We start from the raw sequence: 72,089 nt of genomic DNA on the forward strand, positions 1-72,089 counted from the left end.
GTCCAGCTCTATTCTGACAGCATGAAACCTCCTTGGGATTCTCTCTGCCTCTCCCCCACTCATGCTCGCACTCTCTCTCAAAAATAAATAAACATTAAAAAAAGAAATCAAGACGGAAGAATAAAAGAAATAGATGTGGTTGCAGCATCATTTTGCATTGAAAGAAAAATATATCAAAATGTCCTTCATTGTATCCAATTTATTCAACCTTCAACAAATTTACTGATCATCTATTTGTGCAGGCCCCATGTTTATCATAGGTATGTGAGCAAAGCAGACATGGCATTGGTTCTTGTAGGGTGTATAGTCTGATGGAAGAAGACAGACTTCATATACGTCGTCACTAGAGTATCTAATTTCTAACTCTTCCAAAGGGGACAAGGTCGGTAAAAATACTGAAATAAAAGGTGCTCAAAAAATACTGAAATAAAAATACTTCTATATTCCTGTAATGATGAAGTTTTTAAACTCAAGATGCATAACTTCTATATAAGGAAAAGGGCATAAATTAATACTAATTAATCCGTTAATTAATTAATTAATTAATTCCCTTCTATATAGGAAAAAAGGGCATAAATTAATACTAATACTAGATATTTCAGCTGCTTGGCTTGATTCTGTTGCTAACGGCAAAAGCCAGCTTTTGGTAAACACCAGTCTGATTTTCTCTGAAGTTGTTTCCCAATGGTCTTGATATTTAGTGAGTCAGAATCTTGTTTTGCATGGAAGTTTTGGAGCTCAAAAAATTACCAATCTCTAAATCAGGGTGTATGTTCTTGCATACTGAGCTTATGAAAGGATAAATAGTTACAGAGATAGAAAAGAAGAGCAGTAGTCATTTGTACTGCTCTCCAAATGTCAGGAAGACGACTCTTAGAAGCTTATGAAATAATTATACATGACACAGCATATTTTTATTTCTGGCTCCAGATCTAAGAAAATAACTTAAAATAACTTCAGTATTAGAAGGTGAGCATTGGAGGAGCAAAGTGACCTCTTTAATATAGTAGGACAACACACTACTATTAAGTTGGTGTTTCGTAGCTCTTTGTGAAAATTGTGGATATAAATTAGGGAAAAAATCAGCATTCTTTTCTTTTCTACTTTTTCTCATTTGCCTTTTTTCCCCTTTCCTTTTCTCCCCCTGAATGCTATCATGTAGACTTCTGAGCTGTGTTGCTCATATTAATGACACATATCCTATTGACAGCAAATAGATATAGAGCTGAAAAGGCACATGTAGATAATACTGGAGAATATTTTTCACAGGTATTTTATTTCTCCAGTAAAGGAAACTGCTAATAATTTAAAAAGGAAAGTCTTATTTGATGCTGTTGCTTAATATTATACTATTTTTTTAATGTTTATTTTTGAGAAAGGTGGGGGGAGGGCAGAGAGAGAGGGGGCAGAGGATCTTAAGCAGGCTCTGTACTGACAGCAGTGGGCCCGATGTGGGGCTCAAACCCACAAACTGTAAGATCATGACCTGAGCCAAAGTTGGATGCTCAACTGACTGGACACTGAACTAAGTGCCCCAATATTAACTATTCTTGATGAAAATATGGTCTTTAGTTCTACTATGGTATTGAATTGCTTAGCATTTTAATAAAAATATGAAAGTTGAATTGGTAGAATAAGGATAGCCAATTCAGAAAGATGGAATAAAAGAAAAAAATAAAAGCATGAAACGCTACTGACGGTTCCACAGCTGAAGCAGACCACTTCCTCAAATTCATAAGCCCTGTGCTCACCTTGTCAGCCACAGAGAATGGCCAATGAAGGATTGTGTGACAGAAGTAGGGAGTAGAATGGGGGTTACCAGGGTGAGGAGGTTGGGGAAGTGGGGAGATGTTGGTCAAAGGGTACAAAGTTGCAGTTATGCGGGATGACTAAGTCTAGAGATGCAATGTACAACATTATGACTATAATTAATACTGAAATTTTGCTATGAGAGTAGATTTCAGGTGCTCTGAATACACACAAACATAGAAGGTGGATATATTAATTAGCCTGACTGAAATAATAATTTTGCTATGTATATGTATGTCAAATCATTGTGCTGTACACCTTAAGTAAATACAATTTTTGTTTAAAAAATTATATATATTGGATGCACTTCATATACCCTAAATCATGCAGTTTCAACAGTGTGATAACTTTCCCATGGAGGTGACAACTGGTTCTTGTGTATGCGTGTGTGTGTGTGTGTGTGTGTGTGTGTGTGTGTAGAATATTACTCTTTAGTGGATAAGAATATGCACAGTATATAAACAGATGTAAAATATATCTATGATATTAATTTTCATAGGGTGGGGAGTAAATAGAAAAAAATGTCTAAAAATGTTCCTTATGGGGAGGAAGATAATGAAAATGAATGGCTGAGAAATTGCCCTTATTGTTATCTTCATGATGTGTAGAGGAGATAGTTTACTTCTGTGTGAAACTACTTAAAGAATTTGATATTTATGTTAGAACATTAACTAGGAAATGGCCATGATGGGATGAAGCCTGAACGGTAGCATGTTTAATAAATGATGGAAGAGCCTGAGGCAAACTGATAGGCTTCTCAATAGCCTTATTATAAATCTAAGAAACCTGGGCTTACATAGACTCTATTTTGGAAATAATGAAGTAGTAGGAAGTAAATCCCTTTTTGCTTATTTACAGAATCTTCTGGAGAGAGTCTATAGTTTCCATGTGTACATGTACAGTAGACATTGTCTTAACCGCCACTAAATTTACTTGCCAGATTAACAGAGGTTTTCCATACTCTCTGTAGTAATCTCTGGCTGAGGCCCATGGCCTGTTGAACACTCCAGGGTAATAGGCTACTCACTATTTATTCTACACTTCTGTTCTACCCAGCTGATTATACGCTCACTAAGAGTCAGCTTGGTCTGTTCCCAAACCTGTTAATACCACTTACGTTTATCACTAAACTATATTTAGTTTTTATTTAATGAAATAGGTAAGCCTATGAAAGCAAAAAGAAAGAGGATTATTGTTGGCACAAACACAAGGTTACAAACACCAAGTCTTAAGAACAGCCAATAAAGGGAGTCTCAAATTTAAATTGAGAACAGTCAAAGTGGTTGTGTGCTTTTTCCCAGGCATGTTCAAGAACAGGCACAGAAAATGTAGAGTTTTGGATTTAATCAGGCTTGGGGTTTTGCCAGAGGAATATAAAGGAGGGAGAGAAGGTCTAGGGAGTTAGTGAATTAGTGAGTATAGTAATGAATCTTGTCTGTAAGCTGGATAAGGAGGAAAATGAGAACACAAAGGGGAGGAGAGAAAGGATGCTAGACCTGGTCAACTGGAGGGGTTTGAGGTACTGGAATCATATGAAATATTGGAGATTGTAATTGATTGGAGAATAAAATGCTTGAAGTTAAGATCATGGAGGGGGTATAGTCAATGGTAATGACAAGATAGAATTGGTGGTTGACGTGTTGTAGAGGGCAACTAAATAGGAATGAATAAAAAGGTGATGAGAGATCACATTACATCAGAAGGATATTGAAATCACCAAGAATTACTCCATGAATAAGGTTGGGGAGAGACAATGAAATGGCTCAAGTAATAAAGAAGCAATATGCAATTCAGTAAGCGGCAAGTTACTAAGTGCCAGAGGTGCTCAGAGGGCAGAGAACACCGCAAACTGCTATGCTGGGAAAAGTGTGTGGAGCAATGGGGTTAAGCTGGATGTTGAAGGTTGAAGAGTCAGATTGGGATAGACAGAGAGGACCAGAAGGTCTCTCAGGTGTGGGTCATAGAATGAGCAAAGGACAAATGGCAGGAAGGAGCATGGTATATTTCTGAGGTCAGTGAGTTTACCGGGTGTGGTGGCTTTCAATTTGGAAAGTTTGGAATGTTGGACTGAGGATTTTTGTTTTTGTGCTTTTTGCTTTTTCTGCAGAAAAGTAATTATTGTTTGGCTATTGACTTCTTTCAGAGTTCTGATCTTGACTGATGCTATCTTGTGAGCCAGAATTCATTCTTGCATTGAAGTTTAACATGGCGAAAAATTGCCTGTACTTGTAAATGCAGGTAAATAGGCAAACATATTGAAACATAAAAGAGCAAGTGGAAATAAGTTAGAGAGTAAGAAAACAAAAATTGAGCCTATGCCCAAGTTTACGTAGAGGCTACATTTGCAGAAGCTTGTGCCTGGTAAACCTCAGATTCTTTATCTTTGAACCCTGATCTTAGAGTTCTCTATCTTACAATGTCACTTCTTCACTTTTGTGAATTTTTTTCCATAGAACTAAAAGTAAACTAATTTAATTCTACCACCTCCACTTCCCTTTGACTTTCCATTCACTATTTTTATAAAGCACAATAACAATCTACTGATTTGAGAGGAGATATTGTACCATACAGACAATGTGAATGTAAAGAGTCTGACCAGGGTCTTCTATTCCTTTAGCTAGAACAGCATTTAAAGCCAAGTTGTCAGAAAGTTTCTAGGTGATGTATAATCAGAATAAGGCAATTTTTCTGTTTAGTGACATCAGGCTATGCAATGCTCAATGTGTCCATCTCCAAAAGGGTCTTTCTGTTACTCTTCATCACTTATTCCAATCAGGGTCCTGGGGGCAAAGAGAAGGTGTACTCATAGGTTTCACTGGCGAGACTTTAACAAAGGGATTCCTTATGGGGATGCAGGCAGCATAAAGGGTACTAACAAAGATGACGAGACACTGAGGGAACTAGCAATGTTGGGACTCTGTTACTGTTCCTAGGCCTGAAGGGACACAGAGAGCAAGTGGTATGAGAGAGTCCAGCATGAGTATAGCTACGGGAAGGGTGGCCAACAGGAGCTGTGGCCACAAGTAGAGGCTTGCAGCCCCTGCCCAAACCTCATCAGTAGGGGAAGGACCAGACAGAATAAATGCTCTGGTTTCACTCTCCACACCCTCGGGCTTCTCCAACAGCTGGAACCTAACTGGAATCCCGAAGGCAAGGGAGTCCAGATGATGCAGCCAAAGTGGCCAGCCTCTTGAAGTCCAGCAAAGCAGAGGAAAGCCAAGACTAGGTCTGGAGAGGAAAGAAAAAGAACAACCAGCACTCTGCTCTTTCAACTCTTCAATTCTCCAGAGTTTCATGTGCTTTCTGTTCCTCCCAAGAGTAACACGTTAAGATTCTGAAAAATTAGGGGTGCCTGCATGGCTCAGTTGGTTGAGCATCAGACTCTTGATTTCGGCACAGGTCATGATCTCATGGTTTGTGAATTCGAGACCCCATTGGGCTCTGTGCTGACAGTGCGGAGCCTGCTTGGGATTCTCTTCCTCTCTCTCTTTGCCCCTTTCCTGCTTATGCTCTCTCTCTCTCAAAATAAACTAAAAAAAGAAGATTCTGAAAAATTAAAAATCTGAAAAAAGTTATTTTTGTTATTAAGCCAGGTTTAGGGTTTTAAAAAAATATCAGTAAATAGAACATACTAGGAAATAATCCAAGTGATGGCAGGTGGGAGTCAAAATATCATGTTTGTGATTGGTTATGTTGGAGGGAACAGCTTAGTGTGAGGACCTATGAATCTACCAACTGAGCCCCAAATTCTTTAGTCTTCTCTGGCAACAAACTATGTGGGGGAAACCTGTTTCTGGAGGAAAGTAGAGAATGCCTGCTTCCTGTGGGCAATTTGTCTCCCTTTGCCAAAGGATGAAGAGGAGGAAAGAGTCAGGTCTACTTACCAGGGCAGAGGTGGAGGCTTAAAGTCCAGCATGTGCCTCTTGAGGCCCACTTCTTCTCAAGAGGAAGATAGATGAGAGTATGTTGCCTATGCCTACTTATTGCCCTTAATTTACCAGGCAGAGAATTTTCTTCACTGCCTAGGAGAAGAGTGAGTTAAGGATATTGGAGGGAACTACCTTGTCTTGACCACATTTTCCCATTAACCAGTTCATTCAACTTATATGCTTTCAGGATCTGGGCGCTCTAGAAATGCTGGTACTGCAAAGATGAATAGGATGTGATTTATCCCTGGATGGTAAGGTAATCAGAAGAGCAGCTAGCAGTTACTGAAGATGTACCTTAAGGCGAGATACGTTTTTCATTCATTTGTTGTGAAATATTCATGGCCACCATATTAGACTGATACTATTGCTAAATTTATTTTATAGATGAAGAAACAGAGACATGGCAAGTTTCAGGGACTTGCTCCAAAGTCACAGAAATTAGTGACAGAACTGGGATTCAAGCGTAGGCCTTTTAGTCCCAGAGCTAGTGTTCTTAATACCTTTCTAAGTCACCATCCAGTGCTAGAGACAGGCCTGTGCACAACTGGTCACAGCGTCATGAATGAGGTAAGTGCTACTGTTAGGATGTACAGCGTGCTAAGAGAGCAGAGGAAGGAGTGACTAAACAGGCCTGAGTGCATGACACCCGTGCAATTTCCCTTATTCATTGCCAGAAATTAACATAGTGGAGTCTTTTCAGGGCATGCGTTATTACTACCCATGGATTCAGATAGAGAGCTCAATTTATGTTGTCCTGCTGCTTCTCCCAAGCACAGCAGCACTTAAAATAATTTCTTCCTGACATCTTGGATCCCTTCCAAGGTTCTGTTCTAGCTTTTGGACAAGGCAGAAACAGGAAGAGGATGTCCTAATGTTCCCTGACTAGAGACCTAAGTTGGAATTTGGAATAGTTTTGTGATTAAAATCATTGTTAGGATTCTATTGTCCTGGACAATACATATGTGTGTATCAACTATATTATATGTATAGTTTATAAATCACTAAAATCTGCTGTAAGATTGAACTTCTATACCTTTATACATTTTGAATCTTATGTTACGTGATGATGATTTTTTCTTTATAATGTGGGATTTTTGTACCTCAGATTTTTTTGGCTATGATTTATCATAATTTAGTAATACTATATCGCAATCTCTCCTAATAACACAAAACAAGTTCACTTTTCTATATCATTACTCTAGGTAAGAATTATTTCAATTTGGCCTCTTTTAATGAATCATTTCACAGATTATCTTTAAGATATTGAACATCCATATCTTTGGGTTTTTAATCACTTCATATTAGAGAAAATATCATTAAATTTATATGACCAAACCACACACTATAAACAGGTGCTGTTGTCTGCCTCCAAGAGATAGCCCATTCATGTCAGGATATTAAGTACATCCTGCAGTTTAGTGTAAACACCAGGTGGGATTCTAATCCATTCAGCACAGAGCCCCTCACTCTTTCCTTCTTGATGAATGAAAATCTCTGGGAAGTCCCTGCTCAGGAGTTCTCTATACCTTTTGAAGTCCATAATCTTACTCCGAAAGGACTCAAGAAGAGGGGTGAGTTGATTCCTCCCAAGCCCCCTTTATTCAGAGCCTATTTCTTGGAGTGACCTCAGAAACTCACAGAAAAAAGTCCAGGTTAACAGGTAGCCCTCCTTGTACTCGGTTACTCTTTCAGGGTTGCAAGGTAGTAGAAATCCTCCTTCCTGTCCAAAGTTAAAATTGCCTGGGAGCTTCATGCCCCTGACTCATTACTACCTTATTTTCCTTCTAGGGGAATTGAGAAGGCATTGTGAGACAAAGTGATAACCTCTGGGTCAAAATAGTCTTTGGCTTATAGAGTAAGTAGACAACACTCAAAACCAACTAGAGCCATAAGCAGGGGAGTTTCCCAGGCGGAGGTACAGCTGAGCTTTCTGACCTGGCCAGACATCTGCCACACAAAGTGCACAGGTGCTGGAGCTCTACTCTCATGGCCTTTCCTTCCTTAGGCCTACTGGTGTACCATGCTGGTATGTGTGGTCTGACAAATGGGCCCATTCTGGAGGGGGTACAGTGTAATAGCTTTGCAGGAAAAGAGGCTGTGTCTTCTGATGACTTAACCATCACCAAAGGAGTAATATGAAAATTGACACTTGTAGAAAACCACAGGCTGCCTCTTGGTATTGATTCTTTCCTCCCCCCACCCCCAACCATAGTAACAGCATCCCTAATAAAGAGCTGAGAACAGCCTTGAAAGCTCTGTTGGTCATACGACTAAGTTTTGGCCAATGGAGTGGAAGTGGGAGTGGTGTTATTTCCCGGTGTTATGCCCATTAAGGAGAGGGGCAGGCCTTTTCTTTCTTCACCCTACTTTCTGGTTGGCTGGGATGTTGGTGTGAAGGTATCCATCCTGGACCATGTGGGTTCAAGGATGCAGAGCTACAGAGCAGAAGGCATCTGGACCTCTGGGCCTTGAGCTGCCCTGACAGTCCTGGACTGCTTACTCCCAGATATTAGCTGAGAGAATAAAAACCATCAATTGTGTTTAAACCGCTATTATTTTGCATCTTTGCCAAAGCAGTCAAGACTGTATCCTAAATCAGTGTGACTTTGGATTTCAGTAGAATAGAGTCAGTTTAGTTGAGAACATTGCTTTGTTATTGCAACTCATCTGTTTCAACAGGTAGCATGATTCTTCTCAGAGCTCTGTAGCTTTCATGTAGGTTACTGCCTTTGGGGTCTACATAGAAAAAAAAGCCCTGTGGAATTAGGCCACTGCTAAAATAGAGTGGAGCTCTGGACTTTTTATTTAGACTCAGAAATCCTGCCCAGAACTGTCACTTACTCCAAACGCTGCCATATTTCTCTGGCACTCCCCATGATTGATGTCCATAAGAGCAGGAGTGCTTTCTCAGACACAACTATACTGTTTGAATTTGTTGCTAGGACATCCATGGAATTTCCATATTCTATCCCAGGAAAGAAATCTAATTTTTCTTTGATGCTACATTCTTCTTCAGCCAGAAATACAAGGCAACCGCTGTTTGCTGTAGTGTTTTGGCAGAACTCTGAAGCATGGCCTGGATCTGGGAACGCACGATCCAAGAATAAGGCACCATTTACGTACAAAATTATTGAATTTGGGTAGAAACTAGGCTCAGCTATGCTTGTGAAGCCACTGTCTTGCAGGGTCAAAAAGAGCTTATTTTTCAAGTAAGTGTGTTTCACTGTTTACTGGCGACTACCAAAATAATTATTTCCTGTGTGGGTCATCGGGAGTGAGGTAATTCCAAGGAAAATGTTCCATTGTGCTTACTGGGCTGGGCAGTACTGCAACTCCAGACATTCCCTTAAAGCAACAGTAACCATGTTGAATGGTGAAGTCTTGTTTATATGCCCCTAGGAGGGAGATTCATTTTCTAATTAGTATTTGCAGGACCTTGTAAGAGATGGCAAGTATAAATGTACACAAGCGTGCACATACACACACACACACACACAGATATCTCTGGTGCCCTTACGCTGATTCATTTAAATAGTTTTATAGATGTTTTACAAAGAGAATGTCTGCATGAACCAGGATAATGCTCTTTGCTTCTTTCTTTAAAAAAATTTGTTTTTATTTTTGAGAAAGAGAGAGCACGAGTGGGAGGGGCAGAGGGGGAGGGGAACAGAGGATCTCAAGCAGGCTCCATGCTGACAGCAGAGAGCTTGATGCAGAGCTTGAACCCACAAACCATGAGATCATGACCTGAGCCAAAAAGTCAGACACTTAACTGACAGAGCCACCCAAGTTCTCCATCTGCTCCTTTCAATGTAAAAGCTGAAACTTACTTTGTACAAGTTGTTAATGGTTTACTTGTCTTGAGGGCATAGTCATCTGTGGATGAATGTATGACTTACAAAGGAAGTGAATTTCAGGGAGGAGACTACTATTCCAAAAGTGATGTCCCTGGAACGGTGACACAGAGATAAGAGAGTTTGTCAGAAGGAGTTCCTGGCCAGCTAGAATTGGAGTATTCCTAAAACACCAAAATGTTTATCGAGAGATTAAACAACTCTGTACTTCCTACTACCATCTTCCCTGGGATGAGAGAAGTAAGTCACGGAATTATCCACAGCAGTTGTTAGATACTGGCATAGCAAGTACAGTGTACTGGGGCAGGCTGGATGGGATACCACTAAATTTTTTGTTGAGTGTCTATTATGTCCTAAGATACAGAGGTGAACAAGCCAGATGTGGTCCTTTCCCTTAAGAAGTTTAACTTCTATTGGAAGAGATGGACAAAAGTACAAATAGACAAAATAACTATAAATTATGGACATTTAAAAAAATAAGCTGGATACTGAGGTAGGAAATAAAAGAATTACCGAATTTATATATGGCGGCCAGAAATGACTGTGAGGAGGAGAAGCAAACCTCCGGAAGAGTGAAGGGGAAGAACATTCCAGGGGAAAGAGGTCACGTGAAGTCCTGATGCCTTGAAGAAACTGGTGTTTCAGAGGATTAAAAACAACACTCATGGGTCTGCAACAGAGTGAGGGAGGGAGGGAGGGGATGTGCTCTAACTGGCAGAAATTCTCCAAGCATCTTTTGATTTACTGTCAAGGACAGACTACCAAATGGAAGATATGGAGCCCTTGTAGAGTGGTCAGGGGGCTTGCTGTTATCATGCAGAGCAAGAGGTCTGAGCCCAGGTGTGGTCCTTCCACTGCACATTGAAAGTCTCAGCACTGAATGTCTCACCCTGCTGATGGACAGTAGCACAATGAAACATTGGAATTCATCTAAAACGCAGGAGAAAAACAAGCACAGGTAGAACTGTAAAGGTTATGATTCTGGCCCAGTCTCAGGCCCACGTGAAAAAATCATGGTTGGAGATGGTCATCCGTGTCTGGTCAGGCATGGGATTGGAGGCTGAAGAGCATACTGACATCGAGGTCTCTAATGTCATTTGCACTTTCTGCTCCTTGACCTTTCAGGATATAAGACATCTGGGATGCGTCCTTCATGAATGTCATTAAGATGCTGTTAGATTCCAGCTGAGACTGCAGGGCATGTGTGTGTGTGTGCACCTGTGTGTGCCCCACTGGTTGGTAGATGGGCTGCTGATGGCAGCCAGATGCACTGGCTTGTTCTGGGATTCTTAACCAGGGGTCTGATGTAATCTTGAGCAGGAGAAAAATTACATCTTTGTTTTCACTAACTCCTCTAACTGAAATTTAGCATTGCAACAATATACTTAGGCCACAAATCACAGTAATTTTAGCAGTACTTGTGACTTTGTCATCAGTAGAAATCACAGATATTTTCATATCACATAGTTGTGGATATCTCAAAATATCACTTATGTGTATCACTAGTTCAGAATTACAGTACTTATCATACCACAGCTAAATCTTGTTATTAAATGTGTTAATAAAGCACATTTATCACTACACTGTGTTTTAAAAATATTTGAAAGCTGTATTTCAGTACTTCTGTTATTTTTTTGCAATTTTATGCATTTTATTGTTTTGCATTTCAAAACGTGGTTATGAGAGGAGTTTTTAGGCTTGCAGACCACCAATGGGTCCCTGACACAAAAAACGTTAAGAACTTTCAGTTGTCACGGACACAGTCTTGACAGTTGGATGCAATAGGAATGCTGGGGACAGAATGTCCACATGTCCACTTGCATATGAAGCCATAGGAAACGAGTACTGAGGCAAGACTTACTCATCAACCCCATGTTTGTGCAGAAACGCATACATATTTTTATTTGGCTTGTGGATCAATTCAGAGGTTGAGTTTCTGAGAAATAAAAGAGAAGGATTGATCAAGGGAGACTAGAGAGAGAGAGAGGAGGGAACATGCCCACGATCTTGGGTACAAAGACTGCATTTCTCTAAACATTTCCTAAGTAGACAGCTGGAAAAAAGCAGACATGATCTTGCAACTCTGACCTCTGGGAACAAGCCCATTCAGTCAGCCTGAGCCTTCCCCATTTCCTCGGGCTGTAGATGTGGTGTCCTCAGAGGCGACACTGCAAGAGTGCACGATGCAAACTGTTAGCCAGTCTGCCACCTCCCCCTGCTTAGCCACCCAACAGGTGCTATTTTTAGGAGGTCTAATTTCTCGGCAGGGACATAACACCAATAGCAAGCCCTGAGAAGTCAGCTTGGTTTCCCAAAAGTCTGAGGTGGCACCGAGAGATAATAAATCCTTTTATGTCCCTCTGCTGAAATTAAAATATTTCTACTTCTGCATCCTGAGGAAAGGGAGACAAAAGGGAAAAGGAGATGTTTGTTCACTTTTTCAGAGATTTCAGAATCGAGTTTAAAGCTTACCAGGCCATTCATTCGCTCCCATCCTCCACTCTTCACCACACAAACTGAATGACGGTTTCTGAACATGCCTCTCCCGTTGATTTGTGGTCTAGTGGAACCTCTTTCTCAAGGGATGGTTTAATGAGATGATGGCTTAATGGCAAGGAGCAAGGAATCAGAGAACTCAGCTCTCCAAGATCAGTCTCAGAGTGGCAACAGTGTGGCAGTGTGGTTCAGTTCTTTTCTGCTACTTAGTAGTCTTCTCATCTGTAAAATGAACCAATAACCACGGCTCCTCCCCAGGGCTTCTATGGGATAATGTGTGTGAATTGAAAGATGCTTGGTCAATGTTCATTAATCTGGAACTTCTTTAACTTCTGTTGTCCTAGTCAAATGTGACAATCTCAAAGAAGTGTCCTCCTTTTTAATTAATGTTAGGTATTAGATTATGACTTAGGCCTACTTCCTATCACCTCTTTCCTTTACCACGTATGAATTATCCCATCTTACGTCTTCAGTCTTTCTTTCTGCAGTATCTTCCTTGCTTGAGCATGAAAACATGCCTACTTCTCTGTATCTTCCATCTTAAACTGACCTTCCTCCTGACCTCACAGCTCCCTTTGGCTCCTGCTGCCTCCTGTCCCCATAATTGGGACCTGTCTGCCTGCAGAGAGCAGTGTTCTGGTCTGGCCCCAGTAGTAGCTTAGTGGTAAAGACTCTGCTCCTATACATGGGGCCTGTGGTTTTCTAGCAATGCCCCAAGTGCTGGGTAAGACTGCCTAATTCTGGGGGACCTGTTGTGGCTGCCTGTCTTAGCCGTATTTTCTGCTAGTACCCTCTTAGTGATATTTGCATCTCTGCCAGCCTGACCCCTTTGTCTTTTTCAGTCTTACTTGATTTAGAACTGGATTAGCAAGTAGAAGGGAATAATTTGTTAGCCTCCTCCAACCCCAACGATGGAAAAACGCCAAGATTTAAGGGACAGGTGGGGGAATAGTAGCCTGCAATCTGATCTGTGTTCACGGCTTTACTATAATCCCAGTCAGGAAGCCACAGAGAGCCGTTTCTATCCTCCCCCTGGCCCTTCCCATGCTCCTACTGAAATCCTGGTCACCACCGTGATTCAGGTGGCAGATATCAATCACCTGGGACTTATGTAAGAAATTAAGCTTATCTGAAAGTCTGGATCTAGCATGCTGATACTCCTAAATCTGCGTCAGCAGCCCAGACCTGCACGCTGACCTATACTGTTCTCAGGGCAAAGAGTAAAATTCTTACTGTGACATGACAGCCGAGTGCCTGTCACCTCCCTTGCCTTCCCACAGTGTTCTCTCTGCGCCAGCCACCCTGAGCTTCTTGTGGTTCCTTAACTAAGCCATGAGCTTTTAGAGTTTTGCCTGGAAGGAAGTTTCCAACTTTCCCTATTGCTGATTGGGCCAATTTTGCTTATACTTCAAACTGTAGTATCCCTGCCCAGACAAGTTTCTCTAAGCAAGTTAGGGGCTTCTTCCTCAGTGTTTCTTCCAGGCTTGAGTCTCCCCTGGACCCTCAGCATGTAGAACAAGGCCTTCTCAATTGTGGGCCCCAAACATGGGTTTATTGGGTGAACTAGTGCCTTTTCAAGGTCCGTATAGATTTCCTAGTGTGGTTTGTTCTGTTTTGAAGCCCAATAAATAATTCCCGTTTCTCTACAAAAGTCCTACTTGGCATAGCAAAGCTAGACAAACTTCACACAATGAACAGCAGCTTGAGAAATCAGAATAGTTTAGGTTCTTGACATGGATGAGATTTCCCTGTGTTTCCAATATTGATTCTGGCCCATGAATGAAGAGAATGATGAGCTGGCTTTTAGTCACTTCAAATCTGAGCAGCCTAATATATCTACATCTACATCTATATCTACATCTGTATATCTATATTTATATTCTATATCTATACATATATTCTGTATCTATCTATATTTAATCACCTATCTTATAACAGAAAGTAAACAAGTTTGGTCTGAATTTTCCTCAAGATCATGTATAAAAGACATACACACTGAAGTGTTAATGGATGTTTCTTTTTTTAAAAAATTTATTTATTTATTTTGAGAGAGAGAGAGAAAGCCTGAATTGGGGAGAGGCAGAGAGGAAGAATCCCAAGCAAGTTCTGCACTGCCAGTGCAGAGCCTGATGTGGGCTTGAACTCCTGAACTGTGAGATCATGACCCGAATTGAAGTCAGACGCTTAACCTACTGAGCCACCCAGGTGCCCTGGATGGATTCCTAAATACTAGATTTGTCTGGACTTTGCCTCAGACCATAGCCTTGCTCTCAGTAATTCTATATATTACTCAGTGCTACCAAGAGAAGTGTAGTCACTATCTATCACCATATAACATTCTTGCTCCTTTACTGTTGGGCTTCTTGGACCATCTCAGTTATAGTTTTTTCCCGTTTCTTTTTTTTCTTCCATCATTTCTAGGAGAAAACATAAAATCTTCATTTTTATCATCAGTCCATACGGAAGGTTAGTAAATGTGTATGTGTGTGTGTGTGTGTGTGTGTGTGTGTATAAGATGTGGGCGTGTAGTGACTTAGAAGGGAAAATCTTGCTTTTTCTAAAACTTAAAGGAAAAAATAGAACTTAAAAACTTGGAGTTCTTTTAGCTTAGTTCTATATCTGGCACATAGGAAATACTTAACAAAGTTTTGAGAATTGTTCTTTTAATTTTTAATATTATTATTGGTATAATAGGATCCAGTACTTGAAAGCAGGTTGTTTTTACACCAAAGCACGTGTAGGGAATAAACTCTCCTAGCCTACATTCTCCATAGGAAGTAGAGATTGTATATAGTCTCTGGAGTTGATCCAAGCTACTTTTGGGACAAACAGGATCATGTATTTGGAACAGAGGTCAACAGCTGTTACTCCTCTGTGGCATTCCGGAGATGTGGACAGATGTATTCAGATTGACCTTCCCCGTGCAGTGAGTGTGGGAACCAGTGGGAAGGAGTGGGGGAAGGGAGATACCGCAGCAGGGAGGGTGGGAAGGTTCCCTTGGGGCCCAGTAATATGAGAGACCACTGAAATAGTGATGAAGTGAATAGTTCTATTTCCTGGAGGTTCTGTGCTAAAAACATGTTAGGGGATGAAGGCCCTTAAATTTTTTCTAAAATGAGGAAAACCAGGCATGACAGTTTTCCCAAGGCCAGGACAAGATTGCACTTCCTGGAGAGGTCAGAGGTTTCCTCCTTACCATTCTACTGATTGCACAGTAGGGAATACAAGAGGGTCAAATCAGGTTTAATACAAGATGTGGAGTAAAATACATTCCTTACCTTGCTCTCCCAACCCCAGTCATATTTAATTAACATTCCTGTTACCAGAAAATATCCAAATATCCCAGTGGCTTCAAAAAATTAAAAATTCAGCCTGACTCAGGGTCCTTGGTACCTTTGTGTAGTGCCAGAAATAAGGCAGGCAGCTGGTCTTCTATAAGACTGAAAGAATGTGGCTCCATGAAGCCATTATATTTGATAAGGAAACTTAACTGTCTTAAATGTGTACTTTGATTTATGGCAATAATAACAATTATATTTTGAATTTATCTGGTGATTTCTTGGCCATTTTTCCTAGTCTCAGTATAAACAATTTATTTGAAGTCTGTTTTCTCAAAACACCCTATGTAGCTATGTAATTTTAAGAAATTAAAAGGCATCTGGATTTAAAAAAAATAGATTTTCTGAATAATAAGATTTGAGAACAGCACAGTAGACTTCCCTCATAATAATACCTTTGGGTCCTAAAACTTATACATTTACATGGTCATAGTGGGTTAGCCAGAATCTGATGGGTAGTAGTCTTTCCCAATCTTTCATGATGGTGATCGATATTTCCTGTACTTGCCACCTTCTTCTGCTTTTGTTTCCAGATTACCAAGTGAATGAACCTGTTTTCATGAAAACAGCTTTTTCTAAAGCTGAGATTAGCAGTGCCTATACTCACCATGTATCTTTGCTGATGGACACAGATTCCTGGGCTCACCAGGATGCATTCCTTTACTGATGATGTCAAAAATAGACACATACTGTTTCTTCCTCTTGACTAGGTCAGCAGAAAAGTAATGAGAACCACATACTCCTGACTGCAGAAAGACTGCAAGTCACAGAGAATTCTCACTGGATCTTTTTTTTGTTTGTTTGTTTTTTAGGTACTACATGCAATGTTATATTAGTTTCAGGTGTACAACATACTGATCCAACAATTTTATGTATTACCGAGTGCTACCAGGATAAGTACAGTCACCATCTGTCACCATATAACATCACCATAGTACTATTGACTATATTCTTTATGCTGTGCTTTTCATCTCCGTGACTTATTTATTTTATAACTGGAAGTTTGTACATCTTAGTCTCCTTTATCTGTTCATTCATCGCCACTCACCTCCCCTTGGACAATTACCAGTTTGTTCTTCCTGTTTAAGAGTCTATTTTTTTGTTTGTTTCTTTGCTTCTTTATGAAGTTGGTGCTAAAGGTCAGATGAGCCTATAAAAAGATACACTTCTCTCTAAAAATCTTGCTCCTAAACACTGCACTATCAATTACATGTTCAAGCTGTTGTTGACCAGAATTATGTTTGCTTCTACCATGATGTATGAATCTAGACCAAATGGAACTCAAATCCCTGGTTTACTCCTTACTGTGTGATTGTGAGTAAATTACTTAAATTCTCTAAGTTTCTGCTTCCTTATCTATAAAATGGAGATATTAATAGTACCCACCTACTAGGGTTGTTGTGGAGATTAAATGAGATAATGTATGTGTAATGCTTAGGTGCTAGCAGGAAGCCTCCAGGAAATGTGAGCTCCAGCTTTTTTTTTTTTTCTTTAAATGTTTACTTATTTTTGAGACAGACAGACAGAGTGCAAACTGGGGAGAGGCAGAGAGAGAGAGAGGGAGACACAGAATCTGAAGCAGGCTCCAGGCTCTGAGCTGTCAGCACAGAGCCTGATGGGGGGGAGGGGGGCGGAAGGGGGGGACTTGAGCTCATGGACCATCAGACCATGACCTGAACCAAAGTCAGATGCTCAACTGACTGAGCCACCCAGGCACCCCTGTTAGCTCCAGCTTTTACCACTTGGAGTGGTAGACCTGCCTCTCTAGGTGTGCAAAAGGTTTTTAGGTAATTGTTTTCAGCTACTTTTTTAGCATATTTTTCATGTGATCCTTGATAAAACCTCCTAGATTGTTCTTGCAAAAAGATCTTTTTGCAATAACTCTACTCAGTGGGATTAGTCAACAAATATGGCAGTTTTTTTTTTTTAATTTTCCTTTTTTTAGGCATAATTTTTTTCAAGCTTTGGTCCTGCTGGCTTGTGCTCATATGCATTAACTTTCTTAATATCATTGTTGTCTATTTTTTAAAATAAGTTTTTTATATCAACAACTGAGGTGATACTACACAGATCAGAGAGAAAAATCTCAGGCTACATTATTTCCCTACAATCACCATGTGAGCATTTGAACTTCTGTAAGTCAGAGCTTTGGGGAGAATTAGAAACTAAAATGAGAGGCAAGTTTCTTGCTGGAATTTAGATCAAAGAAGATATTATCCTGGTAGGCTTGCTCTATATGAGTTAGAGATAGTCACAGGGCTTCTCATCATTTGACTGGGTTGACAACTATAATTCTTTATACTTTTCAGTAATACTTTGTAGTTTATGGTATATGTTATTATTAAAGCATTATGCATCAAGGAGGGATACTATGTTAATTTCTTTTTTAAAATATTATTATTTTTTAATGTTTTTATTTTTGAGAGAGACACAGAGAGAGAGAGAGAGAGAGAGAGAATGCACAGGGAAGGGGCAGAGAGAAAGGGAGGCAAAGGATCTGAAGCTCTGGCTCTGCACTGAGAGCATAGAGCCTGTTGTAGGGCTCGGGCTCATGAACTGTGAGATCATGATCTAAGCCCAAGTTGTGAACTGAGCTGAAGTCAGACACTTAACTTACTGAGCCACCCAAGTGCCCCTACTATGCTAATTTCCAAAACAGAGTTCTGGTAGCACTCATGCTGTGAATAGAGATTCATAAAATGTGATTTCTATCCTGATGGTGGGAAGAGCTACACATTATGTGAGATATAAACAACTTATTGAGTTAGGTATTTTCATCTCCATTTTACACATGAGGAATTCAGGCTGTGAATTTCTAGGATCATGCAGCTACAAAGTAGTCCAACTGAGATTTGATCCCTAAACTCACAGGATTTCAAATCTTGTGTTTTTAGCCACTGGAATTCAAGATGTGTGATTTTCTCCCCATACCTACCATTTCTCTAACACTAGCTGGATGTCCTACAATTCAATTCAGTTCTGACACTGTTTAGTTAGTGTCAGATCCTACAAATTAAGGACTCAGTCCCAGGAGACTGCCTTCACTTCAGATGTCAGTTCCAAGTCTCAAGTTGTCCATTTGTACTCCTGTCTGGCTTACTATAAACTGGGTTTCTACGACTCCTTACTTAGGGTCAATAATTTGCTAGAACAGCTCACAGAACTCAGGAAAACACTTAATTACCAGTTTATTATGTAATAAAGGATATGACAGAGTTTGCAAATGAATAGCCAGATTAAGAGTATATATATATATATAGGGCAAGGCCTGCATTCTAAGTGCTGGAGCTTCTGTCCCTATGGATTTGGGGTGCACCACCCTCCTCGATTGTGATATGTTTACCAGTTCAGAAGCTCCCTGAATCCTAAATTTCAGGGTTATTTACAAAGGCTTCAACATGTAGGCATAACCAATCATTAACTCAATCTCTGTTCTTCCCTGCCCAGAGGATAGGGAAGAAAATCCTAAGCTTCTGATCATAGCTTGACCTTTCTGGTGAACAGCCCTCATCCTAAAGCTCTCCAGGAACCCACCAAAAGTTGCCTCCTTAGACGTAAGATGCTCCTATCACCTAGGAAATTCCAAAGGATTTAGGAGCTGGGTGTCAGAAACTAGGGTCAAAGACCTAAATATTAAAACAGAAGATGCTCCTAGCAACTTCACTGATTAGGAAATTCCAAGAGTTTTAGGAGCTATTGCCAGGAGCCAAGGACAAAGACCAAAATATTTATTATATCACAATCTTACAGGCTCTGAGATTCTTTTCTTCCCCTCAGGCTCTTACCCCTAGTCTTAGTTCCTATTATGTTTCAAATGGCCTATAGAATTTGGTCACTTGTGTTATTTTTTTTCTAACAAGCCATGTAGTCAGGACTTCAGTATACTTGTTGATTGAGTAAGGTCATTTGTTTCATCACAATGCATATGTCCTTGCATTTCAAGAGCATGCATGGATTTAAGGAATCTGGAGTTTCTCCAGAAAGGTACATGTGCTGTTTTACAAAACACAGTTGGATTTATATCTCCTCAGTGCCATCTTGGGCCACTAGCTCCTTTCCTTTCCATACTCCCGTCACACAGACTCTGATAAGACATCTTGTTAAATATGCCTTGCAACAGAAGGGTAATACACATTCCCTATTCTTTTGTGCTGAAGGAATTTACAATACTGGAGAGGGTTGAAACCAGGGAGTCAGTAAAGCATTATGGGTAAGGAATAGCAGTTCAAATTTGAAAGATTTAGGTTCGAATCCTGGCTGCACTGCTTCCTGACACTTCCTAACTCTCTCTCAGGATCAGTCTTGTCATCTGTGTAATGGGGATAATAATATCCTCTTCTGTACAGTTTGTGTGAGTATTGAATGAGTTCAGGCATGTAAGGTGCTTGGTACATTAGCGCTTGCTATTATTATAGGAAATGCAATAGTGTCTCAGTACTGTACTCATGTATTGAAATTGGGTCCCTTATTTGACCTTTATCATTTCTACTTCTTAGTATATGTAAATGCTATTGAATTTCAAGAGGAAATGTGAAAGAATTCTAATTAAATGATTTACTTTTTTAGTGGGATATATGTAAAAAAAAAAAGTCAAAGTTTGTGTTTCTTTTTATTCTGAGGAATGAAAACCAAATAAGTTTGGTCAAGTAATAAAACCAAGTACATTTAATTATTATTTAGCAAGTTATGTTATCTGTCTTCTCTGGGCTTTAGTCTCCTCTGCAAAATAAAGGCATTAGACCAGATAATTGCACTATTTCTTTCCACCTAATTTAATTCTATTAAGCACTACCGTAGATATAATATTAACTAGATGGTATACCATCATCCTTAGTATACTTGAAGAGAGTTATTGACTCACATCTTAGCCTCTGCTACAATCATTGGAAAGTTTGCGTGGTCTTTGTTTCTATTCTACATATTTTTAACCCAAGTAATGAGTTTCAGAGCCTCAAATTCTAGATCTGGGTAGTCCGGTGGCTCCAGAATAGATATTACCTTTTAGAGAAGGGCACCTTGCCTTCTATAAGCTGCTCCTGGAAAAGCATCAGGCCCTAGGTAAGATATAGAGGGTCAGATCCAGGAATACTGGGTCAAATTCTGGACATAAAGTCATGTCTAGAAAATCTGGGGACATGACTTTATCATTTTTAGTTCAGAAGTGTAAGTGAACCATTGGCAAGAACAAATTGCCCCAAAGTGCAGAGAAATATATCAGCACAAAAGGGTCACCAAGGTCTGTTTATGAAAAAATTGAAATGAGGACAAAGAGGGTCTGTCCGGAGACAAAATACTTTTGATCTGTCATTTACCAGATGAGAAGGAAGAGACATGAAAACTTCTTCCACTTGTAGCTAGATCATCAAAGATGTTCACAGTAGCCTTTTAAAATAGCAAAAAATTGGTAAGAACATTAAGGAATTTCTTTGAACGTTTATTTTTGAGAGACTGAGAGAGACAGAGTGTGTGCAGGGGAGGGGTAAGAGAGAGAGACACAGAATCTGAAGCAGGCTCCAGGCTCTGAGCTGTCAGCACAGAGCCTGATGCAGGGCTTGAACCCAAGAACCATGAAATCATGACCTGAGCCAAAGTTGGATGCTTAACTGACTGAGCCACCTGGGTGCCTGAAATATTAAGGGATTTTTAAATAATTTATGATATAAATATAGGATGGGATATTATATATCAATTAAAAATGATGTTTATAAAGAATGCTTAAATGCCATGGGAAAATGTTTAAGGTATAACATAATAGTATATATCTGTTGAAAAATGTAAATAAAATATAATACTAAATATGTATTAAAATAATATATTCTCTTAAATACGTAAAAGAAAAACCTGTGAAAGGCAATGGACCAGAATATTAACAGTGTTTATATCAGGGTGGTAAGATTATGGATGAGTTTTGTTTTAATAATTATTTTTAGCAATTATACAAGGTAAAATGTATGTTTTAATAAATTTTATATATGAAATATATCCTAGTTTAACAGTCAGAATAAAAAACAGGACAGGTGATCTTCAAAAAAATAACACTCCAAATTAGGGTAGTCATATAAAGCTTAGATTATCAGGAAAGTAGAAGAAAAATTACTAGACAGGTCTTAAGAAAGCCAGTGAGTACAAGATCTCAGCCCAGATGGCCAAGTTAGGAGAGCAGTGCTGGCTCCACTAGTGGGCGGACCCTACATGCAGACAGCCTGGCCAGCAGAAGAGGGCTGTGGAGGCATGGTGGCTGGCCTTGGGCACCCTGCTAGGGAGCTTGTGTTCATGCCTTTCTTAACCTTGAATGATTCCTTGAGGAACCTAGGGAGATACAAAGGGGCTTTTGGTTATACTACTGTCCCCTAAGGATATGTGAAACATTTTGACTCTCCCTTTGCTCAGGGAAGCCCCTCCACATACTCACTGAGCTGGCACTTGCATGTGGGTGTGTTCCTCAAAGTTCCTGGAATTGAGTTGAGGGAGGCTTGGTATAAACTAAGCCATGTGTGCTGAACGTTCCATAGAGCTACATATGTATAACATAAAAGTTCAGTTCCTAATATTTATAACTCCTCCCAACACTGATAGGGATGTTTCTCAAATCCTATAATTCTTGTTGTTGTCTTTTGGACACAATCTCTACTCATGCTATAATAATCTTTCCACTGCAGTTGGCTCTCTTCCTCTTTTGAGAATACTTTGTCTGCCCTTAAATTCTTGTTGGGTTTCAAGCACCTATTCCACAGCTCTGATACCTGTGTACAGAAAATAATTCTCATCAGCCCATCATAGAGTAACTGACATTCTTTTTCAATGACAAGAAAAGCTTGTCTTTAAAAGAAGAGGAAAAGTCTAAAGTCATCAAAACAATGTAATATCCTGTGTGAAATGTTGCAGTCATGATGCCTTGTGGTTTGAGTCCCTTGATCATGTGCCCTGAGTTGGTGGTGGCTGTGGATGACGGAGACACTCAGACTCTGGCAGGTGCATTTTCAGCTGCCCTCACACTTTGGGCTTCTCAGGGAGGAGGGGCTGGAGCCCTGGCCGACCGTTAGCACAATGATCCTCAGGCTGCTTCTGGCTCTCAGCTTCTTCCCCTCAATTCAAGTAACAGGTAAAGACTTCTCTCATTTGTTTCCTCTTCTCAGTTTTTCTTTGGAAGCTTTTGACTGGCTTGGCTCATCCTAAATTTCAGACAACTTGTGAAATGTGGACATTTGCTCTAACACGGCAACCTGTTATTTAGGAACTCATTGATTCTCAGTCTACAGTATGATATTTTAAGAAATATTCTTTGGGATTAAGTAAGATTTATTCAGCTAGTAGTTAACAGTGTTCCAGGAAGCTATAAAAATTATGCTTTAAAAAAGTTAAGACAATTGCTCTAAGCGAGTTTGTTCTGAAAGCTCTGGATTTAGACTGCTAGCGTTCATATCACACATCCATTTCTTACTAGCTGAGCTTAGTGTGTCAACTTTCTGAGGCTCAGTTTTCATATCTATAAAATGGGAATGCTAATAACCTCATCTCAAGGTCATTGTGGGATAAAATGAAATAATCTGTCTGAAAAGCTTAGCACAGTCAGTGCTTGGCTTGCAAGATGAATGTTAGTCGTAGTTCCTATGTCTACTAGAATTAAGTGTGCCAGAATGAATTCTGGAGTCATCACAGCAGGTGACACAATTTAAATACTAACAAAAAATTAGTTTCTTTTACAATTAGTTGAAATCCGTTATCTTAGATTAAGATCTTTAAATTCCCAAAGATGTTGATGAGGATGATACACTTAGTGCTATTATAATGCAACTCCTTTTCAGATGAAGAGATCAAAGCGTAGGGATGTTAATTTGTCTGAGGATATACAGATATGAGTTTTTGGAGTCAGGGTCTGAACCACCTTAATATGACTTCAGCTCTTGACGATTACACTATTCTGCCTAATGTGATGTGGTTTATGATTTCATAGCTCCAGATATATCCAGGGTTAAATCATCTTTGGAAAAATCACAATTCCAAACAGAAAGAGATTGTTGCTTTGGTGGGCTGGAGATAGGCATTTGTTCAACTTGTTCCTAAAACTTGAAAAATGTCCCACTTGGCTCAGGATTTGTACTGATTAGTGAGCACATCTAAATAGTATAATTATTTTTCCTTTAAGATATGTTGAATGGCCAGTATCTTTAATTTTCTTTCTCATTTATTTTGGTGGTACGGAGACCGCATTATTTGCTATTGTTTTAACATCATGTGCATATGCTCCAAAGGGTACAATTTCCCAACCTGCACAAGTGAAATAGTTACATAGACACCCATCTATTTCATTGCCTTTTGTGCTGGTGAGCACATTTACAAACTGTGTGTATTCGTAAAATGTGCCAATACAATGAAAGACATAAGCCGGTAATGAGCTAGGTTATGCCCCAGTATCTGGTGCCGAGCATTTAAAGCTACCAAATATATTTTAAAAGAATTTTAAAAATGTATTTTAAAAATGGTCTTTAAACTCTATTTTTAAGGGATCTTTAAAATTTCTCAATTTATTACACAGTAAAGGATAGACAGAAAGAAAAGACAAACCGCATTCTCAGAGAAACTATTTAAGAATTTGTATACAAAATACTTTCCTGATGTGCTTTGTGGACAACCATCTGTCATCAACTCATTGAATCTCTTTTGAAGATATTTTTTATAAGACTCAAAGTTTTATATTTTTCCTTTAGAACATTTATTGAAAGAGGAGTAGCTAAAAATGCCTTTAAGGATACACACATATGGGACCTCTGTTTTCTACTTTGAGATACATCTGAATTTCAAATGCCAACTCACCCCCATAATAATTTTTAAGATTTGATACTGAGTGGCAGTCTAATGAAGCAGGGGTAGAGATGCTTTGAAATGCTTCTTTTTGTAAGAAAACTTATGAGAAAAAAACTACAACATAAAAAAATGCAAGACTCATTCTAATCGTTGGTGCAAAACTTACCATATACTTTTTGTCTTTCTGTATTTTCCCTCCATAAAGAAATTATAGATAAGGTGATTCTCTGGTCACACTGGAATTGTCCTCCCTAGGATTGAGAGAGATTACTGGTATGTCTGTGTTGAGGGGGGTGTGTGTGTGTGTGTGTGTGTGTGTGTGTGTGTATGAAGAACAGCTTCCTTTTCCGCTAATTAAAAAATTTGAACTCACTGGCTCAGAGCATAGCCTAACATGCTTATTCTATGAAGATTAAACCTAACCTGATTCTTCATGATTTAATGATACTGTAGAAAGATCTTTAGAGCTAATTTTAAAAAGTATAATTTAGGAAGCATGAGGAAACCTCAACGTAGACAAATCCTTTACTAAAGCTACATATTTTCTACCAGATTTGAGTAAGTGTGCAGTTGAGATCTACAAATTGAGAGGATTTTGTTGGACTTTCAAATAGGAGTCCAGCTTAGAACTGCAGTTCCTTGAAAGGGATCCACATCTTTTTTTTTTTTTTTTTTTTTAANTGTCCTTCTCTGCCTGACTTATTTCACTCAGCATAACACCCTCAAGGTCCATCCATGTTGCTACACATGGCCAGATTTCATTGTTTCTCATTGCCATGTAGTATTCCATGGTATAGATAAACCACATCTTCTTGATCCATTCATCTGTTGATGGACACTTAGGCTCTTTCTGTTTTAGCTATTGTGGAGAGTGCTCCTATGAACATTGGGGTACATGTGCTCCTATGCCTCAGCATTTCTGTATGAAAGGGATCCACATCTTGACAGAGGTAGGAAGAGTGTGCATATCTAGATGGCATTGTTCATAGACTTTTCAGCCAATATTGGTTACCTTTCAGCAAGGCTAATCATCCAATATGAAGATAAAAATCAAGACACCATTTATTTTTATGTGTGAGGATTTCTTTTCATTTCTCACTGAACCTCAGCAAATAAACTCTCCAAATGTCCGGTTTGAACATGATGGATTTCTCTAATGCTTTTGCGTTTCCCTTGGCACTTCTTTTTCTGAGAGAGGCATAGAGGCATGAAGCAAGGTAATTAAAGACCTCATTTTTAGTTCAGCAAATGACCCCTCTGAGGTCGTTGTCCACAAAAAGAAGTAGGTCCTGTTGACCTCTCACAGGAATATGTTGCTGTGAGGCTGGGCTTAGGTAAGATAAGATCGAGAGATGAGCATCAAAATTGCAATATAATCAGCAGACTGCTGTATCTACATGACATCCACTGTGCTGTAGCCTGTTTTACTGACTGTTAAAGAATTGACTGGGTGTTTTGTCATCTCATGTAAATTTGATGGACATTTCAAATATACAGACATTGCTTAAGAATTTGTTTTACTTAACTCCCACGTGTACAATAGGATTGTTATTTTTTAAAATTATTTTTTAAAGGCAACCATGCAGACAGGACTTTTATAGCAAGAATCATAAAATCAATATCAATATATCAATACCAAGGAATAGAATGAGTCATTTTCACAGACTGACTAGAAAAGAAATGAACCTGTGATCGTAACTCTGAAGTTCTCACATTAAAACCTTTTTTATGGGTGGGAGGTGGGGATCTTGCTATCTCTTCTTTAGACATAGACTGTTTTCCCTTTTAATGTCTTCATTTTATTTTTCTGAGCGGAGGAATGCCACATGGTTACCATTCAGCTTTTAAAACATGAGGATATGTTCCTCCCAGTAGTTCCTGTATGTAGTGTGCTGACAATTACAAAATGAAAAATTTCATGCCACCAATATCCTAGAAGAAAATTCCATTTGTGACTTATCATCTCTAAAACAATAGCCCTTTATTAACTAGTATAGACATTGATAAGGAAACATGATTGGAAACTTTCTTGTCTGCAAATCAGAAGGCAGGCAATCTTTCAAAGCACAGTTATTTATTTTTTTAAAATGTTTTATTTATTTCTAGGAGAGAAAGAGAGAGAGATAGCGTGAGCAGGGGAGGGTCAGAGAGAGAGGGAGTCACAGACTGAAACAGGCTCCAGGCTCTGAGCTGGCAGTCAGCACAGAGCCCGACCCGGGGCTCGAACCCACGAACCGCGAGATCATGACCTAAGCGAAAGTCGGACGCTTAACCGACTAAGCCACCCAGGCGCCCCTCAAAGCACAGTTATTTTACAGCAGGTCACTGAAAAGGATAAAATCTTTCATTTTTGCCTTTCATCTTGGTTAAATTTTTGCTTGCCTTTTTCTTCAAGAATTTTGTTACTTATGGAACTTAATAGACACTGGTACTTCTCTCCTCAGTAGATGGTTTAATTGAACTTCTGGAAAAAATAACATCTGGGTGGTTTTGTGACCGACTGAAGGGGTCTCTGGTTTTTGAAGCTGTGTTAGGGAATCTATATCTCTTTTATGGTAACTTCTTGACCCTTTTGGTCTTAACACGGTGTTGTCATCAAAAAAAGGTACCCAGAGCTTTCAATCTGAGAATCATTGTGTAAGAATGGGTCCCTGAAGCTGGAGAGAAGGCACCCCAGGCCCCAGGAAGAAGTGATTGCAAAATAGGTGTCAAACTTCTTGCTTGCTACTCTCATTTTCATGATTCTGAACATTAGAAGAGAGGAACACTGGATGGGGTCAAGGACTACTTGGTCACTTATTATCGGACATGAAAAAGAGAGTTTAGACTTCTTCGGCCTTAGTATTTCAATACTCATGTCGTAGGCATCTTGATTTAGTCTGTGTGTTACCATGCAGGTTATGTGTTTATGTTTTCATTACTGGATGAAAACCTGCACTGTGGTGGAGGTTACTTACTTACTTAACTTTGAGCTGCAACATTATCTGTGTATTGCCATTACCGTCATCTTGTGCATTTGTCATCATCTTCATTATCTGTGGGACTTCGGCTGGCAAGGTAACTGGGTTAATGGTTCCTGATGGTGTCATAAATGTCACCCACTCATACTCCACTCTGACCTCTGATCTAATCAGTACCCCATTTCTGCAGTATCGAAGTCAACTTTGTGGCTCACAATTCATCACGTAATGTATTGATTATAGCAGGAACTCCTGTTCATCACCCACTCATTCACACAAGAATCTGAATTTTTGACATGTCTTGCATTTTAACAATGACATAGATTCTCTTGTTAGGAACTGAGGTGGGTGGTTTTTTTTTTTTTTTTTTACTTGCTGAAAAGGTAGAGGTTGTATTCTTTACTACTTAAGAACACTTAACAGATGCTGAAGTGTCAGAACATCACTGTGGCTATATCTGCAGCTTTCATGTGTCGTGACGACTTTCTTTAATATTGAACACTACTAATAAAGAGGGTACATAATTTAAGACCAGCTTTAGGAATGCTGGGTCCAGGAGGGTTGCATTTTTGATCCACAGATTCTGTCTCATAGAAACTGGGAGAGAATGGGCACATATGAGAAGAATGTTTCCTTTCACCTTGGAGCTCCTGGGAGCACTAAAAACAGGCTATTACTAAGTTCCTGTTCTGTAAAGTGCCTGCTTCTTCTTGTGCTTTAGCGAGACAGGTCTTCATTCACGTACTCATTTGATAGGTATTTACTAGCATCTTATGTGTGCTATTCTAGATTCTGTGACTGATATAAAAATCCAGTTTGAGTTTCAATGAAGTACAAATGAGAATTGTGAAATCTTTCTAGAAATTTTTTCCTTCAATTTAACATCATTGAGGATGATTCTCTGTTCACAGTAATTTATTTTATATAAGCAGAAGCATCCATAGAAGTGGTGGATTCAACCACAGATGTTTAGAGATGGGTGAGAACTCAGACATCTCTCAAGCTATAGAAAAGCAAGTTGTGTTGATGGTTCCTAGAAGACACTAGTAGAAAGGTGACTTTGCAATGTGTTTTGGCATTTTTGGATGATCTTAGGCTGGATCCGTCTTACTTATCCAGTCTATCTTCTTTTATTCCCTAATATAGGACCCTCAAACCCAATATTGTAGCTTTCTTCATAGTCACACCCACATGAACTCTGTGTTTATGCCCTTTCTGATGCTGCAACCCTCCTAGGAATTTCTCCCCCTTTCCACCCATCCAAGTTCTACTCATTTTTTACTTTAGGAATATAATGCAAAGTTCACCTCCTTTGAGGAGTCTCTTCTTGGACATTCATCCTGTGTTATGGACTTGTAAGAGGAGTCTCAATGGGAACGTAACTCAACCTAACAAATATTTAGTAAACCTCTGTTATATTTTAATCTCTGTTGGAGTCTGAAGTAATATACAAGAGGAAAAGCATTATAAGCACTTACTTAGCACACAAGAACTGCTTGTGTAAAATCAACCAAGTTCTCTCTGCTTTCACAGACATTATGATCCAGTTGAGAAGACTATACATGACAGATAACTAACTTGGGGCTACTTCCTCATGCTGTTTCATGCCTCAATGACTTTGCATACATTATTCTTGTAATATGAAATGTCCCCTACACTTCTCACTTGAAGAAACCTTCTCTGAGACCCTAAATGGCAAAGTGAGGGACTTCTTTCCTTCTCAGGTTTCCTAAAATTGTTATTATGCATTGATACATCTCTATCTGTTTTTTCTTCTTCCTTAGACTGTGAGCTCTTTGCAGGCAGAATCATGTCTTATTCATCCAGATAACTTCACAACACAGTATAAGTTGTAACTTATTTCAGCACAGTGCTGGAAGCATTATAAGTGTTCAACAAATACGTGAAGAAGGAAGTGAATGAGTCACTACTAAAATGGAGAAACATAACATAAATATTCTAGTAAGATTAATGCATTTATGGAGAGGTGGAAATTGAAGTGGACACTAAAAAATAAATAGGATTTGAATGAATGATGTTAATAATAATTGCTAGCAAATATTTAGCACTTAAAATGTGCCAGACACTGCTCTACCTGGCTTTTCTTGTGTTAAATTACTTATTCTTTCCTGAAATCCTTTGAAACAGTTATTACGACTATCTTATCTATAAGACGGGGAAATGGAAACCGAAGCATGGAGCAAATAGAGCAACTTGCCTGTGCTCACACAGTTAGTGAGTAAATCTAGACACTCTTGCTCCAGGGTTCATATTCTTACCAATTTCATGTTACTTCAGGAGGGAGAAGCAATACAAATAAATAAATTAAGCCAGGAATACTGTTCTGTGTTCTTGGAACAGATGGCCAGTCTGAAGGTGTGGAAGCTTGGAAAATTAGGGTAGAATCAGATCAAACCAAGGACTGAATTCTGAAAGCACAAGTTCAGGCTTCATTTTCAAGGCATTGTGAAGCAGCTGGAAAGTTTTTGGAAGCAAGATGGTCTAGAATGCATAGAGATTAATGGCAAGTAGATGATGTTATAACACTCTGCACTTTGGCAGGAGAAGGGGTAATAGATTAGAATTTGGGTAGCAAAGGTAGGAACAGAAAGAAGTGATTATTTTGAGAAATGCCTGAAAAGTAAAAATTCCAGAATTTAATGCCTGAAAGAGAGGGAGGGATCAAGAGTGATGCCAAGGTTTTTGACTTAACAGGGGAATGGTGGTATCACTACCTGAGATCAAGATGTTGCTATGCAACTGAGTTTTGGAGCCAAATAGTGTTTAGTTTTAGACAAGCTGAGTTTGAGGTAAGGGCTTGATATGGCAGAAAAATATCCAGTACAAACCTGAAGCTATGGGAGCTGGGTAAGAAGAAGATATCTAAAAATCCTCATCTTTGAAGTAAAGCTGATGTCATAGGCCAGTAAAAAGGAGAGAGTATAACTACAGAAAAGCAGAGTTGAATGGGGAGAATAGCCCTGGTTGGGAGTCAGCTGACGAAGATGATGAGCTAGGGAAGGAGACATAGAATGTGTAAGAGGAGCATAAGGCTCGATAGAATACCACTAAAGCCAAAGAAGGAAAAAATTTCAAAAAGAGATAGTGCTTAATAACATTAATTATATAAGGGGAGAAGTGAATAGTGGCTTGGGAAAGAATTTGTTTTGGCTCAAAGGAGGCCAGTTGGAAATTTGGAGCTTAGAATGGTGGGGAAGGAAGGTAACACTTCAAAAGGCCAAGAAAAAGTGGAGGGAACAAAGTAGAGAGAATGGAAAGAGGAAATTGCTAGATTAAACTAGAGATAATTGGGAGCTTATATCACCTATAATGTCTTTTTCACACATGGTAGGTATGTAATAAATGTTTGCTGACTTAATGACTTCATTACATTTGACATGTGGAAGGAGCCAAATGCTGTTCTTGAGGGAGGGAGTGAATAAGTGAGTGTACAGTGTTGAAGGGGTGGAAGGGAAAAAGACTATTAGGAAATAAAAGAGGAAGAGGGAGAAAAATACAAGAGAATGGAAGCAGTTTTCTCTAGGAGATAGGGAGGGAGATTTGGGGCCTAGAGGATGGGAATATTAGAGAGAGGAGGATAAATGTCTAAGAAGAATGGAGGAGAAGAGATTCATAGGGGCAGAGATATGTATGTTAGGAGAGCGCTAGGGCAGATGAGTGATTCCATGCTGGCATACCTGACATTAAAAAACTTAAGTGTGTGTGTGTGTGTGTGTGTGTGTGTGTATAAAATTCTTTAAGAACAGATATTAACAGATATTAGTGTTAAAACTGTATCAACCAGAACTACTGTATAATACATACCTAATTTTGAAGGCTTAGTCCATTTGTATTTTAAATTTGCTTGAGCCTTCAAAAATGAATAACATGACTAGACTCGACCTCAGCTCATGGCTGAGATAAGAGGGTAGGTCACAAGGTTCAGATCAACCTTGCCCAATGGGCAGGGCTCCAACTTCTAGTCAGGGAATTTAATCTCAATATTTCCATGTGTTTTGCAGAACAAGGATGTAGCTGCTTGCTCTTGGCTTTGGGGAGGACATGTCTGTTATTCTATCCCCCCACCCCCACTTTTTTTCCAAACTTAAAAGCTAAAGCCATTGATTCTCAAGGTAGGTGATGTGATTAGGGGCTTTAGTCTGTTGAACTGTGACGAAACTTTTCTAGACCCTTGTTTCCTTGTGTGATACGTGAAGGGGTTGGATTTGAAGACATCTTACATCTATTTCCGGTTTTAAAATGCTTCTTACATGGAATGAGAAATGGTGGCTTTTATCTGTTCTAATGAGGCAACTCAGCCACCCGCCCCTTTGTGGATGTTCTTATGATTTGAGAGAGAAAATACAAAGAATTGCAGAGCAGACATCCCTGAAGTTTCTTGGAGAGACTGCAAACCAGGACATTAGGTACAAAGATGCTTAAAAATTATGGCGGGACTTAGTCTTTGCCCCCTCTCTTCCATCTTCTTATGTAATGTTAAGGTTCAACATAGTAATTGTTTTTTGGGGGTGCCTGGGTGTCTTAGATGGTTAAGTGTCCAACTTCGGCTCAGGTCATGATCTCACAGTTCATGGCTTCAAACCCTGCATTGAGCTTTGTGCTGGAAGCCTATTCAGAGCCTGCAGCCTGCTTCAGATTCTGTGTCTCCTTCTCTCTCTGCCCCTCCCTGATCGTGCTTTATCTCACTCTATCTCTCAAAAATAAATAAATGTAAAAAAAAAAAAAAACCACAGTAATTGTTTTCGAACTTCCAGGTCATGACAGTTGCCTAGAAGTTTGTGTATGCACCAAGGTGGCTGTGAGGAGGCCCTTTGGAGATGTAAAGTTGAATTATCATCATACTGTTTATGTAGAAAGCGATAAAGTCCTGGTTACCTACCATTTGGACTAAAGGCAACCATTTAGGGTAATAAAATTGGATATTTGGGAGTGGTTTGGTGGCTTTTGTACATATTAAGGTGCCCTTCCTAGTTGGCCTCTTAGATTTTCCTTCTAGCATTAGGATTGAGAGGACAATTGAGGACTTTTGAATTGTAGGGGTGGGTCACATCACACCCATTTATGTCACTTTGTGCTTAGGAAGTTTTAGTTCTGGAGTGCTCACACTCTGCATTGCTGGGCAGTGTCCGAATGGTAGGGATGATAGTTCAGGCAATAGCTTTCAGCAGCCTTACTCTTAACTGTCATCCTCATACAGATGACATCATGATGTACATATTTATCTCTGACTTTCTTAAACTCTGGTCTGGCATATCTAATTCCTGGACATTTTCTTCAGGATGCCTTACTCACCTCTCAAACCCAGTGTATTTAAATCTGAACCCAACAGGTTTTTTTCCAAACAAATTTCCTCTCTTCACTTACCAAATATTGTTAACAATGCCTCTGCTTTCACCCTCACCCTGCCCACAAACTCTGTCATTTCTGATTCTTGTTCACCATCAGTGAGCAGAACCAATCACCAACTCCTAGTCTGTCCGTTCCATCCCAGCCCCCTCCACAGCTCTGGCCTTATGAGCTCACATTGAAGCTATTGCAATAGACTTCTGATTGGTCTCTGCCTCTGTTCCAGCCTCCTCCAGCCAGTGCGCTCTGCACTGCTGTGCTAACCTTCTCCAAGGGACACTTACCACAGCATTCTCAACTCACCTGTTTCAACACCTCCTATTGCCTTTCTAGTACAATCCAGGTGTCTTTTCTTGGCATTAAAACCTCTCTATGATTGGTATCAGCCACCTTTATCTATTTCCCCTTTATGTAAAGGGAATGCTCTGCTGGTCACCAATAAACCTTTATCCTAAAAGTCATTCCCTTGATCTTAGTCTGTCTAAATTTGCCCCAGACTTCATTGCCCAACTAAAGGTCAGTCTGTCTGGAAAAAAAAAAAAAAGCCTCCAGAATCATCTGGTCTGGAAATACGGCCTCTTTCATGCGACTGTCCATGACAGTGCTCCTTTGCCATATGTGGCTTGGGAGTGGAGCAAATTGTGCATTTGCCTTAGAATTTCAACTAGAAGAAAGAGGCTGAGTCTTTTACATCTCCCAAGAACCTAGTGCATTTTGTTCTGTTACTTATTTGCTGAATAAATGCATGACTTTGTCATGGCAGAAGGCAGAATACTAAAGAACAATTTTCTGACATGTTGAAATTTCTTTTCAGAAAGTACTCATTGATCGTTTTGATAATTTTTCTCTCTTCAGAATTAATGACGAGGTGCTCAGATGGGACTTTTTGCTACTGAACTATTTGGCCTCTGAGTTACTTTCTGACTGCATGGAGCACAATAGTTTTTTAAAAGGGAAGAACAAATGTCCTCTACACTGGAGTGTCTGGCCTGTATCCAGGAGGGTGAGACGTGGAGCTTAGATTGGTGCTGGTTAACAGCAGCTTGTTGCATAAATTTATTAATTAGCTTTCTATTTCTATTTTTATTGTGACCTGGAATCATTTCTACTTGTCTGAACTAAGGAATATTGATTTTGTATACAAATCATTCTTTCGATGCAAATAAACATGCTTGACAGAACTGATAGTTGTACATACACATTTTGGGCAGGGCTGGTCCCATGGCCTGTTTCTCTAAACAAAGTCATTGCATCTGTCATGGTGGCCTCCTCTACGTGACTCTCTTTCCTTCTGGTTCTGGTAGGCTTACCCTGCCCATGCTCTTTTAGACCTAAGGGTGGTCATAATTCTGCTGCCATGAGCCACAGTTTCTAGCACTTGCCTTGTGGTTCCACACTTTTGACAACAGTCCTTTTATAAATAAGCCTTCCTCCTATTGCCCAATTTTGACTGTGCCATTTGTTTTCCACAGGGACCTTGAGAATATTTATATATATATATATATATATATACACACACATATATACATATATATACACATACATATATATATACACATATATATGTATATATGTATATACATATATATATATATATATATGGCTTCAAAAATTTAACATGCTTTTTCAAAGCCCTTTTTTTTTTTTGGAGGAGCTTTTCTGAAATCTTTATTCCTCCTGAAAATGGGAAGAGTTTCAAGACAACCGTCATTAGTAAACTAGATGAACAACTACAAAGTTATTTTGAAAATGTAATGTGTGCTATTACTTTTTTTTCCCATTTTAACATGAATTTCAGAGGGTCTGGAGCCATTGAAGGTGTGCTAGTAATTCCTAGCTTTGTTTTTAAATCAAAGAAGATGGCAAAAGTCTGATGAGTGTTTTGTACTCCTCTTGCTCACATTTGTATGAGGCTGAGCCACCAGCTAGAGTTACCAGAGCCACAGACAGAGAAAAGAGCCACTTTCCTCCCAGAAAGCACAGTTTGTCTTACAGTTTCCTGAGCAAACATGGGATTGGCCTATAAACAAGCCTGCCCCTAATGAAGCCTAAAATGGAGCAAGTGGTCAGACGGCCACGTGTTAAAGGGTATCCTAGGCCTGAACAGGAAATATACTCAGAGGAAAGTTACAGTAACTCCACCAGCTCTGTGGTCAGGAGGGAGGTACCGCGCCCCAAGGAAACCCGCGTCACCTTCACACCGTGTTCGCAAACACCACCAGGCAAGACAGTTGAAAATAGAAAGCTTTCATTTTCTTGGGTTCTTGCCTGACATGTTAAATTCTGTTCAGTCAGAATTTTAAAAAAGGAAACGACGTGATTAGGATCTTATGATCTGATTTTTAAGCTGCAAAAGAAACTCTGATTGTGATATACAGAGATAGAACCCAATAAAGTTCTTGAGAGGTTCTGAAAGAAAATCCATTTGCCTGAGAAAGAATGAAATCTGGCCATTTGTAGCAACATGGATGGAACTCGAGGGTGTTATGCTGAGTGAAATAAGTCAGGCAGAGAAGGACAGATACCATATGTTTTCACTCATATGTGGAACAGGAGAAACTTAACAGAGGACCATGGAGGAGGAGAAGGGGAAAAAATAGTTAAGGAAAGGGAGGGAGGCAAACCATGAGAGACTCTTGAATGCTGAGAACAAACTGAGGGCTGATGGGGTGGGGGGAGGAGAAGGGGGAGGTGGGCATGGAGGAGGGCACTTGTTGGGATGAGCACTGGGTGTTATATGGAAACCAACTTGACAATAAAGTATAAAAGAAAAAGTGAAGGTCTTAAAAAAAAAAGAAAAAAATCCCTTTGCTAATTAAAGATGTACTATATTTCTATTTACTGCTTCCTTAATGTCTCAATGCGAATTCCAGTCTTGAGTGCTGTCTACTCCACTCTCTGGTTCACTAGCCCTAGGTGCCATTCTGTTTCTTTGTGGCTCTATAAGAAAAGGAAAGATGGCATATCATAAATTAAACATGATACATATATGTAATTCACAAATATCTTGAGGTTAAGAGTTTGCCCAGTGAGGTTTGGACTGAAAAGTGACTATGTACTGACTAATGTTCAAGTTAAAAGTGTTTTGTACACACTTGGGAAAGCCAAAATAGAAAAGCTGAAAAAGTGTTGTTGGTTTTGGATCTGAAATAATTTATAAGATGCATTTTATGTGAGCATATTGTCCATAGGCCTTATCTGGGACCCATATATGACTTTCAGGAAGTCTCTGAAATCGTAAGCAAAGTGTTTTGTGCATGTGCATTGCAGGCAAAGAAAGTTTGAAAACACACTTATTCTAGGTGTGCCTGGGTGGCTCAGTCAGTTAAGTGCCTGTCTTCAGCTCAGGTCATGATTTCATGGTCTGTGAGTTCAGTCTGTGGGTTCTAGCACCACAAAGGGTTCTGTGCTGACAGCTGAGTCTGAAGCCTGCTTTGGATTCTGTGTCTCCCTCTATCTCTGCCCCTCCCCCACTCACGTTTTGTCTCTCTCTGTCTCTGAAAAATGAAAAACCTTTAAAAAAAAAAAACAAACACACTTTTTCTAAATATGACCATGAAATCAAGTGAATCTCCTGAATGCACAAAGTTGGTTTTCTATTCATTCATGATTTAAAGCACTATTTCTAGAAACATAAATCAATAAATTATCTTAGCTCCTCCACTATTTGTGTGACCTGGTTTAAAAAGTCATTTACTTTTTTCACTTTCAATTGTCTCTTCTATAAAATAAGAGATTGGTTTAGATCAATCACCTCCAATATTCCTTCCAGCTGAGCACTTTTTGCATGATGGTACTCCAGCAAAATGGTGGAGAAATTTGCATTTAACTTGGTTTTGTCCTGATCTCACTCCATTTACTCCCCTATTCAATCATGTTTTGCTCCCTAACTCTCACTTCTAGTACCATCCAACTATCCAGTCTTACTTGGAGAAGATGTAGGATCAGTCACCGAAATTGTGTTGAAATTTTGATGCAACCCAACAGAGAGAAAAGAACAATACCTTAGAAGTCATGAAGCATGAGCCACATCCTTAAGGCCACTTGCCCTAAAACTTGGGCAACTTATTTGATCTCTTTAACTTCAGTTTTCCTATCTATAAAATGGGCACAAAAATGACTGTTCTATTTGTTCAGAGGTTTATATGGAGTTCATATAAGATAAAATAGGAAAAAGCATTTTGTAGTCCTATGACTGTAGGCCACAGTTACTAATTTAAGTCAATATGTTTCCTACATTGCATTTCAAAATTCATCTTCTTTTGAAATCCAAGCATTAACTGAGCTGGTGAGAAGGGTCCTTCCAGGGACAAGATTCCTTCTCTGGTGCTTGGAACCACACCTTAGGGATGGTTATCTACTCCACCTTTGCAGAGAGTTGATGGCTATTAAAATAATAATTGACCCATTTACAACAGGCAAAAAAGGAAAGTCTTTGTTTGTTTGTTTTTGTAACCAGCTCTCATGGAAGCACACGTAACTACCAATTTTCCAAAAGTCAACTGTATCACAAGAGTCATAGATTATCTGTGGGAAATCTTTTAGTTCTCACTGCCTTGCTTATAAGGAGCAGATAAGTACCTTTTTGCGTCCAATCTTATTCTTCATGTTGCCTGTTGTTAAGGAAGAGTTGTGAGGGAGAGAGGTTTGAGGTTACAGCTTCCTGTCCCCACACCTTTAGCTGATTTAGCTGCTAGGAAAGGCTTTGAAAGCAAAGCACTAAATTCATCATCAAAACAACTTGTCAATTCAGTTAGAGAAATGTCAGTCAAGCGAATCTTTTGAAACCAGAAGCAAATACAATTGTTGGATCGACAGTGTTTCTCTTTTAATGTAGTAGGTTTGACCTAGGTGGACCTTGCCTAACTACTCACAAGAAGGAAACCAAATATCCACAGGGAAAGGTTAGGTCTGTTAAACCAAATTAACCCGAGAAGGATGCTTTTCAATCCTAGCATGAACTAAAACGCACAAAGGAATCAAATAAATGTTAGTGGGGAAGCTAAATATTTCTCTAGCTTTTTTTTTTTTTTGTGAGTCTAGGTGTGTTTTTAAATTTTACAATGTGTTCTTAAATTATTTGAAGTGCTGTGGATTCCCTGAAACTCAGAGAACCAAAATACGTATCAAAGTCAAATATCATTTGTTGTTTCCGTTATTGGTTGCTATGACTTATCCATGTTATTACCCTACTCCACTAGAGTAAGGGGTGTGCATTTTTACAATGCTCCATTTTAAGAAAAAATAAGAGGAATCAGAATTACTGTGTCTACTCTAAATTATAATGATCACATATATTCAATGTCACTTAGAGAAATTGGTTATCTTTTTCTACCACCAAAAGTGAATTTTTTTCATTTAGTGTCTTTTCAAAGCAGGTGTAGATTTTGAGGTCCTATGACTTCTCCGAATGATTGACATGAATCAAGATGGGACCAAGGGCTATCAAGATATAAATGATGAAAACAAGAAATTCTATCAGCCAATCCTTAACTTGGGTTGAACCCTAAGCTAGGAAACCATAGCCACACGCTGGCACATATTTGGCAAACTACTTGATGCATAGCACTTGATTTTAAAATTATGTGTTGACATGGAAGACAGAGAAAAGTAAACATTGACAAATACATTAAATGTCTCTTTTTCATCAAATGGCCATGTAATCAATATTTTTCCAGCTCTTTCCCAACACAATATTAGTACAAGGAGTCTCACACAAAAGAATTTTTCCTTCCCTCTTGCAGTTGTTGAATGTGCTATCAACCAAGAGAATACTGAACATGTAACAGCCAGCTGAGACGCTGGGATCCTGGATTGCTCTTCCCTGAGTAATTTCTCAATTTGTAGTGCTGAGGTAGAGTAACTTCAGGAGAATTCCCATCAACAGTCTTAAACATGCTGAGTTTTGATTTTGGAGGCCCCATGATAAACAGAAGGAAAACACTATCACTATATTATGCTTTGTGAAGGAAAATCAGCTTCAGGAGAGAAAGACTACCACTTGTCCCTTGTGAAAATAGAAAAACACTGAACAGAGTTCTAGGCAGTCAACTGTTCCCCGAAACCTTGGAGGTAACTCACATTTTCTTTGCAGTGATCTCTTAGGCTGAAAGAATGTCTTTTCATAGACCAGATGTCTAAACTTTACCTCAGTTTCTGAGCATAATGAGTGAAGAAGAAATACACACAAAGGAAAAACAGTATTACTTACTGGTTGGTCTGTATGGCCCGAGGACAATCATTTTTAACTCCTCCTTCTCCCTCACTCACCACGTCTAAGCCAATGCTGAGTTCTGCCAATTGTAACCTGTAAATATTTCTTGAGTTCATCCACTTCTTTGTAATTGTAGTTCAGGCCCTTATTACCTCTTGCCTAGACTACTATGATTGTATCCTAACTGGTCTCCATGTTTTCTTACCTGTGCTCTTCAAATTTACCTTCCATCTTTTTATATAATGAAATCACCTTTCTGCTTAAAATGCTTCAGTAGGTCTTCATCAACTGCAAGAGACAGCCCAACCTATGAACCCTGCTTGTTTTGCCAATCTTGTCTCTTACAAGTCATGGTCCAGCAAAATTGAGGCAGCTATAATTCCCTACATCTGTCATACACTTTCTCATCTCCTTATCTCCTCTGCCTAGACTCTTCTTTTTCTCTCTTTGTCTTATATTCCCTGCAGTCCACTACCTCATGCCCCATGCCCCACCACACACTCTCCTACTCCACCCCACCCCCTGACACAAAAGGCTCATCTTAGCTAGGATTTTACTGAATAAACTTGTTGAATAAATGTATGCATACATCAACACTCAGGTCAGCAATCACTTTCAGAAATCCCGAGCTGGTTCTCCAGTTATGCCCAGAAACACTGTGCAGATCACTGTGCCACTATTTTAAAAGTAGCCATTTGTTTATGATTCTTTCTTTCCCACTAGACTATAATTTGTCCAAGGATAGAAACTGAGCCCTGTTCATCTTTGGGAAATAAATTTTTCTCTTCTGTGTGCATCTTGGGAAGGTGTCGTATTCTGAGTTCTATAAGACATATTAAGCAAACTACTGGAGTATAGATGCTAGAGCTTCTCTTGCTCCTCCCCTCTCCCTTCCTCTCTCTACCTCACTGTGGGTGCTGAGAGAAGGAAGCCAAAGTGGGTAAATTTTCAGAGTTTCTCTACAGATTTTCTTGCCTTACCTGCTTATGCTCCCTTTCATTACCTTGGCAAAGAAGTCCTGTTGTCATCTTTTCTTTATATCAGCTCTTGAAGGCAAAGCAGGAAGAGTTTGACTATCTCTTCAAACAGAATCCAAATAATTAGTAGGAGAAACAATCCCTGGAGGGCTCAGTAAGCAGAAATACCAATACCTATCCTGTACTCCTTGAAAATAAGGGGAGATGCTGGCATTTCTTGCTGGGTTTGGTTCTTCTCATCAGAAATGGCTCAATGATTCTAGGTAAACAAAGAATAAAATTGAGCAAAATAAAACAGAAACAAAAAACACGTTGCATTACTCTATCATGGCAGGTTGAACTTTCTGATTCCTTACATGTGCTTTTCAGTGCTTTTAGGGAGTGTTTGAATGAATACTAAATGAAGCTAAAGTTGTTGTTGAGACACAAATTTTGAATAAGGATTTAATGAGATTGTAATCAGACCTAGCTGCTGATAACAATGATACAGTCGGATTACCATCTTTCACTTACTATTTAATGAGATCCTATTATTAAAGAACTCTGAAGATCCTATTGTAAAGAACTCTGAAGATACAAAGAAGCATAAAAGTTTGTCCTTGCTCAAAGAAGACACGGAAACTAGACGTCTAGAGGAAATACGCACAAAGCAAAAGCTTGAAGTGTATGAAACAAGAGGTGCTCAAAATGCAGAACTTGACCAAATGATACAGATAGTAATCGTTCTGAGACCTGAGAAGGGAGATATTCTAGGCCATGAAATTAGTTAACAAAGTATGAAGAGAGTAATGCTCATACGGTATGTTGCTGAGATGTTGACTTAAATAGTCTGGCTAATTGGGAGGCTTGGGTTTGAGGAAATGAGGTTGGAAAAGCCTGTGGAGGCCTATGAATTGAGGATAAGAAGGAATTTTCAACTCTAAGATTCTATAACTAGACTGCAAATTAGAATCTCCTGAGATACTAAAAATACTGATGTCTGGGTCCTTTGCACTGAGATTCTGATTGAACTGCCTGGGAATCAAGGGCTTTTAAAATTTTAGGTGATTCTAATATGCTGTCGGCTTGAGAAACCTGTTACATGATAGTGATTTTCAACCCTAACTAAATATTAGAATCAAAGGGGGAAATTTTTATGACAATACTAAAGATGACGCCACAGAATGGGAAAAATATTTGCAAATCATATATTTGATAAGGAACTTGCATCAAAAATGTGTAAAGAACTCTGAAGATTCAACAATAAAAAGGCAACCTAGTTAAGTAGGCAAGTGATCTGAATAAACATATCTGTAAATAGGACATGCAAATGTAAATAAGCACATAAAAATGCTCATCATCATTAGTCATTTAAGGAATGCATATCAAACCACAATAAGATACTATTTCATATCCACTAGAATATGGCTATAACTATAATAAAAAAAGATGAACAATAACAAATATGGGCAAGAATGTGGAGAAATCAGAACCCTCATACACTGCTGGTAGAGATGTAAAATACTGCAGTTGCTTTGGAAAATAGTTTGTCAGTTCCTCAAAAAGTTAAACAGAGTTAAACCAGGTGACCTAGCATTTCCACTCCTGGTATACACCCAAGAGAACTGAAAACATGTCAACACAAAAATGTGCACACAGACATTCATAGCGGCATTGTTCATAATAACAAAGAAGTGAAAGCAAATGATGAATAAAAAAACAAAATGTGGTATGTCCATTCAACAGGATATTATTTGTCCATGAAAAGACATAAAGTTCTGATACATTTTACAGCATAGATGAATCTTGAAAACATTATACTTATGAAAGAAGCCAGACAAAAAAGGCCAAAAAAGCCATGTATGGTATGATCCTATTTATAAGAAATGCTCACAATAAGCACGTCCACAGAGACAGAAAAGTTTAGTGGTTGCCAAAGGCTAAAGGGAGGAGAAATGGGGAGTGGTTACTAATGAACATGAGATTTCTTTTTTGGGGTAAGAAAAATACAATATTCTGGAATCAGATAGTGGCAATCCATTCACAATTTGTAAATATAATAAAAAAAAAACCCACTACCAGAGGGAAAGGGGGGGTGGGCAAAATGGGTGAAAGGGAGTGGGAGATAGGCTTCCACCTGTGGAATGAGTAAGTCATGGGAATAAATGGTACAGCACAGGGAATACAGCCAATGATATAATATGGTTGGGTGGTGACAGATACAGCTACACTTGCAGTGAGCATAGCATAACCTATAAACTTGTTGAAATCACTATGTTGTACAACTGAAACTTATGTAACATTGTGTGTCAACTGTAAACAAAGAAAACAAAATGAAACACAACCACTGAATTGTGTACTTTATGAGGGTGAACTTTAAAAAATAAAAAGGAGTGGATTTATGGTACATGAATTGTATCTCAAGAAGTTGTTTTAAAAAATGAAAAGAGATGATACAAATCCCCTTTCCTGTCCAGCATAGACTAATTCAATCAGAATTTCTGGAAGTTGGACCTGAACATAGGTATTTTTTTTTTAAAGTTCTTGGTGTACAACCAGTGTTGAGAACTATGTAGGTGATGGAAAGTTATTAGTGAATGAGTTCTATGCATCTTCCTTTTTCCCAAAGCAAAAACAAAACACCTGAGCACTTGAATTCAAATCCAGGCTAAATTGTAGGTTTTATTTTGGTAGATTTTTATTCTATTTGCCTCTTAAGTATGGATGTGTGGGATGTTGCTTCAAATAACCTTTAAATTTTTTTAAAGTGTTTATTTTTGAGAGAGAGACAGAGACAGAGACAGAGAGAGACAGAGACAGAGACAGAGAGACAAAGCATGAATGGGAGAGGGGCAGAGAGAGAGGGAGACACAGAATCCAAAGCACGCTTCAGGCTCTGGGATATCAGCACAGAACCTGACATAGACCTTGAACTCATGGACCATGAGGTCATGTCCTGAGCCAAAGTCAGACGCTGAACCGACTGATCCACTCAACTGCCCCAACCTTTTTTGTTTTTTGTTTTTTTTTTTTAAAGAAAATGGAAATAGGTAGACAATTATTAGCATACCCCAAAATAATGGCAAAAAAATTTTTTTTGGTTTGTATTACATTTTGAACCAGAGAAACAAGTAATTCATTGCTTTAGAAAAATTCATTGTTTTAGAGTAATGGAGAATTTAGAGAAATTTGCAAAGTTGATTCTTAATGCTTAAGTGGTTTATTTCTCAGGTGATTGTAGTTTACACAGGTTTTTTAGTCATCTGTTTAGTGATTTAGACAAATCATCTACAATTTTTAGGTCTCAAACAGTCATTAAAAAAGGAAAAGAAATATATTGTTGTGTGCCAGGCAATGGGGATATAGTGGGAAAAAAGATGGAATAGATATGCTCTTTTCTACATGTAGGTTGTAACACTTAGCTTCAGATTCTTTGCTTTAAAAGTGAAAAGATTGAACTAGATGGCCTCTAGATCCTTTGATCATTTACTGGAATAGCATAAAGGTAGAAAAATGGCATAAAGGGGGAAATCTTGTATACCTCTTCTATCTTCTGTGATTTAAGGGAACAAATATGTGAAGTATTGAGAAGCCTTGAGAAGGCTTCTCTCAGAATTTGCTATGGAAGGTAAATTAAACTCTTTGGGTTATGTTTTCTCTTACTCTTCATCCTACTCGGAATGGCCAATAAAGTCAAATGGTTAAAAAACATTTTAATTACTTCACAAAAGCCTACATCACAACTTAGAAACAAGTCTATTTATGTATCTATGTCAGGTGTTAAAAGCCATTTCTAAGTATCCCACTCAAACATGATTAACATCTTTGGAATCTTAGTAAAGATTCAAAAATTCCAAATGCATCGCTGTGGTGCTCAATGCCAACAGAAGGCCACATTCTGCCCTCCAAGTGAAAACATGCTCCGTTGTCCCATTCTAAGAAGGATGGAAATAATATAAAAATGTAAACTTTTAAACTCAGTGTATTGTCTTCCACTTGTGTCTTTATCTGCCAAGAGAAAGCCTTGTCTGGAGACCTGTTTATTTTGTTAATAATATATCTTGATTTTAGGGAAAAAGAAAGTCCTCATTCCCTTGTTCTAAGCAAATGATTTTTTCTCCTTCAGAAAACAAGATTTTGGTGAAGCAGTTGCCCAGGCTTGTGGTGTACAACAATGAGGTCAACCTTAGCTGCAAGTATACTCACAACCTCTTCTCAAAGGAGTTCCGGGCATCTCTTTATAAAGGAGTAGATAGTGCTGTGGAAGTGTGTGTTGTGAATGGAAATTACTCCCATCAACCTCAGTTCTACTCAAGTACAGGATTCGACTGTGATGGGAAATTGGGCAATGAAACAGTGACATTCTACCTCCGGAATTTGTTTGTTAACCAAACGGATATTTACTTCTGCAAAATTGAGGTCATGTATCCACCTCCTTACATAGACAATGAGAAGAGCAATGGGACCATTATCCATGTGAAAGGTAACATGCAACTCTACCAGTCCACCACTCTGCAGTAATGGGTTTCAACAGCAGTCTTGAAAACTAGGTCATGATCAGGGGGTGGGGGGTGGGTTGGATAAATTCCAAAGAGGAAGACTGCACATTCTAAGCTAACGATATTTTGCATATTTTGGTCCATCTCCCATTCTTCCATAATGTTCAGAAGGAAGGAAATGTACTCAGGTGCCATTCCCATGTCATTTAACCCACTCAATTCTATTTTTCAGAGAAACATCTTTGTCCAGCTCAGCTGTCTCCTGAATCTTCTAAGCCATTTTGGGCACTGCTGGTGGTTGGTGGAGTCCTAGGTTTCTATAGCTTGCTAGTAACAGTGGCTCTTGGTGCTTGCTGGGTAAGAGAAGCAACACTGCTTTTGTGTAACTTTTCCACTACATGTGTAATCTGAACATGTTCAAGAACTGTGCCTGTGTGGTTTATTTTCTGTTTTACATGTGATTGTTATTATTACTGCTATTATTTCCCTGCTAGGTTTGAGTAGGTTCTCTTTTAGCCTGTTCAACTGTATCAGAGATGAAAATCTAATGTGGATTCTAGTTTTCAGAAGGCCCTAATTAGGTGGCCAGGCAGAATAAAAAGCTAAATGGTTGTATTGCAGGGCGGGGGTTGGAGGTCTTAGGGCCAGGTACTTTTCTTCTCCCCATTTTGCAATATCATTATGACATGTAAAATAGCTTTAATATATACACACATATATAAGTTTAAACAACTTGGGAATCTAAGCAATGAAACCAATGAACAATTTTGGTTCAGGGTCAAAAATTGTGAGAAATTTGGCTACTGAAATTATGCATTCAAACCTAGCAAAGAAACTAGGTCTGTTTATCTGAGTCATATTTTTATCTCCTCTGAAGCAGTTGAATATTGTGAGGCCAAGTATGGTTGCTGTCATTATGAAACTATAATGGGAGTTAGACTTTTCTGAGCTCTCAGCACTGAATTAGGGTTTACCAACTGTGCAAATGTTCATGAACAAACTTGGCATATTTTCTTTACCTTTTTCAAAGCCGGAGTTTTGAAAACATCTTGATGACCATGTCTACTGTTAAGTTGGGACTTCCTTACCAGGTGTCTTTCCCCTTCCTCAGAAACCCCCTGTTCTCATGTACACAGTGTGGGACAGAGTATCTCCTGCTGTGATACCATGTCATCTTTGAGTTTTTTTCTATAAGTTAGATGCATGTGTGAGTCATTTTTTCAATAAGAAATGTTACTCCTCAAGGACAAAGGACTATTTCTCTTGATATTCACCATGCATCTGGTATTAAGCATATTTAATGCTTAATGGGTGCTTGTCAATTTGATGAATTGATAACCCCCATAAAATCTTTAAGGCATACTCCATACATTTAACTAATCCACACAGGGGTCAATGGAAACTATGACAGGTGAAACCATCCTATTTACTCTAGCATTTCTATAGTAGTGATACTACTATCACTAGCATTGTTATAGTGCTGGGTGTGGTGGTGGTGGGTGGAAGTGAGGAGGGCAGCCCTGGGCTCACAGTCATGCCAGAGATAAATACAGCCTGAGATCCTTTTAAACTCTGTTGGCCTATTACCAAAGTTTGCCTCTCCATCATTCCCATTCCCCACATGCATTTTTGAAGATTCTATGGGAACGTGGACATTTGTTAAGCTGCCCATTGCCTAATCTATACCTTCTGCAGGGTAGGAAACAAAGTAGCTGCTTTTTCCTGGAAATCCTTTATACTAGATCTCAGCTTGATGTTTACCTGTCTTGCCTTCTCCAAGTTGCCCAACCCTGAGAGCTTTTATGTAGAGAAATATTCTAAAGTCTTCCTCTGATGTCAGTTGAGTCCCTCATCTTTCTGGATCTTGGTGTCTTCATATAAGGTACTTTCCCACTTTGAACCTCTGTGGTGTTTGCCAATGGTTTATAATGTAGAATCTTAGTCCTTATTTTTGTCCCTTGGGAATTTCAACTTCTTAATCTAAAATATAGGTGCAGTGGCTTTTTGGGTACATCTCCAAGACAGGTGTTCCCCTGTAATATGCTCACCTGGGTCAATGTAATTTACTGGCTTCACAGGAAGTAGTTTTGAGAATTACTTTTTCAGTGGCCAGAAGGGTGCTGCTCATCATTTAAAACATTGTAAATATGCTTAGAATATCAGTTAATATAATCAGACACTAATTTCAGCCTCAGTGACTGGAATTGCCCAGAGGAACAAAACCTGCTTCTCTTTTTCAGTGAACTTAAAGAGTTTACTTTCAAACTGGAAACATCATGGGCTTTCCTTTGGTAGCACTACTTGCTTAGTCTTGGTAAAACTTATTTTGGTTTTATTCTATTTCTTAGGCTCGCTGTGAATTAGGAAGAGCCAATGTTTGGCATAATATTATCTTCTGTGGTCTCTTGTCAATTAGGATGTCCAATAAGAACTCTTTATTTGCATCTCAACATAGGTATCTGTACTCTCTGACTAAAAGGGTGTGAAGCATATATATTTGTAGAATAACACAGTGTTTTTACCCCTGGTTCATCTTTCTTGCTGCTGTTACAATCTAAGCAACTACCACCTTGCTAAGCTAGACAGCCAGGCTATTAGGGATCCCTAGAGTTTAGCCTTTTCCTGGGTCCTATTCTGGGTTCCTATTTTTGGCTGATCTACATTGTACCTTGGTGTAGCTGCTGTTTTCTGGAACTTCCTGAGTGCTTGTGATGTGCTACCGTAGGCAGTTGTAGGATGAGTGGGTTTCTGGGAGCAGCTGCACATTCTATCTCTGTTCTTGACCTGTTGCTGACATTTAAATAAATAAAGAGCTACACTCTGCCAGGCTGCTGCAGAACAGCACCTGTTACTGTCACTCAACCCTCCATTCACTCAGCTGAGTGGTAAACCTATTATTTTTCTTAGTCTAAAGGAGACCTTTTTAAAAACATGGTCTTCTCCACTATCAATCACAATGTAAGGAATGTAAGATAGTGTGTGGATAGGTAGTATCTGCCTTTAAATTCAGCGTGTTCTTGAAGACTGTGTCTTTAAGTGAATTGTCTTCTGTCTTGCTGTTGCTTTCAGGAAATAAGGAGGTAAGGGTGGGAGTGGAGGAAGGGCAAGGGAAGATAAGTTGTGAAATCACACATCTTTAGCAGACAGAGTGAAATGGGTGAAGGGGCAGAAAAGATGACCCAGTCACATAGACACATAAGGCAAATACTCTCCACACTATAGGCATATCCTAGAGGCAGCTGGACACTGTGGGTTCTACATGGTGTTCCCAGCAATGCGTGTGTCATTTCCATACCACTTTTATATTTATGGCTAAGTGGGCTAAATTTACTACCTGATAACAGCATGAGTGTAAGCATGGGAGCTGATTGAGCAGAACTTTTATAGTCTTTGTGCAACCTGGAGAGCCTCAGACTCAAGACATCTTCATTATAGGGGCCTCTCTACCAGCTATAGTTGTGTCTGGAGGCAAAGACTGACATTTGGGAGTCTGGCAAGGGAAGTCCTCAGAGCAGTAGTAAGTACTAAAATTCTTGCCAGGGTATCATTAGCAGCCTTCCACATTTATTTGGGGGCAGATGTTTATTTGCCCTTACTCCTGATGTGCCATAACCCTGTGCCAAGAGAACTCTAGTCTTTCATTTATAGAAAGGATGTAGAGCAAAATGTTTGAAGAGCAACTTTCCTCACCCACTTGGTTTCCATGGCTACGTCTCTTGAATGAATCTCCCAATTATGTCTGTTCAATGCTATCCTCTTCTTAGTTTCATCTGGAAAATCCATCCATCATTCAAATCCCCAAAGGCCAAAGCTGAATTTGTAACCTTCTCGTACAAATCTACTTCTTCTACTGTCTTATATTATATCTAGGGATGGAGCAGCATCCTTCCAGGCTCCCAGGCTCAAATCATCAGTTATCTTTGGGTATGAGCAAAAAGGAAGGGTCAAGCAATCCAATAATATTCATTCTAAATTTGGTCACATATTTTGTACCCATTGCTTCATTTTCATTCCATTCCTTGTCATGATCAGGATTTATCAGTCTTGGCATTATTGAAATTTGGGGCTGGATAATTCTTTGTTGTCGGGAGCTGCCCTGTGCATCAGAGGGTATTTAGCAGCATTTCTGGCCTCTACCCACTAGATGCCATAGCATTCTTCCCAGTGTGACAATCTAAAGTATCTTGAGACATTGACAAATGTCTCCTGGAACCGGGGACAAGGGAGCTGGTGGTGTCAAGAATGAGGCTTAGGTGGTCTGGTTTGGGCAACTGTATATATGGTAGTGTCACTCGCTGAAATCAGAAACACTGAGAGAGGACCGGACTTTGGGGGAGGCTCTTGAGTTTCCTTTTGGACATGTGGAGTTTTAAGTGCCTTTGAAATCTAGTTCAGAGATATAAATTTGGGTGAATAGGTGGTAGCTGAAGCTGAGAATGGGGATGAGATTGCTTAGAGACAGAGGGGAAGGAGTGAGTAGAAAAGTCTATGAGGAACTCTAACATTGAGTGGCTACTTAGAGAAGGACGAACTTGCAAGGGAGGCCAGATAGGTAGGAGGAAAACCAGGATGGTACCATCTCACAGAAGGCAAAATGGAAGAGTGTTTCAAAAAGGAGCGAATAATCATTAGTGTAGAATGTGGCTGAGAATTCAGATGATGAGAACTGAAAACATGTTAGCTGTATTTGGTAATATGGGGTCAGTATTTTTCCAGCCTTTCTTTAACACTTGGTCATGCCCATTTGACAAGGAAAGTATGAATGGCTCAGGGAGGAGTGCATGGAAATAAGGCCAGGGCAGAAATCACTTGCTTACTTATTTATTCAAGTGTTCATTCCATTCACATGCAACATATCTACTTATGCATCAGGCCTAGGTGCCAAGGAATAGACATTTTTTTTTTCATAATAGAGAATTCTGAATTCAGAAATCTGGGTAGCTTTCTATTTCTAGAATTTTTATGGGACTCTTATCAAATATGTAAATTTTACCATCACTGTGGTTCAGAAAAGATGCTCCTAACCCCCAGTCAAAACTTTGCTAAGATTTATGACAAGTATACTCTTGCTCTGGGTTTAGGATTGCCCCTACTTTCTTCCCTTACCCCTGGTAGAAATTCACTCAGAAGGAGCTAAGTCTGAGGAACAGAGCTGAAGGACAGTATTGTCTTTACAGAAATGTAAAGACATAAGAGAACAGGGCATAAGAGAACAGGAATATAACTAGTTGTCTAGAACTATAACTCTCCACTAATTTGTACTCCACTGCTATGAATTTATAATTATTTCAGACTCTAGAGGGGGTGAAAGTCCTCTTGGATTAATTATGGAAAAACAGCTTGTTAAGCAAATGACTAAATGTAAGAAGATTGCAGTGGAGATGTTTAACCTTTTCACAGGAGGAAGGGCCTTAAGGAGTATTTACATGTCAATAATATGTTAATTAGAAATGCTTTTGGAATTCAAATCAAATGACTGTATTGAGAGTAACATGGGTACATTTATCTAAAATACTCTGTTTGATTCAGATTTTGCAAGCTAATTTAGAAGAGTCCAAAGTAATTAGGTTTGATTAGTCACTATCCAGGTCCAAGGTGCTCAACGAAGTCAGGTGAAATCAGATGTATTCAGCTTCGTTTGACAGTCTATGTTGGAATAGTTATCTCCAAGTCTTAGAACTCCTCCCATTACATCACTCTCTCTTCCCTGGCCCCCTTCACAGTGATGCTTCTCTTTTCTGCAGATGAAGAGTAAGAGGAATAGGATCCTTCAGAGTGACTACATGAACATGACCCCCCGGAGGCCGGGGCCCACCCGAAAGCACTACCAACCCTACGCTCCAGCCCGCCACTTTGCAGCTTACCGTTCCTGACATGGACGCCTATCCAGATGCAAGCCGGCTGGCAGCTCTTCGCCTGCTCAACACAACTGCTCTGGATAGGAAAAAACTGCCTCGTCTTCAGCCGGCCATCAGCTCCTATTAGGGGCTCCTATTAGGCCAACGATGCCAATTTTTCTTGAATGACTAGACCAAATAACATTATTTTGAGACTCTGAAATGAAGAATATTATTGTGGCAGGCTCTATCTTGTAGTGTCATGACCCAGATTTCAACTTACCATGTATTTATTGACTTGATTAAGAGGTTACGTAGAAAACAAAAAGCCAGTGGATTCTGTTAGCCTTGAAATCTGTTTTGCATTTCACTCCCTTTTCATGTCACTCATCTGAACACTGTGGTCAAGTGGAGTGTGATATGGAAGGACTTTTTAGATGGAGAAGAAAGGTTACAAAACCATTCTTTTTGGTTAAAGGGAGGTTTGGGGAGGGGGNTTTTTTTGGAAAATTCTGGTCATATTTGGTCATTTGGACCAGTGGAATCCCTTCAAAGCAATTTGAAGCAAACGGTCTTGCTCTTCTTACTCCCTGTGATGGGAATTCAATGTAGTATTGACAATATGATTTGTAAAGAATAAAGTAGTCCTCCCAAACCACAGAAGAATGTGTCAGGAAATGAAGCTACTTGATGTCATAATTATTTGAATACTATGAAGGGTTATTTATTTAGCAGATCATTCTAGCCAAATCATAGAGGGGACTTCTCTGTTCCATATATTTCAGGTTTGCTGGGTTGGTCTCTTTGTTATCTGTGTGGAAATCTGAAGTGGGACCCTGAAAGCACATTCAGAGCAGTGATGACATTGTGAAAAAGGGGTGTTAGTGCTTATTAGGATTTATGGAGGATGAGTCCCAAGAAGCTTCTTCTGAAGGAGGAGAATAGAAGAGAATGATGGGACTCTCGCCAATGTGCTCAGGGGGTGGCTGGCATCTGGTGGAAGATTTCTAGAAGACAGCAGGCAGAAGGAGATGTGGCAAGGGCTCATTTACAGCGACTTTAAGTGCTTTAGGGCTCAGAGCTCCTTAACACTGTGGGTTCAGCTGTGTGTTTACCCTGGAGGTCCAATGATGTGGAAAAATATTTTGGAGTATGTCTTTTGAGACCACATCAAAGTTCTCAAGATACTCTGCAAAGCCTGACCCTGTAAAGCCTGACCTTGTAATGACCACAGATACTTTTCTGCTCCAGTTTGGGCCAAATGGGATATGCATGGGGACCTTGAAGAAGAGCTTTTACTGCTGCCTTTACAATTTGTTCAGTGCTTCGATTTATTCAGATGTTAGAGGAGCCTAGGTTGTAGAAGCAGATGAAATAGATCTATTTCAAGTCCCATTACTAGTTGGCCTCAGGCAAGTCACTGACTTTCTAAGACTCTGGCTTTTCAACTATAAAAAGGAGATAATGATCATAAATGTCTGTCCCTATACTATAATCTCCATCAGGGCATGGCCCAAGTTTGTCCTTTTTTCATGCTTGTCCCCAATGCTTAGTACCATACCTGACAAATAATGTTAGCTATTAATTATTATTGCCATATAAATTATGTATAAAGATTAAACTGGAAAATGCCCTGAGAAGGGAGAGAATATTGTAACATAAATTTAAACCCACTACCCAGGGACAAGGTGCTATAAAATTTGAGAATTTCAACTTCTGCCATCTTCCTGTTTTGGAATATTTTAGCTTGTAATGAAATGTACAGCATTCTGCCTGCCACTTTTATGTATAGAAAAAAGTTTCCTTTAATTTTTTTTTTGTGATGTAGGGAAGGGTAGGAATTCTATGGTTCCAGACAGAAAATATTGTACTTCAGTTGACTTTGATATGGGCTTCCATTCCATGAATACAATTAATCCAAAGAAGGTCAAACTTGTTAGTACTTGGGTGACAAAAACTCCTGAATTTATAGTGGCATATGTGCTGCATCGCCAGCTTCTTGGCACACAGAGTTCTTTAATCCAAGTTAGTGGATTGGATTTGGAAATGATAGAACTAGAGAATTTTTATTAAGGGCAATGTCAAAAAATAAATTTAAAAAATGGAAAGATTTGATCTTTGGTAAAAAATGGTTTTATTTTCTGATGGGAAAAAATAGGTCTACTAAAGATGAATCACACTTTAGATTTCTTTTACTTACTCTGAACAGAGCCAAAGTAGAAATGTTAACAGGGAAGTCCGTTTTCACTATTAGTATGAGCCAAGAAATGGTTTAAGAGCAGTGGTTGGAGCAATGCTTTTACAGTTTCACATATGGTAATTATGAAGAAAACAATGTCATTTGCTGCTATTATTGTAAGAGTCTCATAGTTAATAGTATTTCTATAATTTTTATTGTGAACTCACTTATTTTGGGCTAAGCATGCCAATTTAAAAGAGACCAAGTGTACATTATGTTCTGTGTATTCAGTGGCAAAATTACTGAACTATCGTGTACCTGTTTTTAAATTTATGCTTTAGTATTTGTCTTTCAAAGCAGGTATGCTTCACTTTAGGCCATGAATCTGGAGAAAACTTGCTATTTAAACATGGTATGGGGTAAATCTTTTTAAGTAAATCTCCAGTTTAGCTTTTTTTTGTTTTAAATCCAAACTTTCAGATATTTGTTTTATTTCAAGCAAGATAAAGTCCTGGTTTGTCTACCTGGCTTTTGTCACAATTTCTCATCACACCAATGGTTTATATCTCTGAGATGTCAGGCGTGCATTCTGTGTGATGTGAATACTCGATGAGAGACGTCAAACTTTAGCCTTGACCCCGTCAGTCTCTGAGGTTAACTAACTGATCCACTAGTTCTCATGGCTAATTTAATGGGGATGTTGATGGTTAAATGGATGTTAGATCCTTCATTCCATCTTTTTGCTCTGCTGGAGCAGAGAACCACCTAGGGACTGACCCCAAAGTTTTAAATTCAAATACATGCTGGAGGTTAGAGATGGTGGCAGTGATGGACCCAGAACTAGGGTTATCATTGCTGTAGACCTGTTATTGACCCAAGTCAAGGACAATGGCAAGGACTTTTTCAAGTCCTGGGCTGAGTGACTTCTTGGGATCTGTGAGCACATTGGAGGCTTAGGAAATCTCTCTCAGACGTATATGGATACTTTCCAATATACTTCTCAAATATCTCAGGCACGTTTCCATCTCAGGGCTTTTACACATACTGTTTCCTTTGTCTGGAATGTTCTCTTCCAGGTATCTACCTGGCTTGCTTCCTCATTTCCTTCAAGCCTTTGCTCAAATGTCACCTTCTACCCTAGTTAATACCCCTGCTTACCCCAGAAAACCCTATATACTTTCCTTGTTTGCCTTGTTACCATAACATTTCACCATCTCCTATGTAAGATTAAAACAAATTATTTATTTATTGTTTGTTTCCCCAAATTCAAATTTAAGTTTCATGAGGGATGGAACTTTGTCTGCTTTGTTTATTGCCATATCCCCAGTGCCTAGAATAGTACCTTGGATGAAATATATAGTTATTGATTACATGAATGAATTTCATATACTTTTCAATTAATGGTCAGCTTAAATGTACTAATCATACTCTGAGAAGGAGAGAGTCAGCTCTGTTTTCTACTTTCCTATTAATAAGTTCAAAAATCTATTTTATCAGTGAAAACAGAAAGTAAAACATATATAATACACAGCTAACCTTGGTGAAGGAAAACCTGATGGATAGAAATTTTTGCTCAGTGAGGAAAATCAGTACTGTTAGAATCATCTTAAAAAGTCATGCTAAATAAGCCACAGTCAAGAGTAAGTTGATTTTCCATTGAAGTCCCCAAATTTACAATTAATAGAGTATCGACTATGTTTTAAACATGCCTTTAGACTAAGAGTTCTAAAAATGTTTCCTTTGTAGTTAAAATCTCATCTTACTATGTACAATATGCATTTCTCTTTTTTTGACCCTGACAAATTCTATAAATGCCTTGCCTGGCTATGATTCAAAAAGGGCTCACAGATGAGAATGCCGGGGATAGATAATTTCAGCTTCTTTATCTGTCATGCTCATAACTGAACACTCTAACGTCTTGTAAGACTTTAAAAATAAAAGCCCAACAACAAACAAAATTGTGGCACTTTTAGTAAGTTGGAAATTCAAATCAGATATATTAATAACCACACACACACATACACAGCTATCCTCTTGTAGATAGGGGAAGGCCCTTGAAAAAGAGACACAGAGCCAATCTGATAATTTACATAGCAGCTCCTGTTTATTTCATTGCAAACTGTTCTTTGAAGGTGGCCTGAAGTCAGATAGGTGTACCATGAGTTCTTCTCCGAAGTGTCTCTTCTTTGTTGGAATGGAGCTCATTAAATTTAATAAAGGTAAACTTAAAAAAGATGAGCTTACATGCATCCTTCTACTCCAAAAAAGACTGAACTTAGCTAATCATTCATAAATTCAATTGGACAAACCAATTCAATCAGAAAGGGATAAGACTGGTAAAAACTCAGCCATTAAATGAATCTGCTTAGTAAGTGCTTCTTTATCGGGCTAATAAAAATAGTATAACCTAGTTATGTAAAAAGGTTCTAGTACCTTGAAATCCAAGTTCAAAGTGAAGTAAAATGCAAACTTCATAACTTCACCTAACATATCTCTCACTATGTTCTAACTACATGACTACGTGAATGATGTAATTGCTCACAGCCCTGAATTACCTTTTTTCTAGCCTTATAAAACATATGGATTTTTTTTTAAAGCAGTACCCTTTCTCCTCTCTCATCTTGCCTGTAACAGAGATAATGGATGAGTGAGAAGAATCAAAGAAACTTCTGGATACATCACAATGGAGGCCAAACCACCAAACGAGCAGCAGTAAGTGGGGTGGTCTGGGAATCATACCAGACCCTTGTTTGGTAACTTATTTGTGTCTCCTAAATTGAGGCACTGCCTCACTCTTGACTTTTCGTCAGTGGTACTCGGAAGTATGATTCTTAAGGAACAAATCTACATGGGTGGCTCTCTCAGCTTTCTCTGCTGGCATTGCTCTCCCTTTGAAGATTCATAGGCTCTCAGCACTTAGAAACTCAGACCACTGTCCAGAGCAGACCGTAGTACACTTTCTCGGTATTTCTTTTATTCTTCATTGGGGGTGTGGACACTTGGGCTCCCTACCTGAAAAATGCTTGGGATGAAATTTGGGTGACCCAAGAATATTTTGTCTTTTCTAAGCTGACCTCATTATGGAGGCCACTCGAAAGGCCAGAATGTATGCTTTCCAAGCCCAGTTTTGTATCCTATTTGCCTGCTTAAATTGTGAAAGGTTTTGGAGTGCCAGGAATTCAAGGGGACGAAAAGTCACAGAAGGGTGAATTTATCCTAGAGTAGGGGTGAACTGGATTCTCCTTACACTGCATCTTGATAGTGCTGTCTTGGTGACAGATTTAAACACTCCTCTGGCTCCAAAGAACAAGTTGTGAGAGCTGGGTGGAAATGTCAGTTGAGACAGAAGAGCAGCAAACAGCTTTGTTTTCCTATAGTTGTGGTTTTACTTGGTGATGATGACACATTAAGATGAAAATGAGCAGCATGAACTCCAGTTGTTATCTGAATGAGCATCTCTGCCAACACTGAAGGATATGTGTGGGTGTCACCTGCAAGCAAAGAGAGAGAGAGAAAGAAAAAGAGGCCCTGTTTCGGAAAGAAGAGCCAGTTAATCAAAGATCAACAAGTGGTGATGTTTATTTCATGAGCTTTATCTTTGATTTCCTTCCCCTTGTTAATCTTCAAGTCTCAATTTTGTCTCTGGACTAAATATGTAAGTGTCTGGTGATTGAGGAAGGAAGAGGTGGAAAAGGTGGGCTTGAATGGGTATCATGGCTGTTACTATAGTCATTTGGTCATTTTTTTTGTCTCTTGGGCACATACTCGACATTTGATATGTTAGCTTCTAAATGGCATGCTAGCTTCTAACTTTTAAGAACCTGTGGAATATTATACAAGGGTAGACTAACTTGAGATTGCTGCTGGGGACGCTTTTTTCACTCCCAACCCTGTGCAACTCTTGTTTCACTTCCTTTATGCTTCTTTCTCCTTCCTTCCTATTCATTCGTTTACGCTTCTTTCTCATTCCTTCTTATTCATTCGTTCAATAACTATTTAATGAGCACCTGCCCAGCTCTAAGAAGTGGGTAGGTACTGAGCGCCAGTGTGGCAGCGAGCAACATGGACATTATTATGTCCACACTTACCAAGTGTAAAAGGTAGACTTTGTATAGCCCTTCTCCTTCGTCTTTAAATACCCTCCTCTGGAGATCCACTTAGTCTTAATTATGGGTTCAGAACTTCATATGGGTATTTGATAGCCTCTGTTCTGTCGGTTTGCCTGAAATTTATTTCTTTGAGATATTTTTATGTAACATTTTCTAGCACCTTTAAGGTCTTAGATGAGGTATTAACAAACTTTTGCTGGAAAGGGCCAGATAGTAAATATTTTAGGCTTTGTAATGGTCTCTTGCAGCTATTCAACTCTGCCACTGTAGTGCAAAAGCAGCCATAGACAATATGTAAAGAAATAAGCATGTCTGCATTCCAGTAAACCTCTATTTGTAGACATTGATATCTGAATTTCATGTAACTTTCATATGTTACACAATATGAGTATTCCTTTGATTTTTTCCCCCCAACCATTTATACATGTAAAATCCATTCTTAGCTCATGGCTGTTCAAAGGCAGGCTGTGGGCTGGATTTGGCCTTCAGGTTGCAGTTTGCTGACTTAGTTACAATCACAATTTTAGTTACAATCATGTCTGAGTTCCATCCACCATCTGCATTTTTAGGACTGGAAGCAATCAGTTTGGATATATAAAAGGCTTCTTGGGAGTGGTGAATGTTAAGCATCTGTTTTGAAAGAAGGACATGGATCATTCAAAAGGAAGGAAGAAGAAACTCTGAGGGAAAGCCATTTTAGGTAGAAGAGATGGGAAATTAAAAGTAAAGATGAGGAGAAGCTGTTTGAATGATGACGGAGTCCCCTGCACATTATTGCTAAAAGCTTAAAAATCTTGGGAATTGTAGTCAGTCTTCTCTCAAGTCCAGTTTGCCTTTTCTTCTCTTTTCTAAGTATCAAATCATTTTAATCTCCAAAGAAACAAAGCAAATTTTGAGTCACAGCAGGTTGGGGGGCAAAAAATATGGCCTTGTTTAATATAATGAACAGGACCACTTTCACGATGAACTCTTCCAACACATAGAACAATCTAATCCAATGTAGCGTAGGTGCAGCAGAGATCAGAAGCAGCTGTCTCAGAACTGGCCTCCTACTTTCTTCCCATCATCCATGATTTCAGTCTTCACTTGGCTGCCATTTTATAGGTGACCAAGAGTAACCACCCCCTGGAATCCAAACTTTCACAGGGAACTGGCAAAATCAGTTTTACTCAGATAAGGACAATCACCTGGCCCTTACCATTCCCTCATCTCCATTCATGGCTCTTGTCTACAGCTGCTGGTTACACCCGAGATACAAATAGTCTCTGGAAGCAATCCAGCATATGTGGGCACCCCAAGCCATACACCCATTCACACCATCTGGACAATTTAAAAATAGAGCCAAATGTAGCATTTAGCCTGATCCGTCCAGCCAACATCAGGAAATTGCCTCTAAAAGGTCAGATGATTAAGATCATTGTGCCAATAGTCTAGGATGTCAGTAATGAGTAAAGAGTCTGGCAAATGAATTTATCTTGATTTTGTATATGGAATTTGAGTTCTGGGTCTACATGAGCCTCAGGAATCCAAGATTTTTCTTTTTCATCACGTAGAGCCACTGTGTATATATATGTGTTGTATTCCCTGCACAGGGCCCCTAGCCAAGGGGAGTGGAGGGGGTTGAAATCCCGTAGGATCCTTTTAGCCTATTTACCTGCAAGAGCTATGTCCACCTGGAGAGAGTGCGCCTTTCTCTACTGCCCACACGTATGGACTGCTGAGGTCCTGACAGAATGCTGGCCTTTTTGCTACTTAGTGACTGAGCTCTTTACAGAATAAATTAAATCTTCATTCTCAAAACAGGAATTATCTGGGATAAGCAAGCGTTAAAAATCAACCAAAAAAAAAAAAAGGAATTGTTCTTAATACCATAAAAATTTCTCTCTTGGGTCCCTTTTTTAGTCTTTTCTACACAGTTTAATTCAGTTAGTTGGTTTTCCCTGAAATACTTCTTGGTGGGAGGAGGGTGGTTTATGAGTAATGTGAGAAGAAACTTCCTGGCTCAGATCTCAGAGGAAAAATCCTGGGGCCTGGAGAACACCAGGTTTGGAGTTAGTTCCTGGGCTGTCCTTGGAACTTTTCGGTCAATGGCAAAAGGTACTCTTAATGTGTAGTTCTCAGTACATGAGGGGCTTGGATTAAATAGCCTCAAGTCCGATACCTATAATAGGTATGGTATAATCATACTCTTGATTATAAATCTTCCAAAATAATCATCCCCAAATAAATATCATTGTTTTGGGTTTTTGCCCATCACCACTTTCCTGTTTTATAGATATAAATATTTTATGTTTGATATTTTTCAATAAGGATTATTTGAATAAACATATAATTTCCTATAACTCTTAAGTTCAATAATTTATCATAAAGGTTTCTGTCACTTTCTCTTAACAAAACAATGAATTTTTGGGTTGCCTGGGTGGCTCAGTCGGTTAAGCGTCAGACTTCAGCTCAGGTCATGATCTCACAGTTCGTGGGTTCGAGCCCATGTCGGGCTTTGTGCTGACAGCTAGCTCAGAGTCTGGAGCCTGCTTCTGATTCTGTGTCTCCCTCTCTCTCTGACCCTCCCCTGCTCATACTGTCTGTCTCTCTCTCTCTCAAAAAAATAAATAAAACATTAAAATATTTTAAAAAATGAATTTTATTTACACATTTAGGTCAGAAATCTTGGAAAAAATTTTGGAACTTGTGGATTTTTTGTGTGAATTTAATCTGAAAAGCACCTTCACATTAAAACACAAGAAACTATTACCACATTTTTAGAGTTTGTCATTTTCCAAATAATAAACTTGATGACATAAACTTTACATTATTTAGTCTTCCATGGTGAACTATTATCTTGAATCTGATAGCACAGCACATCTTTTTTTGTTGTTAATGTTTTTTTATTTTATTTTATTATTTTATTTTGTTTTATTTTTTATTTTATTTTATTTTGTTTTATTTTATTTTATTATTTTATTTTATTTTATTTTATTTTATTTTATTTTATTTTATGAGAGTGAGAGAGCAAGTAAGAGCATGCCTGTGCTGGGGACGATCAGAGGGAGAGAGGGAGAGGGAGAGAGAGAGAGAATCCCAAGCAGGCTCTGCACTATCAGCACAGAGTCCAATGTGGAGCTCAAACTCACGAACCATGAAATCATGACCTGAGCCAAAATCAAGAGTCAGATGCTTAACCAACTGAGCCATCCAGGTACCCCACTCAGCACAGCTTAATTGAATGAATAATTGGATGGATGAATGAACATCTCTCATTTGATAAATATGTGCAAGATGTTTTGGTCTTTGACAGATTAGATGAACTAGCTACTATGAAAAGACGGGAAAATTGAGGACTACTGATAAAGATTTACCATTTAATAAATTGTCAAAATGTGTTCTATTAATATATGCATTTTCAGACATTGTTTAGAAATTCAGAAGCAAAATCCATTTCCCCTTCATGAGCAACAAACAGAACTCTAATTGCTCTAATTAGGTATCTAATTGCTCTGATGCAGGTATCTACCCCCATTGTGCTTCTGGGGCATTCCAGAGAGTGGATAATGATCGACTTAAGCCGGAATAGTGGTCCTATCTTCTCATTAGTGACTGTTTTAAGCGTGGACACGGGAAACATTCTGACCAAGAGCCAAGGCAGTGTGTTCTAAGGGGCCTCTGGGAAATTTTTTCCTGGCTTTTTAAAAGAGGCCTGTGGAAATAAACAGTCTCTTTTCTGCTACAGAGTGTTGTGTCTGTAAGCGGCATCTGGAGCAGTCATTTTAGGACTGTGAGGAGTGTTAGCCTGAAAAGAACATGCTGAGATACACAGAGCAGGAAGAAAGGAGGAACCTGCGTTCTGATGACATCATTGAGCTCCAGAATGAACCAACACTGAAGCTGTTCTTCCTTCAACGTCTTGTCATTTGAAACAATAAAGAGCTTTTTTATTTAAGACATTTGAGTTGGCTTCGTGTTGCATGAAGCTTAAAGCATTTAACTAGTAACTCCTTTATGCTTATTGATGTTCATAAACACTCAAGATTCTATTACTTGGAATACACAGAACTCGACTCACTAGTATCTTGTCTTGTTGACATGCTCAATAATTAGTTTCCAGTAACCATGAATAACTAAATGTTATACTAAATGTATACTCACGGCAGTATTCATATCTGCTGACATGTGAAACTTGGGAAACTTGCTGCTTTGAACACACTGCCTGTTGGGGTGTTGTAGACTACAGAATAGCAGAAGATACAAGAACCTCACAAGAGATCAGCAAGATTTAGCTAATAAGAGGGAGCATCTCATAGAAGGAGTCTGGGGAATTTATAGTTATATTTTGAAATAATATATATATGTGAAACACAGGAACGTTGGTTTACTTCCTAAAAGTGTAGAACATTACACACCAGCAAAATCTTTCAAGATTTTTTTTAAAATTATAGTTTATTGTCTAGTTCGTTTCCATATAACACCCAGTGCTCATCCCAACAAGTGCCTCCTCCGTGCCCATCACCCCCCTTCCCCTCTCCCCCACCCCTATCAGCCCTCAGTTTGTTCTCAGTATTTAAGAGTCTCTTATGGTTTGCCTCCCTCTTTCAAGATTTTTTTTAGCTGAGTAGTCTCTTTTTACCCCTGTGTTTGTTCATTTGTCTCTGTTTCCTTCCTTCCTTCCTTCCTTCCTTCCTTCCTTCCTTCCTTCCTTCCTTCCCTGTTTATGACTTTATAGTCAATAGTTGTTTTCTGTTACAAAAACATGTCAAAGACTGAAGTTTTTGACTCTTAATTTTTTTTAACATTTTCATTTTTGAGAGACAGAGACAGAGCATGAGTGAGAGAGGGGCAGAGAGAGACAGAGACACAGAATCCAAAGCAGGCTCCAGGCTCCAGGCTCCAGAGCCCAATGTGGAGCTCGAACTCATGGACTGCTAGGTCATGACCTGGGCTGAAGTCAGATGCTTCACTGACTGAGCCACCCAGGTGTCCCTACACTGTTTCTTCTTTTTCTTTTTTAAATATAATTTATTGTCAAGTTAGCTAACATACAGTGTATACAGTATGCTCTTGGCTTTGGGAGTAGATTCCTGTGATTCATCACTTACATACAATACCCAGTGCTCATCCTAACAAGTGCCCTCCTCAATGCCCATCGCCCATTTTCCCTTCCTCCTCTCCTGCCCCCATAAATCCTTAGTTTGTTCTCTTTATTTATTTATTCAATATTTTAAAAATGTTTATTTATTTTTGAGAGACGGAGACAGAGCATGAACAGGGGAGGGGCAGAGAAAGAGAGAGAGAGAGACAGAATTGGAAGCAGGCTCCAGGCTCAGGGCTGTCAGCACAGAGCCTGATGTGGGGCTCAAACCCATGAACCAGGAGATCATGACCTGAGCTGAAGTCAGACGCTCAACCAACTCACCCACCCAGGTGCCCCTGTTCTCTTTATTTAACAGTCTTTTATGTTTTGTCTCCCTCTCTGTTTGAAACTATTTTCAATGCTTCTTAAACTCCAGGGACCAATAGGGGAAAGAGGTCATAGTAGGTATAAAACAATAAATATTTAAAATATATATTAAANAAATGACTTAGAAAAAAAAAATATATATATATTAAATTTAAAAATTCAAAATATACTTTATTAAAAATATAAATTAAAAATTACATTGCTAATTTAGACCGGCAGCTTAAAATTAAAAAAACCAAAAAACCAAAAACCTTTCCCATTTTCTTGTACTGAAATCTTATCAAAAGGTCAAAGTAGGTTTGTTTACTGGGCTTAACCTTCATTATTTCTGTCTCTCTTAGTTTCTGGCAGTGGCTACTCAGGTAACACTCATCTTCCTTGGGATGACACATGAACTTCTAGAGTGGCTTTGGGATTTTCTGGAGGAAGCCTTATGTCACATGAAGAGATTGCAAACTGAACACACATATGTTCAGTATAGCGATAGAGACTGAGAAGGACAGAGAAGTTTAACACATAGTCCTGATCTCAGAAATTTACTATCTGGTTGGGTAAATAACTGGTCATAAACTAAGCTCCAATTAAGAGATACACAATTCAAATTCAGAGGTGAAAGATCATGGTGGACTGGAATTTCAGATCTGGCTCTGGACTGGAATGAATGTTACTGTATATATATCTTTTCAAACTTGTGTGAAGTAGAGTTGCTTTGAGGGTGAGTATTTGCACTTTTAATTTTTAGAAATATTGTCAATTTTCTTTGCATAGAGGTCATACTGATATATCCTCCCATCAGTCATATACGAAGAGCCTCGTATCCTATTTATTACCAATAACACAATGTTATCAACACTTTTGATCTTTGCCAATTTGGTAGCTTAAAATGATATCTCATCATTGAGTTAATTTGCATTTCTTTTTTGGTGAATCAGATTCATTGTCTTTTCATATGGTTAAGAGTCATTTATATCTCATTTTTTGTGAACTGTCTACTCACATTTTTTGTCCATTTTTTCAGCTGTACTATTGCCTTTAATGTAGGAACTCTTTAAGGAAACTAGCTTTTGCTTGTAACTCCTTCATTTTAGTGATGAGCAGATGTAAGCTCCTCATCAATACCTATGAAATACTCATTCTGTGCCTGCACTGAACTTGGCACCGAAGTTAGATATAGCCCCTGTCCTCAGGAAGCTTACAGGCTATGGGAGACACAGTACCAGTCCCATGTTTTTTTGGTCTATTATAAACTAGGCAGAGGGAGTTATTGGAACTCAAGGGTGTGGTACCACCTAACCCATGGGAGGAGTTGGAGAGACTCAGGAAAGTATTCGTGGAACACCAGCTGAATCTTAAAGGACAAGGGAGACTTCTCTCACAGAGAAGAGATTTACATTTCAGGTAGAGAGACCAACTTGTGCAAAAAAACAAGCATGGGACCTTTCAGGAGTTCAGCGTATCATTTCAGAGTGGCTGGAGAGCAGGTTAGTATGGGAGAATGTAAGAGATGAAACTAGCAGTGTGGCTGACATTACATTAGGACAGACCCATGACAAGAAATTTGGAGTTTATCCCAAGGGCACTGGAAAGCTAATAAGATATATTTTTTAAATCTTCATTTTAAGTTATTATAATTTATAATTAATAACCTTACATTGTGGAAAGCCACAAAATGAAAACTAAAAGTCTTCCTCTTCCTTATCCCCTCTGCTATGGTACTAGTCTTCATTTTTTTACAGTTTCTCTTTATTTTCATAACTCTAAATATGTGTATATTCATATCTCTTGATTTATTAAACTTAAGAGTACTTACATACTTTCCATGGTGAAAGATGAAAAATCTAACTCATTTACACTAACTCCCACCCTCCCAACTTTTTGGAAGAGTTTTAAGCATACGAAGGGCCCAATTAGATTTGCATTTTGGAAAGATAATTTTGCTAGCATGTGAAGGGTGGTTTGGTAGCTGTGGTAGTGAGTCAAACAAGAATGTGGAGTGGAGGGATGGGTTAGTGGAAGGTGCTTGGAAAGGTTAACATGGTGGCTGACTAGGAGTTATTGGGGGGAGGAAGAGAGTTGCTCTCTGGGTGCTGACTGGTGCTATAGCAGATGGTACTTACTCTCTAAGACAAGGTTGTAGGAAGAGACAGTGTTTTTAGCAGGGAAGGAAGATAATGAATTTCACTTTGGATATGTGAGTTTGACATGCTGCTGGGAATCTAGGTAGAGATACTTCTGAGGCAGCTGGCCATTGAATTGTGGCACTCAGGAGTCAGACTTGGGCTAGGAGATAGATTTTGATTCAGGCATCAGCCTACAGTTTATTCATTTTCTCATTTGTTCCTTCAATATATATTTGTTTCATGCCTTCTATGAGCTACATGTTGGGTATAAAATGATGACAGCAGACAAATTTTCTCCTCGTGGAGCTTTCAAAAAGGCGGGAGATAGACAATAACACATAAACTTACAAAAATATGCACAATTACAGATTGAGGTAGATGCTATGAAGAAAAGAATAGGGTTTATGAGATAGAATAACAGCAAAAAAAAAAAAAATAGACTGGATGCACAGGGGGAGAAATTATGCACAGGTAAGGAAGGCATCTCTATACCTAGACCTGGAGGGTTCCAAGCATTAAGGAGATCTTTAACAGAGGACCCTCTTTAAGTTAAAGTCATAGGCAGGCCAAGCTCTAATTTTCATGGAGCTCAAGATAAAATACTAACTAATGGAGGCCCCACTAAATACCTAAACATCATGAATCAAGGCAACAAAGTGTTAACAAATATGTTCTATTCCCTGAGACAAATTTCATGATGATAAAATAGAAAAATATGTGTAAAGACTAAGAGCAAACTACGGACTACAGCTGAATTCAGTTATTATCACACATGGCTGGTCTTCTGTTAATGGGCTAAAATGTCTGGATGAACAATAAAATTATAAAGATACATATCATGCTCTGTTTCTTGAACTGGGTGCTGATTATTCTTTGCTCTGAAAATTCACTGAGCTGTACATGTATGATTTGTGTACTTTCTGTATTGTTATACTGTAGCAAAGAGTTTTAAAGATTTATCATATACTTATTCCATAATTCTATTTTTCTTATTTTTATTTCATCTCAAATAATGTGTTATAATCAAGATTTTAAACACAATTTGTGTATCATTGACTGTAACGATGATGAGACAACTTATCTATGTTCATTGTAATTCTTTGTCTCAATTGAGATGATGTCTTGATCTCAAATGGTCAGAAAATAGTCTACAGAGAAATTAGTTATAGGATTACTTATAGGTGAATCTTCTTCATATCCATTTCTTTATACTTTGTTAAAATGTCACTTTTGTTGTATTTTTCACGTGCAGTTTCTTTTCATTTAGAAAAATAATTTACTCTAAAGTAAAAAAATAATTTCAATTTATTTTAAAAAGAAAATATCTATGTTTAGATCTATTTATTCTTAGATAACAAGTAATAGTCTACAACAAATAACTGTAGCCAGAACAAGTAGAGAAGTAATTTCATTTTCTAAAGAGGCCATAATTTGTTTTTATTTGAGGATCTTCTGTTACTTCACTTCATTCTTCTAATGGATTCTGTGTTCTGTCTAAGCTAAGTTTAATTGCTTTAACAGTATTTAGTTGGCATTCCCCTCATGTATTCAAAGGCAGTTGTAAGGTCAAATTTGCTATCTGTTCCATGAGGGCTTCTGTCTTTTGACGGATCCATAAAATACAGTGTATAGTCTTTGAATTTTTTCAAAGAAAGTTCTCTCTCAGCATATTTGAAGTCATATCTCATATAGTGCCAAATACAACCAATGAATCATATGTGACTTCTGTATCTTGGGCCAAAATTCTGGCTTATCTAGTTTTTCTTTCCAAACATGTTAGTGTCATTCTCATAGACTCTTTTTGACAATTGAAAAAATTTATGAAAATAAAATTGCTTTAGGGTCTCCTAGGTGGCGCAGTCAGTTAGGCATCTAACTCTTGATTTTAGCTCAGGTCACGATCCCAGGGTTGTGGGCTTGAGCCCACCATCAGGATCTGCACTGTCAGCATGTATTCTCTCTCTTTTCCCCTGCCCTTCTCCTGCTAGCCTGTGTGCACAAACATACGCGTGCACACACATGCACACTCCCTCTCTCTAAAAATAAAATAGAATAGAATAAAAGTTATTTCTTTTGAAGATTTAAATAAATGGTATTAATATTTTTATAAATATTACACACTTTGCAATTCTACCATGTAATGCCCATTTAGTTGCCCTTGTAAATGTGGTAGATACTAAGATATGTGGTCCAGATCCCCTGCAGAATCAATGCCTCATTTCTGAGCTGCTAGAGTGCTTGCTTCAGATGGTGTCCTCTCTAGGAACAGCTCTCTGCTTTACCCAGAGTTATGCCTTCTCCCCTGGAACAGACTTTGTTTAATGGTGGGTTAGTTTGGAGGTTGCCACGATTGGGACAATTCAGTAAGACCAACCATCCCTGTTCCAGAACTTCTAGTAGAATTGACTGAGGCCTTTGTTTTAACTGTAACTGCATCACAGTTCAATTTCTTCCTGTGCCCAATCCATATTTCACATGAAGGTTCACTCTTGGTGTTGTACATTTCATGGGTTTTGACAAATATATAATGATGTGTGTTCATTGTAATATACAGAATGGTTTAACTGTGCTACAAAAATTCGCTGCATTCTACTATCATTCTTTCTTCCCCAAGGTCTTGGTTATTTGACTATTTTTGAGCTAAGGATAATGTTACTTCATACATTTCAGTGTAAAGAAGGAAAAGGATTACATTTACTCTAGAAGGGAAGAAAATTTTAAGTCTGACAGCATGGTCATCAGTGTTCACTAGGAAAGATAGGGATGAAATCACCTCTTTGGATTTAGCAACTGGGGCCTTGGTTAAGACTAGTTTCAGTGAAACAGTGGGTCTGGAAGTGAAGTTCTAGCAGGAAAAATTGTGATCAGATAGTGAAAAATGGGAGGTCAAGAGAGTAGAATTTCTGGCAAGAAGTTTCCTTCCGAAGAGATGCTTCTTGACATCTGAACTCCTTTATTGGTCTGGGCACTCCTTGATGGTATCTCCAAAGTTCAGCACACTATGTAGTAACTGGTCCATGACAGTCTCTCAACTGTTTGTTGATGAGAAAGCAAGAGGAAAGGAAAGTTTTGTTGTTGTTGTAAGAAGGCAAAAATTTAAGGGGGCACCTACGTGGCTCAGTCAGTTGAGTGTCTGACTTCAGCTTAGGTCATGATTTTGTAGTCAGTGAGTTTAAGCCCAGCATCAGGCTCTGTGCTGACAGTTTAGAGCCTGAAGCCTACTTTGGATTCTGTCTCCCTCTCTCTCTGCCCTTCCCCTGCTCATGCTCTGTTCTGTTTCTCAAAAATGAATAAATGTTAAAAAAATTTTTGTTTTAAAAAGAAGGCAAAAACTTAAGCTGCTTAAGTAAAGAGGGCACTTAGTAGAAAGGAAGAAATTAGAACTGAAGGAGTAAAAGAAAGTCATAGATGGTGAAAAATCTTTAATGAGGTGGGGTGGTAGTGCTGGGAAAGGAGATCTACAGATGGGTAGTGCACTGAATCTTGGCCTGGAGAATGATCCTGGTTGCCTTTCACACATAGGTATGTGTACAGCAGGCTGTGCACATTCATTATTTTTAGATTGTGGGGGAAAGGCCATTTCAACCATCTATTCCTGATCTTTTTGCTGCACTATGCACTAAATAGAAAGAAATGGACTTAGTGGGATTTGTTTTCTGCAAAGCAAGCTCTTCAATTCTTCTCTTGGTGCAAAATGCACAGGATGACTTGATGTCAGAAAGGCAAAGACAAATCATCAGAGCTTGCACTATATTCCTTTTATTTGTGGACAGAGCTATTCCCTACATGGGATCAGTTGGCTCACTGAGGGTTGTTGCCTACACCTACAAATAGCACCCAAAGATACCCCTGTTTACATTCTGTTATCTAATGATATGTAACAAACCATCCCAAGCTTAATGGCACAAAACAACAATAATATAGTAATAATTATTATTATATTATTAGATCTTATGGTTTGAAAGTCAACTGGTTCCGCTTGGTGATCTTCACTTTGGTATCTGGAGCTTCTTGAAAACTTGAAAGCTTCCAGGCTTTCCAAAGCTTTCCAAGGCTTTCCATCTTGAGAGCTTCTCATGATGGTGTCTGGCTAGGAATTCAGGGGGTACTATTAGCTGGAGGCTGTTGGCCTACATGGAACCTTTCTATATGGCTATTATTCCTAATAGTATGACAGCCAGGGGGCAAGGGCAAGGATCCCTTGAGAGATTCAGCAGAAACAGTTTGCTTTAGAAGTTATAACAACCCATTTTCAAGGGGAGGAGAATTAAACTCTCTCTTAAGGTGGGAGAAGGGGCAAAGAATTTTAAAATAGCCATATCTCAAATCCCAAATCAACAACAATGCAGTGAAACAAAGCATGACAAAGTAGAAAGGGTATAACATTTGGAAACAGGAGACTTGACTTAGTAAATAATTTGTTATATACGATCACTTTAATATTCTATATCCTCTTTTTTTTAAATGTAGTTTTAAAAACTTTTTTGAGGGAGAGAGAGAGCAGGGGAGGGGCAGAGGAAGAGGGAGAGAGAGAATCTGAGCCCTGAGCCCACTCAGGGCTCAGTCCCACAACCATGACATTATGACCTGAGCCGAAATCAAGAGTTGGATGCTCAATCGATTGAGCCACCCAGGCACCCCAACATTCTATATTCTTTTAAGCTTGGAAATGAAGATGTCAGAAGATAATGTCAGTGTTTGCTGGGAATCCTTCATCTGCATTCATAATCTCTGTAGCTTGTATTACCTCTGAATTCCTTCTAAATATCATGTATTTATGCGTAGCTTTCATGTGTTGGCATTCAAGAAGCTAATAGTTGGGGTGCCTGGGTGGCTCAGTAAGTTGAGCTACAAACTCTTGATTCTTGATTTTGGCTCAGATCATGATTCCAGGGTCCTGGGATCCAGCCTCACATTGGGATTCTACACTCAGTGTAGAGCCTCTGTCTCTTTCCTTCACTTACACACAATCTTTCCCTCTCTCTCTACCAAAAAAAAAAAAAAAAAAGCTAATGGTTGGATTTTCAATAGTAATGTATGGCCAATGTTTAGAGAACACTTAAAAGTACCAAGCACTTTAGCATGTGCATTATATACATGGTTTTATCCAATCTTCGCAACTTTTCTATGTGATTGGCTTTATTATTATTTAGTTCATTTTAGATGCAATGAAACTAAGGCTTTGAGAATTTAACTGGGTTGTCAAAGATTCAGACTCAAGGAATTTATTTTCAGAGCCACATTCTTAATCATTTTGCTTTACGTGGTCTCTTTCAACTTGTTGCAAGTCCTTAGTGTCCATAATTTGTGGTAATCTGCAATTGTTCTTAGATGTGAATCCGAAACTTTTCCCCATAAAGTTCATCTGTGGAGGCAAGTCGCTTACCTAGAGAACGAACTATGCTAAGAATTGCTTGGATATTGCAGGTTCCAAAGTGCTTAGCACTGCCAGTCCCTTTGCATTTTTACTAGCAACTAGATAGTCAAATTCTTTCAACCTTCTTTGAACAAGACTCTGGGGATTGGGGGTACAGCATGCATGTGTATGTAGGAGGGCTAATGAGCACATTCTGACCTGAGCCTGAATTTTTATTTTCTTTTCCTATGTATCTGAATCCACAGCATCCTCTATCAGTCATTAATATAGCCCTTGCTACCATCCAGCCTCAGTCTCTTTCTCCTTCGGCAGTTGGCAACAATAATAAGGACACACTCTGTAACTCTTGAAAGACTTTCCAAAGATGGAGTGGGTTGATGAGTCAGGCAAGGAGTTTCTCATGTCTGAAGTTAAGACAGCTGGATGATCATTTGTCAAGTATGTAGGAATTAAATAAGTAAGTAAATAAATAAGATCATAGCTATTATTTGTTTAGTGCTAGGCAGAATGTTAAGCATCTTAAATATATAACCTCCTATCTTTATGATGACCCTGAACACTGTCTATTTTCAGCATTTTTCTGTTGAGGGAATGGAGACCCAGGGTGGTTAACTAACTTGTCTAAGGCCCTTTGACAAGAAATGGCAAAGCCAACTATTTCACCCAGCTTCAAAGCTTCCTCTCTTTTCACTAGTGCTTATGTCAATTTCACTATGGGCCATGTGCTTAAACCATCCTGACCTTAAGATCTCTTCTAATTCAGAGATTCTACAAGTCTGTGAACTTTTGTGTCAAAGTGTGGTAGCAAAGGGAGATGAAATAATACTGTATGAGGTTTCCTTCCCACTTGTTTTTCTTTTCTTCATATTTTGGTGGGGGGGGGATAGTCCAGAAATTAAACTGATTAATACATCTTCATAACTCTTTTAACAAACAAGTGAATACAGTGGTTTTCACACTCAAATCAAACCCAAGGTTGTTTTCTGATGGTTGATAGGTCTTTGCAGAATGTAGTCATTTATAAATTAGGTTGAGTTTGTGCCTCGCTGCCCTCGCTGAGTGGAGAGAATGAGCCATGATGGTCTGTGGGAGTGTGGGGGTCATGTTGGGGGAGGTGTGGGCAATATTTTGAAAGACAACTATCACAGTCAGAGATATGTTACACCTGAGTGGCCTCTGGGTGTTTGGGAAGGATTACAAGTACACATATAATACAAAAGGAAAAAAAGAGGGGTAGGGTCTGGCCCGAGAACTTATGATCTGACTCATAGAGGCATAAAAACATTTGAAAGAAGGGGAAGATGTATGCTTTAGGCAGATATGAATGCACACATATAGGATAGCAAATGTGTGCTTTGAGAGTTTACTGGAACTTTTTCATGCCCCCAAAAAGGAACTGAGTGCCACTTAAGCTATGTTAAGGCCTAATATGTGCTAGATGAAAAAACTTACTATGCATTCTGTCTTTATATTAGCATGCAAACCAATACCTGTTGAACCCCCTGTCATAGAGTTTAGGCACCTAAACTACAATACAACTTGAAACTACCATGTAACTTGAAAAACTGAGATGTTGGGTCTTGGAAATCTATATTAGTAAAAGGACCTATAATTAAGACTTCATATCATAGTATTATTTCACAAGACAGAATAATCAAATATAAATTATGATGATTGATTATTTACCTTTATGAAAACTTGCCGTGTAGGTCAGGAAGGGGTAAGTCTCATTATAGTATAATTCATGTTTTTGTTGCTTTGGATTCCTTTTAATACTTTATTCCCTTGCATTCCTATATGCTATACAATATTACATAGAACGGACTTATTCATGTAGTCTTTGCTCCAACAAAACATTGTTTTGGAAAATATGTTATTCTCTGAGTATTAACAGATATTCAATGTAAAAAAATTAGAAAGTGTTCTAAGAATTAGGTAACAAAAGTACAAGTGTGGAAATGGAAAAGAATAGGCAAAAGGTTAAGTTGTGCTTGTTAAAGATAGGATTTTGCAAAAAGAAAACAGATAGATGGTCAAAAAATTTGGGGAAACACCACAGACGATATTTCCTTCAGAGAGTCACCATGTACATTAGCATATTAAAGGTTTTGAGAAGTCTTGTAATTAAAAAACTGATTTACCTTCTTGAAAAATTGAAGTATAGTTGACGCACACTGTTACATTAGTTTCAGGTGTATAACATAGTGATTTGACAATTCTCTATGTTGTGCTAATGCTCACCAAAAACTGATTTACTTTTTAGACAAATGTGTCCCAACTAATTTTGATCCTTTTGTTTATTTTTTAATATACAATATCTATCAATAACTCATGGAGCTAGTGTTCTGCATCACATTTTGGGATGCTAGTTTAGGACTCTCCTTGTTTCTACCTTTGGCCTCTACAGAAGGTTGCTAATATTTGTTTTATTTGGTTTGCAGTTGAGAATTAAAATAATAGTACTAATACTAAAGATGTATAGCACAATTCAGCTTATAAAATGCTGAATGTCACATATACTTTCTCTATCAGTCTTCATGGCAACACTCTGAGGTAGACATATTGTTCCAATTTTCTAGGTGAAGAAAGTGAGGCATGGAGAGTTTAAGTGGCTGTTATGGTAGTACATGTACAAGAGAAAGGAGTTGAACCTTAGCCTTCTGCATCTGAATGCAAACCCATACCGACCATACTATTATGAATTTTTAAAATGAATCTGTATACTTGATTGAGCATATGTCACTGGATGGGACGGAGAGGAAAGGGAAGTGTGCAACTGCATAATCAT

The 72,089-nt window shown here is 38.8% G+C and overlaps 1 protein-coding gene across 2 annotated transcripts; it reads left to right on the forward strand.

The window, feature by feature from the left end:
* The first annotated feature begins 22,316 nt into the window (after window positions 1-22,316).
* Window positions 22,317-50,537, forward strand: CD28 (CD28 molecule). Of its 2 annotated transcripts, none has more exons than XM_077747623.1 (4): window positions 22,317-22,398; window positions 43,855-44,211; window positions 44,460-44,584; window positions 49,972-50,537. In XM_077747623.1, the coding sequence occupies exons 1-4, from the start codon at window positions 22,317-22,319 to the stop codon at window positions 50,098-50,100; spliced, it is 693 nt and encodes a 230-aa protein (XP_077603749.1). In that variant the 3' UTR covers window positions 50,101-50,537. The 2 variants fall into 2 exon arrangements, with proteins under 2 accessions (XP_077603749.1, XP_077603748.1); XM_077747622.1 differs by having other exon boundaries at window positions 22,372-22,528.
* Window positions 50,538-72,089: the final 21,552 nt, after the last annotated feature.

The sequence above is a fragment of the Crocuta crocuta genome, unplaced genomic scaffold (assembly GCF_008692635.1).
Source record: "Crocuta crocuta isolate KB4526 unplaced genomic scaffold, BGI_CrCroc_1.0 scaffold159, whole genome shotgun sequence".
Lineage (NCBI taxonomy): Eukaryota > Metazoa > Chordata > Mammalia > Carnivora > Hyaenidae > Crocuta > Crocuta crocuta.

What these genes read in the sequence shown, in the direction of transcription:
- CD28 (XM_077747622.1), top strand. Translation starts at nt 22,372, where the DNA reads ATGACGGAGACACTCAGACTCTGGCAGGTGCATTTTCAGCTGCCCTCA. An exon ending in CCCCTCAATTCAAGTAACAG is followed by an intron (nt 22,529 to 43,854) that starts GTAAAGACTTCT and finishes TTTCTCCTTCAG; the next exon opens with AAAACAAGATTTTGGTGAAG. An exon ending in TGGCTCTTGGTGCTTGCTGG is followed by an intron (nt 44,585 to 49,971) that starts GTAAGAGAAGCA and finishes TCTTTTCTGCAG; the next exon opens with ATGAAGAGTAAGAGGAATAG.